Source organism: Melospiza melodia, chromosome 10 (assembly GCF_035770615.1).
Source record: "Melospiza melodia melodia isolate bMelMel2 chromosome 10, bMelMel2.pri, whole genome shotgun sequence".
Classification (NCBI taxonomy): Eukaryota; Metazoa; Chordata; class Aves; order Passeriformes; family Passerellidae; genus Melospiza; species Melospiza melodia.
In genome coordinates this window covers 9,628,941-9,699,469 of record NC_086203.1, presented here as the reverse complement: position 1 = coordinate 9,699,469, position 70,529 = coordinate 9,628,941, and the positions used below count along the sequence as shown (strand labels likewise).

Genomic DNA, 70,529 nt, shown 5'->3' with positions numbered 1-70,529 from the left:
TACCCACCACTGGGAGATAACTATACAATCTACTGTCTTTCCTAAAGCAGCAGATAATCAACAATGGAAGCTTCTCACTTCTAAGCTCAATGTCAGACTTGGCTGAACTTCTGTACTTGCAGTGCTTATGACAGGACAAAATACTTGTGTAATAGCAGTGGGAATTGTGTTTAGATTTTTCTAGTTCTTGGAAAAGCTAGGTTTTGTTCTGCATTAATTTTTCTGCCCTAATGAGAAAAAAGTTAAGACTAGATTATTCCTGTATGTGTATGGTGGGGTAATCAAATACAAATTCCTGCTGTTCCAGTTGTTGGGGTGTTGTATCAAACATCCTTCAGAATGAAACTGAGGTTGGCTGCTGAGCTCTTGCTGAAGTCTGTGCTTCTCTGTCAGAGTGAGGTAGTAGATTGTATAGTTGTAGGGTAGTTATTTTACCCTGTTCAGGAGATAACTATACAATCTATTGCCTTCCCTGAGGAGTAAAACAAACTGCACTCCCTTGCAGCCAGTCCTGGGCTAAAAGCACTCCTGCAGTGAAAGCAGATGAATGAATTCAGGGTTGGAAGCAGCAGTGCCAGAATCTGCAGGACTGACAGTCAGTGTGAATGGTGCAACCCCCACAGGATATCCTTGACTTAGCATAACTTTGCTCCAAGGTGAGTGGCACAGTGCTGGCTGGGGATGGAAAATGCCCGTGCTTTGGGTAGAGGGTCGAACACTGCACAGAGGGAAGTTACTGCAAGCCACTTGGGAGAACACAAAATACAGGGAGCTCAAGCTTGTGCATTGTGACTTAAACTCTTCTGGCACCCCAGTTTCCATAATGCATTGAAATTCTGTGACTCCCAACTGCTTGGTAGAAGTTGGAGGGAAGACTTAAAATTACCCTTCATTAATAAGTCTGCATGTTTTTCTGCAGCTTTCCCAAATCTAATGCAAAATTTAAGTGTTGGCCAATTTTCACCAAAACTGACCTCTCACCTTTCTGGGGTGGTGGGAAGCTGTGGAGTCTGAGCATCCAAGAACCAGAGCTTTTCTCTGAGGTGGTAGTGTTTCTGTAAAAAGACTTAAAGTTGATTGCATTCTCATTCCTCCTGCTGTGCTTGGTGTACCCAGTCTGTAACTGGTTCTGTGCTAGCATGCCCTGCAAGCAGCTTGCTGTAGTTAACAAAAAACCCCACAGAAATAAATAAATGCTTTTTGGGGTGGGAAGTTCAGCTTAGGCAGAGTGAAAACAGCCATTGGTGAGTGTTGCAGGCAGTGAGCACTGTGTGTCAGTGTCCCCTCGGAGTGTGTGCCCAGCCAGGGCAGAAGAGCAGAGCAGCTGGGGAGCTAAAGCCCTGCAGAGAGTGAAGAACTGCACAGAGGAAGCGTGGGGCTCCTAGGAAGAGGTAGTAGGTTGCATAGTTTTAGGGCAGGGATTTTGCTCACAAGGAGGTAACTATACAACCTGCTGCCTTTCTTAGGGCTTTGTTATAACACCAGGACCTTTTGGGCTCCAGCCTGCAAACCTCTGCAGCTTTGGGACACGGAGAGAAAGCACAAGGTATTTGTAAGCGTGCTGAGGCTTAATGAGAGCAGTGTCTTGGCAGATTTGGTCCCCAGTGGAAGTGCAGGAATGCTGGCTGGAATGCAGCATGGTGACATTGGGGCTGCAGGTGCCACTCTGGGGACACTGGGCTGGGGTGAGTAAGAGGCTGTGTGGGAAGGCAGCTCCTTCCAGAGTAAGCTGGAGGCCCTGAGGTTAGGGTGGAGGTGCTGTGAGCTTCTGAACATCAAGGAACTGGTACTGTGTGCTCACAGGGAGCTGAAATACACCTTCCTTTGGCGTGGTGCATTTCAAGTGGAAAAACTCCAGTTTTCCTTCCCCAAAAGTATCAGATTGCAGCTGCCCTGAAAGCTGGTGCTTTCTCACCAGGCATGGGCACTCGGGGTGAAACAAGCTCTCCTTGGTGCATTATTGACAGTGCTGCAGGAGGGAAGTTTCCAGTTAAAAATGGTGGTGTGGTTTCTCATGGAATTGTTAAAAATCAGTCCATGCTTTTTGATGTAATTGCAGTGCACCACAGCAATAGTTCTGGTAGGGCTCTGGCTGGGCACTGTTCTGTGGCATACTGTGATGTCAGTTCTGAGCACCTTGCAGCATTAATGTGCTGGGCTCACACCAGCCACTATTTAAATTACAAATCAGGTGCAGTCCTAGCTTATAAACATGTTGAGTATTGCTTATGTTGAACATTTTGTGTGAATTTAACTGTACTTTCTTGATTTAGTTAATAAAGTACAGCATTTTGTGTGCAACTGATGGTGAATTGCCCTTACTTGCTCCTAAATGAAGATGTGAATTTTAGAAGAAAAAACCGTGCTCACATTGAAATGAACTCAAGGCCATGTTTGGTCTTCACTCTAATTCCCACACTAATTATATGTTAATTATCCTAGTATTAACTTTTGTTAAAAATCTTTGGTACAAGACTTCACTGCTTGGGTGGGGAACATCTATTTACTGCTGAAAGTGCAGGAGCTCTGCTGATTCCAGACCTGGTTTCTGACCATATGTTTAAATTGCTGCATAAAAATCTTGACTAGTCCTAACATAATTGCAGCTGGTAAGGTATCTACAGGTAAGGCTCAGGCAGAGAAACACCAGTAAGTTTGATTTTGGCAGTACCAAATGCCTTAAAAGCTTTAATATACCTACCATTTTATAGATACAAGTGGTATGCTTACAAAAGCTTTAAGTCATCTGCTCCCCACTGCAGCTGCTGGTTCAGCAGTCTTGTCTCATCAGGTAATGTCTCACCTTGATGTGTCTGTCGGTTCCACCCAGCGGGCTCAGGGCTGGTTTGCCTTTCCCATGTGTGTATTCCAGGGGTGCAAGGATGAGGTGATAGCATGCCAGAGCCCTTGTAGTACAGGCAGTGGTGAAAGAATGCTCAGCAAGCAGTGCAGGAACGGCTGCAGCAGCAGTGGGGACTTGCTTACCACCCATAGTGCAGTGATAGTGTGTGGTGGTCTTGGAAACATTCCAGTATTGCTCCAAAAATAGAATGCACAGCCCAGGTCCACATCCCAGGAGGGGGATTTGTGTGCTGTGCTCTTCCATGCAGAAAGGTGTGCTCTGAATTCTTACTGTACTGTGAAACCTGAGACCTGCTGGGCTTTTTCTGGGAGAGAAACCCCTGCTGATGAACATCCCTGTGCCTGCAGAGGGGTTCTGGGTGCTTGAGCCATGGTCATGGTAGGGAAACTTGATGCATTAAAATTCAATCCTTTTGTTCAGAACTTGGGGTGTGGCAGCTCGGAGTTTCCCATATAGGAGGGATGTGGAGCTGCTGGAGAGGGTGCAGAGGAGTCTCTGGAGCTGCTCCCAGAGCTGGATCCCTCTGCTCTGGAGCCAGGCTGGCAGAGCTGGGGGTGCTCACCTGGAGAGGAGCAGCTCCAGGGAGAGCTCAGAGCCCCTGGCAGGGCCTGAAGGGGCTCCAGGAGAGCTGGAGAGGGACTGGGGACAAGGGATGGGGGGACAGGACACAGGGAATGGCTCCCACTGCCGGAGGGCAGGGCTGGATGGGATAGTAGATACTGGCAGTGCTGGCTTAATGGTTGGATTCTATCAAAGGGCCTTTTCCTACCTGAAAGATTCTGTGACATCTTTATGCCTTGCTCTGTCCCTGGGTAAGCAGCAAGTGGGACTTTCACAGGTGCAGACAGGTCTTTGCTTTACAAGACAAATGATAAAATAGCTGATATATATGCAAGGGGAAAACAAAAACTGTTGAAAGAGAGGAAGACAAGTCTCAGATACACTGGTCCAGAGACAAGTTCAGCTAAGATTATTGCTTTCACCTGAGCCTCCCAAAAGAACAGGCATCCCTCAATTCTAGAGCCATCACAGCATGGCCTTCAGCCCCCAAGCTGAAGCTGTGAATTTAATGTCATAGTTCTGTAAAGATGAGTCCTGGCAGGAGCTACTGGAGGCATCAGATGTCAGTGTGTGTGTTGTTGCAACATGAGAAATCAGATTTGTTCTTATTTTTTCTATTGGTTGTAGTGGAATTGGATTTTTAGGCTGGTTTGTTTCAGACACTTGAAACCACTCCAGTGAAGAGGCATTGGAAAATCAGACACTGTTCTCTTCCAGCCTGTTGCATTAAAGCAATCTTCAAAGTAAAGCTATTACAAGCCACATAATGCTACTAAGGACTGTATTTTTGGCAACTGAAAAGGTCCTGTCTGAAATACGAGAATGTTTCTGAAAAAACACTTCTTTGACATTAAAACTCTATATACAGATGATGTTGAGCTGGTTAGTCAAACCCAGCACAACATAAAAGCAGGGAAAGGATCAAGTCATGGAAGTCCCAGTTCTGTGAGAGTTTACTACTCCCTGTGTGCCTCACCTTGTGTGTTACACAGCCTTTAGTACACTCCCAACAACTCTGTGTGAATGAAGGGAAAGGAGCAGCCAGTGGTCAATCCCAGTGTCCCCAAATGCTGTCACACATTAACCCTTAATCTCAGCTGGAATTGCCTCTGCAGTAGCTCCCTGGAATGAGGAGGGATGGGGAAGAAAAGGAGAGGTGTAATTTGAATTTCCCAACTCCCAGTGTGCTGCTGAAGCCCTTGGTGCTGGTACAAAACACTGAAGGGCTTATGCTGAAAGAGCAGCCAGAGCCTTCCCTCAGTGTCTGTGTGCAGAGAGCAAGGCTGAGGCTGTTCTCAGAGCCTGATGGAATTAATTCCTGGTGGGTTCTTCATCAGCTCCCCGGCGCTGCTCCAGCTGCCTCTGTGCTGCAAGGAAAGGATGCACAGACACCACTGCAGCTCCTCCTCAGCTTGGAGCAAACCTCATCAGAGCAGGGGAGAAACCTCCAGGTCAGTGACAGTGGAACAGGAGGCCTGAGAGTGACTGAGGAGTGTGAAATAAGCAGAGCACATGAGTGTCTGAGGGCTGCAAAGGCAGGAGATAGGGTTCTGTTCAAGGGCAGGTACCAGTCCCAGCTGACTGTCACACAGAGGTGCAGTGAAACATGTGCAGAGCTGGAGTGGGGGCAGTGCCAGGGAGCAGCTCTGCTCAGCTGGCCTCTGACAGGAACAGACAAGTTTAAACCCAGGTTCAGCTGAGCAAGGGAAATCCTTCATCTCAGGGCAGGATTTCATTTTGAACTCAGAATAATTCACAGAAACTTGAATATCCCCAGCTGGAAAGGACCCCTGTGGGTTATTGAGTCCTGCTCCTGGGCCTGCACAGGAGACCCCAAGAACCCCACCCTGTGCCTGAGGGTGTTGTCCAAACACTTGACTGAAATAAAGCATACAATTAACTCATTGCATTAATTAACATATTAAGAGAAGACTTAGCTAAGATACTAATTAGTAAGTATTCTTAATTATATTAACATACTATAAATTAAAATATTTTAAAATTATTAGAATAACTTTTAGCTTTTCATAGGTTATTAGGTATTGTTTTGGGTTTTTTTTTAATCTACTCAGAGCTAGGAAAGGCTTGTTGTTATCTGAGTGGGCAGCAGCAGGTGTGGATGTGGGAAATGCACTGGGCACTTGTCCAGGGGCCCTGGGCCAGCCTGGACCACTCAGGGCAGAGGCTGCTGGCCCTTGCTGGGGCACTGGTGGCAAACAGAATGTTTTGAGGAGCTTGGGCATGTGTGCTTAGCCCAGCCATGAAGAGAAAGATGCTGTTAGCACAGTGAGGGATACAGGAGTTAATTAATACCATATCACAGAATCCCAGAAATGTTTGGGTTGGAAAGGACCTTAAGGCTCATCTTGTTCCACCCCTGCCATGGGCAGGGACACCTGCCATAAACCAGGCTGTTTGTTTATTCATTGTGTAGTGAATTAGACCACGTGAAAATTTCCAAAGCGTTTAAAGTATATTTCTGAGGTGCATGATAGAGTTTTTACTCTTAATAAAATACCTGTTTTCTGTTTCACATTTCAACCCTGGCAAAACCTGTGTTCCCACTGGATTGCCATGACTCAGTGACATTTCATTGTGTTGCAGAAAATCTGAAATGGGGCCAAGAAATTCCAATATTACCTTCTTAAAGAAAAAATGCCCACTAAACTGCTTGTCCTTCAAATCCCATTCAGTGACCACAGTGTTGTATTTCAAGCAGGGCCAGTACAGGAGTTTTCCTTTAAGCTGCTCTTAAAATGTAGGAGCTAAAAATCACAGAATATCCTGAGTTGGAAGGGAACCAGGAGGATCACTGAGCTCAGCTGCTGGCCCAGCACAGGACAGCCCAGGAACTCTCCCCAGCTCCCCTCTGTGCTCCTGTGAAGCTCAGAGCCTGTGTCTGGGGAGGATGCAGCCCAGCTGTGCACAGAGCTCCCCTGCCCATTCCTGTCACTGTTGGCTCCCACAGGGATATCCCAGGGATCTTCAGGCTCCACTGAGCTGCAGCTCTGACAGCAGCCAAATCTGAGCTGCTCTGGAACTCTGGTTATTGATTTAGGGTCACTGGTGGGGACTGCAAGCGCTCAGGGATTATTCTCCAGAAATCCAAGTCAGAAGTGCTGAACAGTGAATTCAATACTGAGCAGAGTGTTTCACTCAGTGGAGAGCAGCACTGAGCTGATCACTGTGCCATCCCTCTCCAATCCAAACACAGCTCTCTCCATCAAAATTGGCAATGGAAAATAGCCCAATGCTGCTCTTAGATTTAGAACAAATTCTGTGACTGGATGACAACAAAACATCTCCTGTGTACCTCTGCTCTGGAGCCAGGCTGGCAGAGCTGGGGTGCTCACCTGGAGAGGAGCAGCTCCAGGGAGAGCTCAGAGCCCCTGGCAGGGCCTGAAGGGGCTCCAGGAGAGCTGGAGAGGGACTGGGGACAAGGGATGGGGGAACAGGACACAGGGAATGGCTCCCACTGCCCAAGGGCAGGGATGGATGGGATATTGGGCAGGAATTCCTCTCTGTGAGGGTGGTGAGGCCCTGGCACGGGTTTGCACGCTCATTTTCGAGCACCAAACATGTTCATTGTCAGATAAGGCTCGAGAAGTGTTTTCCCTGCAATAAAATAAAACAAAACAACGTGAAAGGGAGCTGGAAGGTGCCCACAGGCTCTCTTGGCAGGGTTTGAAGCTGTGGAGCTCTCCCAGGAGAGCAAAGGGCACAGGGCAGCTCTGAGCTGTGCTCGTGGCTGCCCGAGGGAGGGCTCCTGTGGCACTGCTGCCTCACAGGTGACAAGGGAGGGCTCCTGTGGCACTGCTGCCTCACAGGTGACAAGGGAGGGCTCCTGTGGCACTGCTGCCTCACAGGTGACAAGGGAGGGCTCCTGTGGCACTGCTGCCCCACAGGTGACAAGGGAGGGTTCCTGTGGCACTGCTGCCCCACAGGTGACAAGGGAGGGCTCCTGTGGCACTGCTGCCCCACAGGTGCCAAGGGAGGGTTCCTGTGGCACTGCTGCCCTACAGGTGACAAGGGAGGGCTCCTGTGGCACTGCTGCCCTTCGGGTGACAAGGGAGGGCTCCTGTGGCACTGCTGCCCTTCGGGTGACAAGGGAGGGCTCCTGTGGCACTGCTGCCCTACAGGTGACAAGGGAGGGCTCCTGTGGCACTGCTGCCCTACAGGTGACAAGGGAGGGCTCCTGTGGCACTGCTGCCCCACAGGTGACAAGGGAGGGCTCCTGTGGCACTGCTGCCCTACAGGTGACAAGGGAGGGTTCCTGTGGCACTGCTGCCCCACAGGTGACAAGGGAGGGTTCCTGTGGCACTGCTGCCCCACAGGTGACAAGGGAGGGTTCCTGTGGCACTGCTGCCTTACTGATCAACAGCTCCTTGTTACTGCAGCTCCCACTGACACACTGGCACTGTTAAGGTAACAGGTTGCTGTGCAGATAATGCCCCAAACTGTTTTCTCGAGCTGGCTCATGCTCAGGGAAGATGGCAAAGGCACTTTAAAGGTGAAGTAATTTCTTGCCTACTGTGGATGACCTAATGAGACACAGTCATGAGATAAGGGTTTGCGTCACCATCTTTTATGTAAATTCTTTTTTAGGGCTGGTAAGGGAGTGTTACAGTTGGCCACTTCATAAAGGAAAACAAACAGATGGAGCTCTATTTTTAGTCTTCTGAGATTATAACTCACAAATGCCATTTTTCCAGAGGTGATTCGTTGAATTTCCACATTTCTGGTTATGGTTAGCAAAGATTTTAACATGGATTTGCACATTAAATTCATGTGACAGTTCCATAGAAAACTTTGGAAGTGTTGTTTTGATACCTAACAGGAAGTACACAGGTGGCTTCCTCTAACATGCATCTTGGGAGCTTCATCAAAACTCAATAATTCCAACCTTGCATTTTGGAAACTGTTACCTACAAACAAGGCAAGTAACCAAACCAAGCTCTGTATTCTCTCCTGCCTGAAGCATGGTGAATATAACCCTCTCTCATATTTTTAGATTATTTACTGGCCACATTTAGTGTATGTGTTATTGCTTAGGTAGTTTGAGTATTTTTCTTGTACAATAATAAAATCCCAAACAAATCTTTATAAGGTGTACTTGCACAACATTGGTGTTTTAGCACTGTTTATCCAATAAAAGAGATTTTTATACTTTAGGCACTGGAACCAGCCTTCCCTGCCCAGGTAGCTGCTCTCAGAAGTGTTGCTTCAGAACTCTTGTGCCAGGAAAACAAAATTTTAAAAAATAGCATTTTAGACATGGTGAATTCAAAGCATATAACAGTCAAGGGAGCAGCAGCAGATTGAATCTGCTGTGCCACTACAGCCCCAGTTCTCTGAGCTGTTGATGTTACACATCCAAAGCAACTGTAAATATAAGTGTAGGCTGCTGGGAGAGTTTTCAAAACAAATCCGTGTGGTCACAGTTCGTGTTAACTTCTTCAAAGTAAAGCCACTAGAATATTCCATTTTGTGTTTTTTCTCATGAAACAGGTCATAACTATGTACCATGCAGGGAGGGGTTGTGAGACTACCATCATGTATTAAATCAGTTTGGTGTTAAAAACAGTCACAGCAGGCAGGAGCATCCCCAGGAGCTGCTCCTGGCCATGGAGAGCCCATGAGCTGCCTCTGGGCAGGCTGGGGCTGCAGGGGAGCTGCTCACACTCTGCTCCCAGCCCGCTCTGGCTGCTGCCTGTGCAGTGTGTCAGCTCTGCGTGTGCTCCATGCCCAAAGTGACCTCCTGTGTCTGGGATGGGCGTCATGCTGCACCTGTGTGTGACAGGGTCACAGCAGGGCTGAGCCTGTGCTGCCCTGGGGACTCCAAACACTGTCAGTCCACCAGGTGAAGGTGCTCAATCCAATCCAACCCAGCCTGGGCTTTTCCTGGCTCCCTGTGTCAGTGCTCCCTCTTTCCTTCTGTGTCACCCCATCAGGGAGAGCCAAACAAGCTGAGAGCTGTGAGCCCTCCAGTGCAAACACCAAAGCAGGGGAAAAGCTCCCAAACAAACCCAAACCAAGCTTCTGACCCAGCTTGTGGTGCCATCTCTGGGCTCCATGCTGTGTCTGTATGCTGAGGTGGAGCCCAGGGCACGTGCCTGCTCCGAGCGGGGTGGGGAGCACAGGATGTACGGACAGAGCCGGACAGACAGAGCCGGACAGACAGCCGGACAGGCAGGCTGGCAGGAGAGCAGAGCCTGGCTCTCCCAGGAGCTAATCCTGCCTGCTGGGCACATTCCCTTCCCCGTGGCCTCTGGGCCATGCAGGGATCATGCTGAAGCCTGCCCAGGTTATGTTTTTCATGCTCAGTAAAATTTGGGTGCCAAAAACTTTCAGGATTCTCCCTCCCCTGTCCTCCATGAGTTATGCTTCCTTGAAAAACCACAGCCCTCTCTAAGTACCTTAGAAATGCACCATAAGCACTAAGCCAACACGGGACGATAATAAATGAGGCCAAATTACATGCCAGGATGTGCTGGTGATAATGTTTTCCACTGAAGACAGGAGCGGGGAAATTTTCCAGCACAACAACAGAGGCTCTGTCCCCACCCCACAGGAGTGACCTTTACCTGAGCACCCCAAACCTGCCCGTGTGGCCGTGTCCCCACAGGTGACACCGGGGCAGTGCCAAGCGTGGCCAGCCCTGGCTGCCCTTTAAATCCATCTTGGCTTGTTTGCATGCCCAAGAGGAAATCACATGTGTGGCACGAGCCTGACCCAGAAATATTGCAGGGAGTAGGATATTTTGTGCGAATAAGGAAGGGCAGGGTCTGCAAGATGAATCACCAAAACAATAATTATCCTGAGGAAAAGCCTTGGAGGGTGGATTAGCCATGATAACTGCCCTTCCAAGGTAACAACAATGCGAGCCGTCAGCTCTTCTCAGTGCGAGGGACACGGAACGCTGCGGCTCAAAGCTTAAAAATAAAAATGATGGGAGTTCATGAGAAGAGATTGCCCAAGGAGGCATCCTTCACTTCCCAACTGCTCTGACTTCAGCCTCTGATTGTTATACAATCTGCCACAAGAATTGCTCCAAAAATTATTTTTAGCACACCAGCAGCTTTCAGTGAAAATAAATAAAGGGCCAGACAGTTGCTATAAAGACAGGAAATAAACTTTAGAAACTCTTTAACATTTGGCTAAGCATGGCAACTGAATTACACAGTTCCTGAGCATGCATGATTGTCTCAGATAAGATGAGCTCTGATAGTTTTTTCTTTCTCACCAGCCCAGTTACAACATCGTGGTCAGTGCTTTGTGCCTGACACACCTGGAGCCAGCACCAGGGCCGGGAATCCCGGGGTGCTGCGGTCTCAGCCCACACCTCTGGTGTGTGTTTGCCACGGCTGTGCCATGTGCAGGCACAGAGCTCCCGTGGGTGGCACCGTGCCCGCTCCCAGCCCTGCAGGGTTTGGCCACCGCACATTCCCAGAGCAGGGTCCTCTCCTGGCCAGCCCACCCTGCATGGCTTGGGCACAGGGGCAGGAGAGCTCTGCTTGCCCGGCTCTTGCACTGCTCCCAGGAGCTCCAGGCGCCCCAAGGATGGGCAGAGCCATGAGGGGATGGGGCCTGGGCCTGCAGAGCTGGGCAGGGGCAGCAGCACCTCAGGCCCTGCAGGGCCCACGGTGGGCAGTGCCCCTGCCAAGCTGCCCACTGAGTGCTGCCCATCACACCTCTGCCCTGGAGCACAGCCAGGCAAGGCCCGGCTCTGGCCTGCAGGTGAAACAATCTCCTGGTTCTCGTGACTGAGCCAGCCTTGTGCCCAGCCTGGCTGAACGCTCCCAGCTCCCACGCTGGCAGTGGGACAGATGGGGGGAGGTGACAACATTGTGCTGCCTGTCAGTTTTACACCCAGTTATCTCCCTCAAGTGTGCTCTGAGCAACAGAGGTGCCACAGCCTTGGCTGTGCTCCTCCCCACCTGCCCACAAGGCTGGAGAAAGTGCTGGCACTCCTCTGGGAACGCTGCCTGGCTCGGGCAATTCCCGGGGGAAATCCCTCCTGAGGCCCTCAGGCTGTGCCCTGAGCCGGGCAGGAGAGTTGTGTGCAGTGCCAGCAGCCGGGGCGAGCGAGGCAGAGCTGGCACAGGGAGGGCAGCGGGGCAGGGGCAGAGCACAGAGAGGCTGCCCGGGGAACAGCGGCACCGCCTGCCCTGGGCACGATGTGCTGCCAGCCGCCTTCCAAGGAAAGGCTCCTCCTGCTCCTCTCCCACACGGCTGAACCCCTGCCAGCAGCCGGGAAAGTGAAACCACAGCACGGCCACAGAGCAGCTGGAGAAGGCACTTCCCAGGTGCTGCTCCTTCCCGGGGCTGCTCCTTCTTTCCCGAGTGCTGCTCCTTCCCAGGTGCTGCTCCTTCCCAGGTGCTGCTCCTTCCCAGAGGCTGCTCCTTCCCTGGTGCTCCTTCCCAAGGGCTGCTCTTTCCCTGGTGCTCCTTCCCAAGTGCTCCTTCCCAGGTGCTGCTCCTTCCCGGGTGCTGCACCTTCCCAGAGTTTGCTCCTTCCCAGGGGCTGCTCCTCTGCTCCTTCCCAGGTGCTCACAGTGACCACAGTGTCCTTATGCCCTTTGCGACCTGTGCAGGAACTTTAATAACAACAAGAAAATGAATAAAATCATTTCCCTGCTCTGGTGGGACGTGGATTCCTTTCCATCTCGCAGCTCCTGAGTTATTAGAAGGAGTTAGTAGAACCATCTACTTCAGTTCACCATTACTGAGCCTGTTACAGCTTTGTGTGGCTCTGCCAGTTCCACTGCATCCTGAGCTGTGCTGCCAGCACTCTGGTTTCTCCCCTCCAGCTTCTCCTGAATGTCTCTGCCCTGGGGTGTCTGCTGGCTGGAGATGGCTCCCTCAGCCCTCGAAGGGTGGCCTGGGTCAGGATGAGGTCAAAGCACTGAAATATCCTCCTACTGCTTGATTTGCTTGCTTAGCTGTACACAGAGTTCCCGTCTGATCACACTAACATCCATCCCTTCTGGTTTTACTTTAAGGTTTAACAAAATAATTTTCATTTTTTATGCCCCCAAAACGTGAAAAACCCCACCTTCAGCCACAGCCCTTCAGCTCAGACTCAGTCCTGCCTCCCTCAGTGACAGAATGGGAGTGAAACACCTTATCAATTTGGACAGATCAGTTTCCTTTATGGTGGAGTTGTTTTCAGCCTGCTCTGATGCGTATTACAGAAGGCAAAGATATAAATGATCAACTGGAAGCTTGAATTAATTTTTCCTTGTGTCTAAATTAGGAGAGTGAGTAATTGCAGCAGTAATCGCGCGCAGAGCCTGTTTATCAATGCCAGTGAATAATTGGCTATCAAACAATAGTGCACTTTGCCTTTGAAAATTCACAACCCCACAGCAGGAAGCACACGGCCGGGCTGTGCTCGCCTGCTGATTGATGAGAGGAGTGGCAGCATTACAAACGCGCTTTGGGGAAAAGCTTCTGACGTGTCTCCCCCAAAGCATCCCTCTGCCTCAGGATTATCCTTGCTGCAAGGTTAACTCACGGCAGCCTCACATTACAGCATCTGAAGTCACAGGGCCAAAATAGCAGCAGCCTAATTCTGCAATCAATCACTGCTGTACCTGGGAGCCCCAGGCTGGAGCTGCTCCTGGTGTGTGGTTCGGTACCCGCGGCTCTGACCTCACCCTGTGCCTCCAGCTCGGGCACTCTTATCTTCCTTGGCCCTCCCATTTTCCATGCCAAGCCCATCCTCTCCCCGCCGTGCTCCTCATCCCTTCCTCTGCCGCCTCTGTGTCGTGTCCCTGCCCTGCTGTCCCACCCTCTGCCAGCCCTGCAGTGCCACCACCCCTCCTGTTCCCTCTCCTCTGGCCCTTCATGGGCTCCGTGGGCTCCTCGGGCTCTCAGGACCTCACCTGTGCTCTCCTCCTCTTCAGCACCTTCCTTTCCCTGAGCCCTCTGGCTCAGGAGCAGGCATGGTTTGGGGATTCCTGCCAGCCCCTTCCTTTCTCTGAGCCTTCTGGCATGATTCCTCCTGTTCCTGCTGATCCTGAGCCCTACTCTTGCCCAGCCTCTCCCCATCCCTCTCCACGCTCCATCCAAGGCTCTTCCTTCTCCTCCCAGATTCCCACACACGCTCTTGATGCTCTCAGGTTCTGGAGTGACAGCTCAACCAGTTCCTCACATTGGCATCTCCTCGCTCCCTCAGCCGAGCTCAGCTCCTGTTTGACTCTCTCAGGCCCCTGAAATGGTTAATCTGCAATATTCTGCTCTCAGCACTGCTCATCCTCACCTCTGCTGAGCAAATTGTGATGTGCAGTGTGTTCTGCTCACTGCTCATCCAGATAATTCAATTAGTTTTCCTCTCCTCCTCTATTTGCAGACCTCTCCTCCCTGTCCTTTTCTCAAATTGAAAATTGCTCATTTGCTTTCAAGCTTCATTTCAGTCCAGTCTATCCTGTTCTCCCAGACTCTGGCCTTCTGACTGAATTTCACTGCTTTTTATCTCCCTGGAGCTTTTAAAACAGCAGAAAATTCATCCTCTCTACCTCTGTACCATTACCTTTCCAACTATGCAGCTGTGAGATCCAGCTGAATCTGAAGAAATCTATCTGCAACTCCATCTGATGCAATTCCTCACTTGTGGCTCTCTCCTGGCTGCCCTGTTCTCCCAGGAAATATGAGCTGACTGTTTTTCTCATGTCTCCAGGAGGACACTGCTCTGTTCTCCCTTCCAACAGCATCTCCCTGACACCTCACTGTCTTTTATCCTTCCTTCATCCCTTTTCATTCTAATTGTGTTTTCGTTTAACCTTGAATTCGGCAGTTTCCCCTTCATTTGCATACTTTAGCATCTCCTTTCTTTAAGATGAATCAAATGTATTGAAAAGCCCTTGATTCCTCTCTTGTGCTGCCACACCCTGCTTCATCCCAGAGCCCAGTGCTGCTCCAGCCTCTGAGGTGCTCACCCACAGCCCCTGTTGGGGAATTTGGGACTGCATGGCTGAACAGCCAGCCTGTGGCACCACACATGTGCAAGTGTGGGAGCACCAGTTGTGGGTCTCTCTGGGTCTGCATTGAAGCCACTGGAGACAGTAGTTTGTGTTCAGACTCAAGTGTTTATTATTTCTTATCAGTAAAACAGTCTCATTACTGTGAGTTCGGCAGCTTTTCATTAGAAGGCACAAAATGGCCAACAAGCTCTTGTTCCAAGGTCTTTTAAGACTAAACTATCCAATTAAGAGCTGACACCTAGATTATTTTCCCTTTTAACCCAATAACTGATCCCAAAGAGCTGCAATGTGGACTTTTCTGCCCAATTACAAAATGCCACCCAAACCCATGAAGAAGGAGGAAGAAGAAGCATGGAGAAGAAACCCAGGACAGCACCCTGTGCCCTCCATCTTGATTCCATCCACAACACACTAAAAATCCCAAACCCTCAATTTCTCACCAAGTGATACACCTACACTGCTCTCTATAATCTATTTCACACTTTTGTGGATTCCAGTTTATCTTGCAGTCCAGGAAACTTTCTCCTTGAATAAGGGTCAAAGTCAGAGCTTCCCTGGGGGTCACAGCACCCCAGAACAGACACTGAAATATTCCTATTGTCCTGGGTTTGCACATGGGAGTGTCTGCACAGCAACCCCTCCAAAACCAGGAATCAGCCCAGGCAAGTGCTTCCCATGAAGGCATTTATAACAAATTGGTTAATGCTGTTTACATCCTTTAAAATGAAATGTTGAATGCAAGATTGTTTTGCCATTCATCTGGACATAAATTTTATCTCTGCACAGGTAGATAGGGAAATGTTCTCAGCTTTGCAAGGAGATAAAGATTATCAATAAGAGCCCTGATATCTCAATACAAACCATTTTCATAAGGTTCACAGAATTGCCCCAAAGCTCTCCCATTAGCGAACTGTTTGGACAAACTTGGCTGGAAAACAAAACCCAGTTCAGTACTTTTCCCTTTTTATTTTTTTTTTTAACCAGCAGTGCTATTTTAAGATGAATTTTATGGTTCCAGTTTAGGCACTGGCCAAAACGGAAGGGAAAAAAATGACAATATTTCATAGAGCTTACGTGCTCTGCTCGTGACTCTCTCACACCATGATATCACCATGGCCTCGTGCATTTCTATTGACATTTGACATCAGCCTTGTAAAAGTGCATCCCAAATCTTTGAATAGATGTAAAAGGGAAGTTTTGTTTTGGAAAGAGACAGGGTTTGAGTTCTGTCATTTTAATTATAGTTATATAGAGATATTAATCTAGTCACAGTTTCAAAATGTCTCCTTCTGATTGTCAGATTTGTAAATATGCTTCAGCCCAAGGTCAGACTTCGTCACCACACAAAGTGGACCCGTGTCTTTGTGTGCCCTCCTCCCCATCATTCCACTTTCTCCACCCTTTCTCTCCTTCCTGCCATGAACATGAGTTTGCTTCCCCTCCTCTCCACATGATTTCCTCATGCTATTTGTTACCCCTTCCACACAGGGCTCTGGGACTCCTCCCTGCCATGGCCAGGGAATGGACACCACCCTTGTTGTGCAGGCCGGTCCCCACCCAGCCACACGTGCTGGGCACATCACCCGGGCAGCCTGGGCAGCCAGGGGAGCTCAGGGCAGTGCCCAGTGCCCAGTGTTCCTGCAGTGCCCAGTGCCCAGCATTGCTGCAGTGCCCAGTGCCCAGCTCTGCAGTGCCCAGTGTTCCGGCAGTGCCCAGTGCCCAGCTCTGCAGTGCCCAGTGTTCCTGCAGTGCCCAGTGCCCAGCTCTGCAGTGCCCAGCGTTCCTGCAGTTCCCAGTGTTCTTGCAGTGCCCAGTGCTCCTGCAGTGCCCACTGCCCAGTGCCCAGTGTTCCGGCAGGGCCCAGTGCCCAGCTCTGCAGTGCCCATTGCCCAGTGCTCCTGCAGTGCCCAGTGCTCCTGCAGTGCCCAGCTCTGCAGTGCCCAGTGCCCAGTGTTCCTGCAGTGCCCAGTGCCCAGCTCTGCAGTGCCCAGTGTCCTTGCAGAGCCCAGTGCCCAGTGCCTAGTGTTCCTGCAGTGCCCAGCATTCCTGCAGTGCCCAGCGTTCCTGCAGTGCCCAGTGTTCCTGCAGTGCCCAGCGCTCCTGCATTCCTGCAGTGCCCAGTGTTCCTGCAGTGCCCAGCATTCCTGCAGTGCCCAGCTCTGCAGTGCCCAGTGCCCAGGGCAGCTCTGCCTCCTCCTCCCCCTGTCCCCGTGCTGGAGCAGCTGCCAGGCTTGGCTTTTCTCAGCTTTTCCTGTGGCCAGTCCCTGGTTCCCTGCAGGTTTTGCCCCAAGAAGGCTCCTGCAGGAGTTCAGGGCTGGGCACAGCAACAGGGATGCCCATGCACAGCCAGCTCTGCAGTGCCCAGTGCCCAATGCTCCTGCAGTGTCCAGTGCTCCTGCAGGAGTTCAGGGCTGGGCACAGCTGGCACAGCAGCAGGGATGCCATCCACAGCCAGCTCTGCAGCCCAGCTCCTTTCCCTCCACCTGTGCTCCTTCTACCAGCATCCACAGCTCTCTGGTTCTCACACTGCCTGCAAGGCTGTGCCATGTTTTCTGGATCAGACTCACGGTGTTCAGGACCTTTCTTTGGCAATGGACAGTCTGCTTTGACAGTTCATCTCTTCACCCTTGTGTCCATCAATAAACATGTAAAGGAAATGTCATGTCTTAAAAAAAAAGAAAAAAAAAAGGCAAAAGTAGTGTTTGTCTAAGTGCATGTTGTGATAATGAAGGAATATTGTTTTTGTGCAAATTCCAGATATTCCCCAGAGTGTTTGCAACAAGTAGCACATTATGGGGTGGAATCAGGAAAGTGTCCCAAAGCAGCTGTGCAGGAAATGAATTATTAAAAAAGGTCTGGATGAGCCTCATCCCTGTGAACAAATAGCTGTGTTTATGCCTGTCAGGGAATAAAGGGTGAACAAAAAGAAAGAAATGAGCCCCAGTGGATCTGGCAGTCACTGAGTGACGTGCAGTGGGCACCTGGTGACACTTGCACGTTGCTTGAGGGAGCAGACAGCGAAGACCAAATGAGTGGCAAAGAGTTTATTTCTCCAGTTCTGCTACTGATGTTGAGCATTCCTGTAGGAGAGAGAATTTTCTTCCCAAGAATTAATGATTAGCTCCTTGCCTGGTGTGTGCAGCAAGGCAGGGTCCAAACTCCAGCGGTACCAGGGGAGGGGGACACAGCCTGCAGGACAGCAGGGCTGATCCCAACCCCAACCCCAATCCCAACCCCAACCCCAGTTTGGGATCCTGCCCAGCCCCAGCCCAGGGTGAGCCTGGAGGTGCCCCGGGAGCCAGGGAAAGCAGGGGTGCAGCCACAGCTGCTCAGAGGCAGCACAGGGACAGACAGAGGGACTGGCAGAGCAGCACAGCAACAACCTCCACGTTCTCCTGTGGGTCTGGCCACTGCTTTTAGAATGGATGCTCATGGCTTCATGCAGACATCCTCAGCTCTCAGACAGAACCATGGGATCCTTTCTCAGAAACCAGGCTGGATGGAGCTCAGCAGCTCAGGCGTGGAGCAGCTTCACAGGCCATTACTTTGGTTTGGATGCAAAGTATTCCTTTGTTGGTACTTGGACTAAAAAGTCTGAGCAAACTCGAACCCAGGGAAACTCTGGACTCACAGACCATGTTTTAAGGAGCTTCTGAGGCCATGTCCAGCTCCAAAAGCCACAAGATGTGTTGGAGGCTGTGGCAGAGGAGAGCCTGCCTGCTGCTGGACAGCCCTGCACCACAAACCAGCTGCAGCTCCCACACCCCTGAAGAGCCCGTAAAGCCCTAACTGCTCCAGTCAGAGCAGCTCTTTCTTCATCCCAAATCTTCTACTGGCTTCTGATCATCCATCCCCCTGCCATCCCACCCCACAGCCCCCTGAGCCCATCAGTTGCTAATTGGAGCTGCAAGTAATGAGTGCCAGGCACCTGTGCTGCCCGAGCTCCTGCTGCTCCCGGGGTGTAGGGACTGTGGGGGTGTCCCTGTGCCCGGCTCGGGGGCTCCCCTGTCTGGCATGGGGGCACAGCTGCCCTCTCAGGGGCTGCCACCCTGTCCTGGGCCCAGCAGTGTTTGTGTCACCAGAGCAAGGCGTGGGAGGGGATGGATCGCAGCGGGCACCGGGCACTGCCACAGGGTGCCAGGGCTGGGCAGGAGCTGGGCTCACCCTGCAGCTGAGCACTCAACCCGGCTGCTGATGGCAGCAGGATCAGCAGTGGGCCCAGCAGAGCCCAGGAAATTACCTGCCTTCGTGAATGTTATTTATTTATTTATTTATTGTATTTTTTGTTCCATGCGCTTTTAGGAGGCAGGAGATTCTTAATACAGGGAGAGTTGGTATATTAACCTCACATTTCTGCTACTGAAAGGACTCTCTGGTCTGGCTTCTGCAGGAGATGTTTTGACAACAAAACAGTGCAGCTATGATTAGCCTGATAAAAGGGAGCCAGAGTTGGAGTATTGATGGTATGTGCATCTAGGATCTAGTTACAAAATGGGCTTTTAACCACATTTTCCCTTGCGAATTCCTGTTATCAAAGGCCATCTTAAAAGAAAAAAAAAAAAAAAAGAGAAAAAGAAAAAGACAGGCAACCTTTCTTTTTCATTTCAGATGGGGATGTTTCTTGTATTTCTTTATGCTTATGAAAAACGAGCCATTAATAACCCTGCCCAGAAGCACACACAGAGCAGCGTGTGCTGTGCAGGTCTCCTCACCCAGAGCAGCCCCGGGAGCTCCTGGACCCAGCTGTGGCTTCATGAGGGAGCTCAGCACTCCCAAAGGATTGCATCCACACCAATGGACTTTCCAAGCTTTTCTTTCTTTTTTTTTTTTTTTTTTTTTTGGATCTAATTTATTTTGAGAATACATTTTCAGAGCTGATTAGCAGCTGTACTAAATCACTGCACTGTCTAACCCCAAAAAGCTGCCCTGACAAACAATTAACAATAGAAACACCATTGTGGCAACAAGTGATGGATGGCTCCAGGGTGCAGCTTGGGCCCAGGCTTTGTTCAGAAGAACGTTGCTGCTGCTAAATAAAGACACGGGCAGTAAAAGGTGAGAGCAGAGAGATTGTATCTGGAATAAAACTATTTGCCCTGCTTGGGTGTGTTTCTCAGAGCACTGAGCATCTCGGGAGAGCCCCATGGCTCTGGGCATGGTCACAAACTGCCAGGGCACCAGGGAGTCATGGACTGGTTTTGGTGGGAAGGGACCTTAATGATCACCGTGTTCCACCCCTGGCATGGCAGGGACAGCTCCCACTGTCCCAGGTGCTGCCAGCCCTGTCCCACCAGCCTTGGGCACCGCCAGGAGGGATCCAGGGGCTGCTCGGGGCACCTGTACCACGGCCTGCCCACCCTCACAGGGAGGAATTTCCTCTCAAAATCCCATCTAAAGCTGGGCTGCCCTTCTTCAGCTTAAACCCCTGCCCTGTCACCCCCAGCCCTCGAGGAAAGGCCCCTCCAGCCTCCCCCTCTGGTCACTGGAGGAGCAGCAGAGCCAAACCTCCTCCTGCCACCAGCCCTGGGATTTCTCTTAAATCCTTTCAAGAGCATGGGTTTGAGTTAATTTCTCTTGCCACAGGCAATTTCCTGATTCCTACTGCTCTGTCATTAATCTCTAATTGTGATTCTAAGTTTTGTGTTAATTTACCAACTTGCCTGTAACTTATTACTCTAAAGAGAAGTAGAATTAGTTATCACAATGCCTCATATTGATTTTTATTATGCAGATATTAGAATCTATTTATTAGAAGTAATAAATATGAAGACACAGTGTAAAAAAGGGAGCTGGATATGCAGACCCTGTAATGGTAGGTAAGGATTAGTTACTACAGACCACTCAAAAGACATTGTGGTTGAAAGGATGATTTAAAGTCCACAGCATTTTAAAAATTATGAAAAAGCTTGAGAAACTTTGCCAAACAAGCCAAACTACCTCCTGTAATCTGCACAGGAATGTTATTTTATGTATGCTTCAAATGCATCTAGGTCACAACATTTTTAGGAATGAACAGAGTCAAAGAAAGTCATTGATTATTTTCTCAGGAAAGTTTGCCATTCTCCACTTTTCCTGAGCCCCAAGAAAACAGTTTGCTCATCCTTGACCTGTCTCATAGCAGTGTGCTGTGTTAAACACTGAGGTTGAATTATACTGATCATCACCAGCTTCCACATCAGAAATGAAGAAAAAAAAATCAGAAAAATGAAGCATAAAAAGCTGTGGATGTGTTTGCTGGAGGAGCCTGTGGTGTGTGGGCAGGGCAGCTCTGAGATTCTCAAAGCTCTGGCTGTTGGTCACTGTCCCTGTGGGCAGGGCAGCTGTCCCAGATTCCCGAAGCTCTGGCTGTGGCTCCCCTGTCCCTGTCGCCCCCTGTTCGTGGCACCGGAGCGAGCGCAGCTCTGGCAGTGCCCACAGCTGGGTGGGTGATGTTCCCTGCTGCTGACGAGGGGAGCGGGCACGGCCTTTCTGCTGCCTTCCAATGGCACTTCGCTCTGCTGGGGGGTTTCCCCACCCAAAGAGGACCTGCTCCAAGCCTTGAATTTGCTCTCATCAACACCTGCTGCCCCCTACTCACCCCTGTAGACTCTGGCCCATCCCCTGTCCCTGGTGCTGGGTGCGCTCCAGGGCTGGGAGCCTTTATTACATTGGAGGCTGCAAAAGCCTCGGAGCAGCTGCTCCCACCGGCCCAAATGCCCTGGAGGTGCTGAGGGCTGCCCGCTGCTGCCCGCTTTGCCCTCTCCCCCTTTTCCCCTCTCTCCTTTCCCCTTTTTCCCTTTTTCCCCTCTCCCCTCTCCTCTGCCCGCGCCTGCAGTTCCGGCCGTGCCCGCCAGGTGCCGCTCTGACAATGGGGTTGCGGCGGGCGCTGCCCGCGGGGCTCGGGGCTCCCTCGCACCCGAACCGAACCGAACCGAACCGAACCGAACCCCGAACTCCCGGAATCCTGCGCCCCACACCCTGCTCCCCCCTAACCCTGCACTCCCCGAACCCCGCACCCCTGCACTGCCACCCCGCACCCCCGCATGTCGCTCCGTGCCCTGTCCCGGGCCGCCCGCAGGCTCCGGTGGGAAGCGCGGCCCGGCTGCACGGAGAGGCTGCGGGTGCCAAGGTGCTGGGAATCATCCGCCGCACCGGGGAGCGCGGAGCGATGGAGAGCTGGACCGGGACACTCCTTCCGTGCCCCGGACAGCCGGTTGGGCAGGCACGGACCGGCCCGAGCCCCGGCACCGGCTGCGCCCCGCTCGGGGTGGCTCGGGAGAGCGGGGGGTCCGTGCGGCCGCTGCCCGGAGAGGGGCTCCAGCCCGGCTCCAGCTCGGCTCCTCCGAGGGACGCCGAGGAATCCTGTCATCGTGTTTCTGTCATCAGAAAAACATTATCAGCAGAACAATTCCCGCACCACACCCCTGTTATCATTTAGGTAACCTCCCTGTTAGAAATATTTTAAGTGGATAATAAAATAGTCACCATATCCGTGTAAATTCCCGCAACGAGGAGCCGGGATCCTCTTCCCGGCCGGGCCGGCGCCCCCGCCCGCGGCAGGCGGGCGGCTCCGCGGAGCTCCCGGGCGGCCGCAGCCCCCGGGCCGCCCCCAGCGCGGGCTCGGAGCGCGGCCACGGGGACCGAGCCGTGCCCTGTCACTGAAGGATCGGCACAAAGCCGGCGGGGAGGTCACTGCGGGCACACGGGGCTCCCTCCCGGCCCCCCCCGGTGCGGGCGGGGCGGCGCTCCGGGGATGCTGCGGCCGCCCGGGGCTCACCTCGACGCGGGGACCGGGAGGCTGCGGGACAGCCCGCGACACGCGGGAGGCAGACCGGGGGGAGGAGCGTCGGGACAAACGCATAAAACCGGCCCCAGGTGCTCGGCGGCCCCGGCGAGCGGGCGGCGAGCGCGGAGTCAAAGCTGCGGCCCCGCAGCCGGCGCGGAGCAGCGCGGGGTGCGGGCCCCCGATGCCGCCCGGCGGGCCGGGGCCAGCCCCGGGGGCGTCCCCCGGTGACACCCCCCGGAGCCCCCGCCGCGTTCCCCCGGGCCGTGCCCGCGGCAGGAGGATCGCGCTGAGCCTGCCCGCAGGCAGGTGATCCGTCTGCCGCTCCTGTTCCCCTCCTGCCCACCTCCCCGCCTCGCTTCCCCCCCGGCTGGACAACTCCCTCCTTGGAGAACACGCCCAAGTAGCTGAAAAAGAGAGAAAGAGAGGAAAAAAAAAAAGGGGGGGGGGGGGTGTTGTGTGAAGAAGAGAGAGAGCCAATTCACACCGAAGGTGGGCACGCGGCTCGCAGCAGCCCGCAGCCCGCCCGGCCCCGCGCTCCCGGACAGCGCCCGCAGCGGGGCCATGCCCAGAGCCGCCGGCCGGGGCTCGGCGCGGAGCCGCGGGCGCTGCGGGGCGCGGCGGGGGCTGCCCCGCTCGGCCGGGCGGCCGTGAGCGCCAGCGACGGAGCGGCCCCGGCCCCGGGCGCGCCGGGCATCGTTTCGCGTGTTGGTCTGAGCCACGGCAAGCAAGGAATATGAACAGGAAAACAAGGCGCTGGATCTTCCACATCTTCCTGAGTCTGGGGATTGTGTATATCAAGATTGGGTAAGTAACTTTTTTTTTCTTTCCCTTATAACAATCGCGCTCTCTTTCGCGCTCAGCCCAACCTGCCCAGACCTGTTACTATTTAACTCGAGAAGTCTCAAAAAAAAAAAAAAAAAAAAAAGTGATGATGGTGGAGATCACGATTATTTCTCTAAGGACAGGTAAAGCGCGCCTCGGAGCGACCCTCCCGGGGGGCGATGTGCGGGGCTGCGAGGGGCTGGGTCCGTGCCGGGAAGGGACGCCGGGGCGATTCCCGGGCAGCCGGCCCTGCCCCAGCCCGGTGCGGGGCGCTCCCTGGCCGGTACCTGCCCGCGCCTCCGGCAGGGACATCCCTCGGCCGCTCCGCCCGGGGGGACATCGCCGCCGGCCCGGGAGGGGCGCAGGGAGGGCGGCGGCGCTCCGGACTCGCAGCATCCCCGGCCAGGTGCGCTGCGTGCGGGAGGAGGCGGCCCCGGGGCAGGCAGCGTGGCTTGTCCCCCTCCCTTCCTTCCCTCTCTGTCTCCTTCTCTCCCTCTCTCCTCCAACTGCTCGGCAGCTTTGGGAAAACCCTCCCAGCCCGCCGCCAGTGCGCGGCCCGGGCACACAATGCCGCTGCCCGCGCTTTAATTCTGGCAGGAGGAAGTTTGCTCCTGGTTTGGCAAGAGCAGTGCGCTCTGCCCATCTGTGCCCCGGCTCGGAGAGAGGGACGGGGAGAGGGCAGCGCGGGCAAAGGCGGGCGCTCCCCGGGGCACGGGGAGGCAGCGGTGCCGCTCTGCCCCCGGACCCGCCTGCCCTCAGCCTCCGCCGCCGTCTTGTCGTTGCAGGGGCTTCTCCTCTGTGGTGGCCCTGGGAGCCAGCATCATCTGCAACAAGATCCCGGGGCTCGCCCCCCGGCAGCGGGCGATCTGCCAGAGCAGGCCCGACGCGATCATTGTCATCGGGGAAGGGTCCCAGATGGGCATCAACGAGTGCCAGTTCCAGTTCCGCAACGGGCGCTGGAACTGCTCGGCCCTGGGCGAGCGGACGGTCTTCGGCAAGGAGCTCAAAGTGGGTACGTGCTCTGGGCTCTGCCCCGCCCGCCCGAGGGCACGGGATGGCGGCACGGGCACCGGGGGTGGCACTGCGGGCACCGCGGGCACTGTGTGCACCTGGGCGCTCTGCTGGCACTGCTGACCTGCTCCCTCCCGGCAAGGCACCTGCCTGTGCTTCACTCCCATGTGTGCCAGCTCCCACCTGGGCGCTATTTCACAGCCCTGCTCTCAGAAATCCTCCCCAAAAAGCTTCCCATGTGTGCACAGGACCCGACTCATGTTCTTAGGGATGGGAGAAAAGAGGACTGGCTCTTGCTGAAGGCAGCAGTGAGAGCCAGGGTGCTGAGCAGAGCTGGAACTACACCTGTGGGGTTACTGGGCTGATGTGGGATCCAGGCACAGCCATCAGTCTCGCTGTGAGAGATTCCCAGCACACAGAATCCTTGCACAGCAGCTGTGCCCCTGTGCCACGAGGAAGAGTGGGTGTGTTCTGCTTTGAGATGTCAGGGCATTCACAAAAGCTGCTCCAATCAACTGACAGAAGATCCCATTTTCCATGCTTTCAGTTATTGCAGCAGCACAAAATATATGCAAATTCTGAGCTAAAGCAGCATTAATAATAACTAATGTAAATACCTGAAGAAATAGGGCTGAGATTAAAACTCTCATGCCCCCATTCTGCAAAACACTGTAGTGAAACTTACCCTATGTTTCTTTGATTCCACTTAAAATGCAAAGACCAAGGAATGTGCTTTCCAAATACAGGCTTGTCTTTTTTAGAGACAGCACTGAAAGCTCACAGCACTGCATTCCACGCCCAGAAGGATCCGTGGTTTCCAGTCTCTTCCCCATGTAAAATGAAGTTGCAAAAAACCCAGAAACACCATCAAGCAATACTTAGCATGGTAGGAAATGTGGGTGTTTCATGAGGAGAGCAGGCAGCCCAGAGAAAGGGGCCAGGGCAGCCCTGGATGGGCTGGCCCCAGGCTCTGCTCAGGCCCAGGGCAGGATCTGTGCCAGGGCCTCACTGCTGGCACTGCCATGGAACACAGAGGCTCTGGAGCCCCTGAGAGCGCTGGGTGTGTGTTTCACCACAGCAGGGCACAATGGCAGCAGGTGCTCTCCAGAACTTGGGTAAGGAAAGAGCAGGAAGAGAAGAATTCGTCTCAGTTTGGAAACCCTGCCTTTGAAAACCTTTGATAATCAGAGTGGCTCAGGTAGACAAGGGAAAAAGCTCTCTGCACAACGCTGGGGAAATCTGAAAATGGAGCGTTTATCAAGGTTCGCTCATGTTTCTGTTCCTTGAGCTGAGTCCTTCCTGTCAGCGATGCAGGCGAGTGTTTGCCACTTCTGTCAGTGAGGAGTCCATTTGGATGGCTGGCAGGTTTGGGCTCTTTTAGTCCAAGAGTAACATTTCCTTAAGCAGAAAATGTGAGAAGGAGTTTTCTTCTCCCAGAAATTAGAAAATTGCGGAGTTGTTGTGGTCTGTTGTGTAAACATGCTCTCAGTTCCTTCCCTCCCTCTGAAAATTGAATTATTTAGCTAGCGGGTTATATTTAGGCCCTTTTAAAGAAAGTCAATATCAAAGGAAGTAGACTTTGATCTGTCTTTGAGGTGATAACTCTTAATATGTTCTATCTATCCATTATGAGGCTAGGATGGATAGGGCAAATTCTTCCTTGGTTTCAGAACACAGTCAAGAGTTGAATGGCATCCAAATTACAAAACTCCATAAAAATCATTTAAAGAATAACAAACCCCTCAAATTTAAACAGGTGACACATGATATTTTTAAAGTAGACTTTGGAAAAAATCACAGGGGGTTGAAATCCAAAGGTGATTTTTTCTTTTGCACAGACTTTCCTGTGGTCTCAAGGATAAAACTACTTAGGCTCTCAAACACCACAAAATATTTATAAGTGTTCCTGTTCAGGTGGTCTCCTTGTTCTTCTGCTCCTTCCCTTCAGCAGGTATAGAAACCCTGAACATCTGACAGCTCATCTTTCTATGGCTATGGGGAAAAGGCATCTCTTGCTCTTTCCCAAGGATCTCTGCCAGGGTGTGTTCCAGGTTAAATAATATTTTCCTTGGTTAAAAAGGTTGCAACCCATGTGCCATAAAGCCATAAGTCAAATTTGGTGCCCACAAACAGGAGATCAGGTCTGAGTACCTTACCCTGAATTCTATGAATGTTGTGCAAATATACTGCAATTATTTAAATTCTCTTATTGCCACTCAGGGCAATTCCCCTCCTGGCCCTGCTGTTGTGTAGCTAAGGGTCATGGCACACTCTTCTGTGTTTCTCTTTTCCAATCTTTAAAATGGCAACAGGAATATTAACCTTATTGAAACACTTGGAATTCTCTAGAAGGAAAGATCAAACAATATTTCCCTGTTCTAACCTGCAGCATGTGAGTATTTTTAAAAATTCACATTCAATCCATCATCCAGTGAAGTGATAGTTTATTTGTGGAGTTTATCTGTAGAGGTACAGTGAGCAACCCTTTGAATTCATCCTAGAGCATTTTTATGTTCATGGGCTTGAGTTTCCCACTGGTGGCAGTGAGCTCCCACCAGTGCCCAGTGCTGACTCTCCATTTCCTGGGTATTTTATCTGCTTTGCCCCTCCAAAGAGAGGTGTTCTGTGTCCCCTCCTGACACCCTGTGGATGTGACCCCGTGCCAGCTGGGGACAGCAGTGCCAGGACACACAGAGAAGTCACAAAGTGCCACCAGACTGCTCTGCTCCGGTCCCAGAGGGAGCAATGGAGCCCAGACCAACACAGGGACGATTTTTCTAGACCATTCCACAGACACCTTATTAATAATGTAGAGTGGCAGAGAGAATTTCTAAAATAACCATGGAGATGACGCAACGCTGCAATTATGGACACACTTAAAACCAAATACATTTGCCACAGTGGTCAGCAGTTCTGTTCCTGAGGACGGCCACAATCAAAACCAACGTTTTTAAAGCAGGAGAGGCCCAAACCCTCCTGCCTGTCTGTCTTCAGGTGAAACGTGGTTCAAGCCCGAGGATCTGAGATGCCTTTGATGGAGTCTGAAAATCAGATTTGGGCTCTGCTGGATCACGGGAAGAGTGAGAGCTGTGGCCAAGGCTTTCTTTCCATCAGGTACCTCAGGGGCCTGTTCTGAGGGTGCAACCTCGTGAGCAGGTGGCCAGCAGTGACTCTGCTGGTGTCCCAAAGGACTGCCTTGGACACAACCACATTTCATGGGATCTGGAGGACACCACCACACTGGCATCACAGGGGGAAAAACCCCATCTCCTTTTGCCACAAGTGAGCAGCACTGGCACTGTTAAACAAGAAAGTGAAGTGGCACAAAGCAGAGGGACATGGCCAAGGGGAGACCCCTCAGGACAGAACTGAGAGAAGAGAGGCACAAGAGCCCTGCAAAGGCTGCAAGGACCCAGCAGGGGGAGGATGGAGGGAGCTCTGAGGTGTGAGTGGTGGTCTGCAAGGAGCATTTCAGCAAAACCTTTCAGCCAGCTCTTCATCCTGGCCTTACTAAAATGCATCAATTCCTCACTCTCTTCTACCCCGGGGAATGCTTCAGTGCAATCCCATTGATACTTCACCCACCTGACATTACTCTTGGGAATAAGGAAAGCTGAAATCAGAAGAAGAGTCCCCATAGGCAGGCTGATCCCAAAGCTGATGAGCACAGCAGGGCAGCTCTGCACGGTGTGCTGATGCCTTTGGCTCAGGGATCACCCCGGGCTGCCCTGAGGCACACACTAAACCAGGAGAGCCTGCTGCCTTTCCTCTGTCCACTGCACTGCACTGAATCAGCACTCATTCATTTCCCAGGTACTAAAATCAACTTTTCTTCTACGGCTTCAAACACCATAAGGGAAGAGGGACATTCCCACTCCTGCCTATTGAAGCAAATGGCAACTGTCCTACAAGGCAAAGCCTTCCCTAACCTGTTCAGAGCTGCCAGCTCTCCTGCTGGTATGGAAAAGAGAAGAAGATCTAGGACATTTTCCTCTCCAGCTGGGTAGATTTAACACAAAATTTAACAGGAAAGTTATGAGTAAATCTTCATATTGTCACTGTGTTATAGACAAACACTTGTGAAAACATCCCAGTACAGGTGTGCTGAAGAACAGATTTAATCTTCAGTCATTTCAGGGAGCATTTTGATTTTAAACACTGCTGCAGTTTCCCGTGCCAGGTTTTAAAGTCTGATTGTTTGAATTCCAGAATAACAGACCAAGTGAACAACCACTGGTGGAATCCCAGAATCCCAGAACCTCCTGGGCTGGAAGGGACCCTGAGGGACCATGGAGTCCCTGCACAGACACCCCAACAATCCCTTTGAGAGTAGTGTCCAAATGCTCCTGGAGCTCTGTCAGGAAAATCCTTCTTGTTTTTGTTTTGCATGGAAGATCACCTGCCCAACTCTGTGGGAAACAAAGTTCTGAGTGCTGCTGCACTATGTTGTTTGGTCAATATTTAGAGGAAAGTTTGAGAAGTACTCTGTTTTCTCAACCACTGCTGTTAGGAAGCCCCCAAGATGCACAGAAAAAAAGTTGTAATTAACTGGAGTCTTTCTATCTAGTCAGGTGAGGTCAGAGTTTGAATTTCTGTGCTAGGTTTCCAGCCCCTACAACCAGTTTTTACTGTCAGTGTCTTGCAGGAGAACAGTTATTTGCAGGCAAAACAGAGGCCAGGCTGAAATATGGCCTGATCATCCAAAGCTGCTTTGTGCCAAAAAGTCAATCTTTCTCAGCAAGGACTGTCACTGCAAGATAAAACATTGCCCCAAGGTCACTGCAGTTGGAATTCCCATCACAAGGTTTTCATACCTGCCTTCAGATGTGTCTTGTGAGTACTTGTTCCAGAGGAACAGAGAGATTGCATCTGGCTGGGGAAGTGGGAGATCTGTGGCAGGGCAGGGTTCCCCAGGAGCGCTGGGGTCTGGGGGCTCACAGCCCCCTCAGAAGGGGAGACTTATCTGAACTCCAAAATAGTGGCTCTGAGTTTTGCAGTGCACGTGTCTTGAGTAGTAACTTTATGAATTTCAAGGGGGTATTTTCAGAAATAATCACTCTAGCTGGAGTGTTTCCTCTTCAAGAGTTTAATGTGTTGATGAAAGGAACTTTAGCTCATGAAAATGGGCAGGGCATAAACCCCCCGAGTCTTGAATGCCTCTTAAAGCCCCTTTGTACTTTATTTACCTGTACTAATCTTTGTAAAGCCACAGTGCTGTTTTATAGGGAAGCATCCTTTTCATTCCAACTGAATACAATATTTTAAGGCACCAACCCGCCAAACTTTGTAGAGAAGGGGAAGAAAAAATTAGGAAGAGAATTTTTTTTTTTTTTTAAGCTACCATTCTTATTAATCACTTGTGCTAGATTAAAGAAAAATGAAAATAAGAAATCCTGGCAGGCCATTTGTATCTACCAAAGAAGGAGGAGGCAAAGCCCGAAGCAGGCAGGGGATGGGTTCTGCTCTGCGTTTTTCCAGGCTGTGAATTATGGCCCCTATAGAGACATGAGGAGTAATGTTTGCTGTGGCACATAATTGGCAAGGTACGCTGTGTTTTCCATCTTTATATTTTCCCAATCATATTTCAGCTCATGTCACTGCAGATAACTCCCTCTCTGACCCTTTGGCTTTAAATAGCAGAAAATACAACCCATGTTTTCCAGTGAGATAAACAGAAATTTGTCTCTCTTTTATTTCACAGCTCAGTCAATTTATGAGGGGGACTGATAGGGCAGGACAGTCTGTTTGGAAGCACCCTTAGATCCCAAACTGCTGAGCACCTACTGACTTCCTGCAAGTAAATCCACTCTGCATTTTGCAGGCTCAGGCTTTGTTTCCCAAACAACATCAAGGTATTGCACTCCTTTTAAAAAATAAGTTCCCATTTCTAATCTGCGTCAATGAAGTTTTTACAAAGTCTTCAAATGTAAAGATTAAACTGAAACCCAAGTGTTGTTAGCTAAATTAAAAGCAGAATGCATAGCATTCAGTCAGTGCAGCTGGCAGACAGGCTGCTCAGCCCAAACCCAGCCTAGCAAACACTCACATCCAAACTCAGAGGCACACAGTGAGTGTTTGCAGAATGAAGGCTCCGAGGTGTGCATGGGGTGTGTGTAACTGTGCTCAGTGTGAGGAGAGAAGCTGCCCTGCCAATCCCTGTGTCTGCACCCACCTGGGACCCTCTCAGTGCTTCCCCAGGCTGGTGCCTGACTGTGCAGAGCTCAGACACAGGCACAGAGAGCCTGGGAAGGTGCCCTGCCCAGAGCAGGGGCTGCAGACAGGACCCCAGTGCTTTGGGAGAGGATCTGCATCAGCAGGTGGAGCTGCAGAAATTTTGGGAGCCATCAGTGCCAAGCTCTCTGCCGTCAGAGCAAATGGAGCTGCAGTGTGCTGCACACCTCACTGCAGTCCAGAAAAACACAGGAAAAGCAGGAGGATGTTTCTGTCCAACACCTGGAGAGAAGCCCCTGAGGTCCCACAGCCCTGAGGCACTGGCTGGGGCTGGGGAGAGCCCCAGGTGAGGCTGAGGGAGCAGAGCCATGGTCATCCTGTGAATGGCCAGAGCGAGCTCTGACTGCTGCCAGATCCTTCTCTGGAGTCTCCAGTGCTTGGAGTTGAGCTCTGGAGTGTTTACCATGGTTTGTCTGAGATAAGGAGAAGAATGTGTGATTTGGGAGCTGAAAGGAGGGCTTGCAATTCTTGTACACGTCCAGGGCAGGTTGGACGGGGCTGGGAGCACCCTGGAGTGCTGGAAATGCCCTGCCCGTGGCAGGGGTGGAATGAGAGGAGCTTTAGGGTCTCTTCTGACCCAAATCCTTTGGGATTCCATGGTTCTGTGACAGGTGACTCTCCACCTTTGCCCAACATCTGTAGGAGCAGCTGCCTGGCCATACCTTGGTAAAGCCACGTTTCCCCCTCAGATCCTCCAGGAATTTCAATCCAAAGAACAGGAGTAGAAATTCTGCTTTAAAGTGGCAGGAGCACCCCCATGCTCAGGTTACCCTGTTGGGGCACAAACCCCTGGGACCTCAAGCACTGTCACAGAAGACACTCAGGCTGCTCTGAGCTTCCCTCCCATGCTGGCATTTCTGTGAGCCAGGCCAGGGTAATGAGACTTGAAAAGTCAATCATTTATGGAAAAACAGGAACAGTTGGATGCAGACGTGACAAACCCACATCACTTTATCACCACTGCACGAGTGCCAAGGCACTTCCTACTTGGGCCAATCCTTCTAGGCACTTGCTTTGTTTACATTGTAATCTCCAAAATTTGAGTTTTTAAAAGCTGCTAAGATTTTCTCCCAAATAAGACAAACGTATAAAATAATTCATGTAATGTAATCTATGATCAAGCTTGACAATGGTTCCTGACTCTGCTTGTACTAATTTTGTATTTTCTACATTGTATTTTTCTCCCCTCTAAAAAGCAAAAGAGGTGCTCAGCCTCTACAATGTTGAGTATGTCAGGTTCAAGTGATCTTCCAGTGGTTTTTGTTCTAGAACTTGAAAATACTGAACTGAACAAAAGTAATCTGATCAAAATCAAAGGGAGAAAATAACCACATGTAAATTCAACTCAGAAATATTTCTTTGACTGTCCCATTTGCTGCTTTGTGGAGCAGAAATCTGGTGTGATGCAGTGCTGCCCTCTGAGAGATAAAGTGGAACTTCTTATTGTACACTGTCCACCAGTGCCTTTTTCATGGTGTTGTGCTTAAAATAGTGAGGGTGTTGATGAGTGTAAACTGGAGGAGGAGCACAACTCCAAATACACCTAAAGCCTGGCATTTCTCTTCCACATTCAGATTTTTATAAAAAGCCAAGAGTTCTAGAAAGCTTCATCTCCAATTTCCATGGTCAAAACAAATAATTTTATGGTTTTTTTTAAAGTAAGGAGAAACAAGGAATCCTTTGAGAAAGTCAGATAATTGACTGTTCCTTAATATTTATTAAATTCCTTAATAAATGCAGCACGTTGCAGCATTAGTGAATACTGCCTTTGCAAATAGAGGGCACGAAGTTGACTATTAACAGATTGTGATAATGTCATCTTGTTTTCCATTTTACTTCCTCGATATAAGGAAGTGAACATTTATCATTGAAAGAGACAAGCAGAGAAATCCAGATCATATTACACAAAAGGGATGCAGCCAAGGCTGAAGTATTGTAAGGTTTCTTTCCCAAATTTTTTTTTTTTTTTTTTTTGTGAAATGCAAGGAGCAGCAGAAATGGGCTTGTTTCATGGGCAACAGACTCTTGCCAGCAGCTGAGGTCTGCCAGGACTCAGCTGAGGAGCACTTGGAGAAGGGAAGCAGATCTTCCCATCTGCACTCCCCTAATTAAGGGCCTGATTCTGATCCTATTGAACAAGGGTGCATTTTGTCATTGGAGAAATAAGAGTAGGACAAGTTCTTGGTTTGGGAGATCCAAAAAAATTTTAAGGGCTGTTTGACATACATGGGCAACCTCTGCAAGCCTCCTCAGGCTGTGAAGGGCCCTCTCAGCTGAACTGGCCCCCAAAGCCTCACAGATCCTGTAGGGTCCATGTGTAGGAAATACACCAGCATGCAACCAAACTTCAAAAAGAGAAATTAAATCTTAAAGTGAGAACCCCCCCTCAGGAAGCAGAAGCCTGTAATTATGGCCTTGTTGCACAAGGTAATGTTGACCCAACCTCTGTCTCACAGCCTCTGGTGAGGCTGTTACTTCACCTTGCTCTGGTCACAGTGCCTACAACCGGTCAGGATTTTTTCTTCATTTTATGAGAAATTTTGAAATTAAACCAAGACTAATTTCATTGAGTCAGCATAGAAGTCAGCGTTGAAAACGTTTGACACCTACCATGTGAAAAAATCATCCCAGTTGAGTTAGAATGCTTTCAGAACGCAAGTCAAACAGAAGTGGTCATTCTGTAAAATTACAATTTAGTGTAGAATTAAATTTTTAAATAAAATCCTATTTCTGAGCTGAATTTTTTAAAGGTTGAATATGGGTGCTTTCAAAATTTAACCCCCCAAGCCCACCTATTTTGTTTTCCTTTCTTTCTTTATTTTTGAGCTCAAACATTTTCCACCCCATCCTTTTGGTTTAAGTTTAGTTTGCCTACTTCTAATAGCATCAGGAAATACAGAGATGGCTTGATGCCTTGGAGTGGCCCCTAGAACAGAGGCTAGGCAAGGTAAAGAGAATAAAGTGGGTATTTATTGAAAGTCTTTAACAGGGACTCCTTGGGCTGCCAGAGGCCTCCCAGAGACTGCACCGAGAATGGACAGTGGTCATGAGTTTTTCAGACAATTATAAGTTTGGTCCTTTTATATATCAGGGGTTAATTCTTCAATTACAGCTGCAGATATTGAAGTCATTTACCCCCAGTTTCCTCCTCCCCATTCATTTCTGTTTATACTTTTCGGGCTCTGAGGCTGTAGGATGTCCTTGAGTTTCAGGCTTAAAGGGATTTTTTGTCTGACCAAAACATGGAGACAGCAGCTAACACTCTGTATGGCATTTAGAGTTATACATTGATCAGTACAGGATTTGAAACATAAAAAAGCTAAACTCCAAAGGCACCAGCCTGAACAACACTTGATCTCCCCATGCCTCATGGAGAGCCGTGGCCTTAGGGATGAGCACGCAGCAGGTCAGTCCCAGGGGCCAGAGCCCTGTTCATGGAGCTGTGTGCCCACAGCACTGCCAATAATGGAGCAGGTTTCCAGTGCTGTGTGCCCACAGCTGTTCATGGAGGTTTCCAGCATTTCCAGGGTGCTGTGTGCCCGCAGCACTGCTGTTCATGGAGCAGGTTTCCAGTGCTGTGTGCTCATAGCCATTCATGGAGCAGGCGGCGCAGTGGGGCCCTGCCAACAGGCCCTGCCATTCATAGAGCAGGTTTCCAGCATTTCCAGGGTGCTGTGTGCCCACAGGCCTTGCCATTCATAGAGCAGGTTTCCAGCATTTCCAGGGTGATGTGTGCCCACAGCACTGTTGTTCATGGAGCAGGCAGTGCCTTGTGCCCACAGCACTGCCCTTCATGGAGCAGGTTTCCAGTGCTGTGTGCCCACAGTCATTCATGGAGCAGGTTTCCAGTGCTGTGTGCCCACAGGCCCTGATGTTCATGGAGCAGTTTCCAGCATGTCCAGGGTGCTGTGTGCCCGCAGGCCTTGCCGTTCCCCCACCGTTCCCCGCCCTTCCCTGCTGTTCCCTGCCGTCCCCTGCCGTTCCCTGCCGCTCCCCCGCCGTGCCCCTGCCCGCCGCTCACGGCCGTTCTGCCTTGCAGGGAGCAGGGAGGCCGCCTTCACCTACGCCATCATCGCGGCCGGCGTGGCGCACGCCATCACGGCGGCCTGCACACAGGGCAACCTCAGCGACTGCGGCTGCGACAAGGAGAAGCAGGGCCAGTACCACAAGGAGGAGGGCTGGAAATGGGGCGGCTGCTCCGCCGACATCCGCTACGGCATCGGCTTCGCCAAGGTCTTCGTGGACGCCCGGGAGATCAAGCAGAACGCCAGGACGCTCATGAACCTGCACAACAACGAGGCCGGGCGCAAGGTGAGTGCCCGCTGTCCCCGTGCCCGCCCCGGGGCCGGGCTGGGTGCCCTGCGTGGTGCTGCCATCGTTCACAGCACACGAGCAGGCACCTCGGCAGGTTGTTGGACCGTCTGCTTGTCAAGCATTTGTCTAAACGTTACTCTTTGCAGATGTAAGAAAGGGGGAAAAAAAAAATCAAACAAGTGTTTTATCTGGGGAGTCAAACGGTACTTCTGGTAACAAGCTGCCTGCTGCTGTGTGGGTGAGCAGGAGCCTTGTCAGGTTCAGACATGAATGTCTCACTCAGCTGAAAAGGGATCATTTTCAACCCTGCTGTTCAAACGTTGCTCTTTGTGTGAGAGCCGCCCCTGCGAGGAGGGAAAGGCGGAGCTCTTGTCACTCGGTGTGCCACTGTCACTCGGGTTTGGGCTCAGCATGGCAGCATTGCCACCCACCCCATCCTTTGGGACCGAGAGCTGCTGCTGCCGAGGCGGCGCTGGGGAAGGCAGGGCCCCAGCAGCTCCCGCAGCCAGCACTCCTGGGGATCCCCGGCACTGGACCACGGGATTTGCTGCCTTGGCCGGGTGTCCAATCTCCAGTGGCAGCTGGGCCGGGCACAGGAGCCTGCTCTGAGCCCTGCTCCCTGTGGGCCGGGCATTCCCAGGCTGTCCCAGCGGGGCTGTGGCTCCATTCCAGCAGCTGGGATAGCCAGGGCAGCCTGTGTGCTCCCCACAGCCCAGCAGGGCTCTCCCTGCACGAGTTCTGCTGATCCCATCTCTCAGGGAAGTCAGTCCTTGCTTCCTCAGCTCTCCTTTACCTCCTCCTATGCAATTCCTGATTCCAGCATCATGTGAGTGTGACTTAGAGGCAAATAGGAGAAGGAAGTTGGGAGCAGCAGTTAATTTGTGGATGCTATTTTTGTTGTGGTAATTACCTGTAGGCTCTGAGACATCTCCAGTTATGCTGGAGCCAGGCAGATTGTATTGAAGAAAAGCCATTTCCACGCCAAACAAAAGCCTAACCCTTCTTTAATTTAATGCTACTGTAGGAGTTTTATAGGTGAGATTCTGGGTTTTACTCTGTGTAGTATCCCAAATGCCTGTGTCTGGCTCTGTGGTGCCAAAACTTGTGCTTCAACCCCCGCAAAATGAACCCTGAATTCTGAGAATAGCTCAAGAATGGAGCGTTCATATTTGCAAAATGAATGGTTCTGAGATCTTTATTACTTAGCTTCTGGTAGCATGAAGGCACATCCGGAAAAGCTTGGTGAAGCACCAACACCCACAGCCTGCTCTGCTGTACAGGCACAGACCCAGTGAAACAAAAAATAGCAGAGGAGTTTTGTGGCACAGCTACTTCCTTGAAAGGTCTGCTTGTATTTGATGGGTGCTGGCAGTAAAAGATTCCCAGGAAATGAAACAGCAGCCTACACCAGACTGCAAACATGGCTGGAACTGCCTGCTGGCCAGAAATTTTTCCCCAAAGCAAAGCTTAAAAATGCAGAGAAACAGAAAAGATGCATTTTTTACCTTGGTTATCCCCCAGTATGGAGTGTGGGCAGAGCAGGGCCATCGGTGCTGGAGGTGGCTGTGGGAAGGAGGGCTCCAGGAGCCTCCCCAGCCTCCCTGCCAGGCTCCTCGTGTTTCTCACCTTTCTGTGCACAATTTGCTGTCCTGGAAGCTTGTGCCTGGAAGGTTCAGCTCTCCTCATTGTAATCTGGGAGAGCAGTGGTTTGTGCTATCTCTGGCCATCTGCCATTTCTCCAGCAGGCTCAGGAACTGCTCTGATCTGGAGATAGCTCTGCACTTCTTCCTGCATCCTCACAGAGCAAAATTACCCATCCTTGTTCGAACACATCTCTGCTTGAAATCTGCAGGGGAGAGAAGGAGTAACAGGACTGAGGGGAGGCTTCTTGCTCCACTGTCCCATAGAGAATGAACAAATGATGTTTTTGCTAGAGAGATTTCTTTCAGGCTTTGCTCCTGTGCGAAAGATCACAGTATTTAAAGACAATTGGCAGGGGAGGCCATTACAGGTATTTGGCATGCCAGGACTCTCACAACCTGACTCTTCCACAACAAAGACAGCCTTGTTGTGAGGTGGAACTCCATTTTGGAGCAGTATGGATCTTATCAGCCTCCAAACAATCTATTCATGGTGGCTTTCCTCTGGGCTACAAATTCTTGTCTTGTTTCACTTGCCCATGGCTAGGTTTTGATCATATTTATGCACTTGGGAGACAGAGTGGCACCTACCAGGCTTCCAAAAATAAATCAATTCTTATTGATTTCTTACCAGCACCTGTAGGCATTGCTATTCTGTTCAAAAGCCTCTCTGCTTCTTTGGCCTGCAATGTGAAACTGTGCTGTGCCCACTCACCTGGTGCTCACCTGTGACAGGCTCCTTCTTCAAAGTGACACCTACTGCAGGTGGTTCAGGATGCACTCTAGAAAGGCACAGATCCATCAATATTGAGTTGTCTTCTTGAGAATAAAATCACTGATAAAATCATCCATTCCATCTCAGTGGGTGAGAATGTTCTGCTGGCCTTACTGGGAGCACAGGCCACAGAAGGGACTGCAGGGTATGAACCCACAGAGAACCACCAGGAAAAGCCTGATCCAGGATTCCTGGAGACCTCAGGTCAAGGCTTTCCAGCCTCTCACAGTCCTGTTTAACCCAGGCAATGTCTCAGTGCTCCCTGGGTGCCAGCAGCAGCCTCCGAACATCCTGAGCACACAGCTCTGTACAGTTATCAAGGGTACAGCTGTCCAGGGAATGGGCACAGCCCCAGGGCTGCCAGAGCTCCAGGAGCCTTGGGACAAGGCTCTCAGGGATGCCCAGAGCGGGATTGTTGGATGTCTGTGCAGGGCCAGGCTTGGCTGGGTGATCCCTGAGGGTCCCTTCCAGCTCAGGATACTCTGTAATTCCTCAATCTGTCAGCTCTTGCTGGAAATGAGACAGGCGAGGGTGTCAGATGTGGAGGATTTCAGAGGTCAGAGGTGGAGAACATCCCTGTTCCTCTGCTGAGCAGCTCGGGTCGTGCCGTGCTGGAAACCCCCGGGGCACGCCCAGGATGCAGCAGGAGCAGCCCTGCAGGAGAGGGGCACGGGAGCCATTCCCTGCTGCTCCCACCACAAATGCAGCAGGAGCAGCCCTGCAGGAGAGGGGCACGGGAGCCATTCCCTGCTGCTCCCACCACAAATGCAGCCAGGGGCAGCCCTGCAGGAGAGGGGCACAGGAGCCATTCCCTGCTGCTCCCACCACAAATGCAGCAGGAGCAGCCCTGCAGGAGAGGGGCACGGGAGCCATTCCCCGCTGCTCCCACCACAAATGCAGCAGGAGCAGCCCTGCAGGAGAGGGGCACAGGAGCCATTCCCTGCTGCTCCCACCACAAATGCAGCAGGAGCAGCCCTGCAGGAGAGGGGCACAGGAGCCATTCCCTGCTGCTCCCACCACAAATGCAGCCAGGCCAGCTTTCCCCACGCTGAGGGACAGGCTCTGACTCTGTCTGTGTGTCTGTCTGTCTGTGTGTCTGGGGGACACCCCAGCAGGACTCACTGGTGCAGCACAAGTTCCTCGGGCTGCTGGAAGGGCAGGGGCAGAGTTCTGAGCTGGGGTCACCAACACCCTCCCCCAGACTGGCCCTGAGCAGCCCCAGAGCCTCACCTCATTTGTCAAACCTGCTGGAGAGCAGCGATTCCTGACCTTCAGAAGCAGAGTTTAGGGTGTCTTTCCTCTTTGAATTAGTGTTTCCTGAAGTGCTGATTCACTGCAGGAAGGAGCAAGCAGTACAGTGAGAACAGGAGGAGAATTCATAACAGCTGGGTCAGAAAAGGGAGATAAAGCTTCAATTAATTTAAAGGCATAATCCTTATTTGCCCTGCAAACTTCCACGTGAGGGGGTATAATTGCAAGACTGAATTGTCTGTTAGCAAATTTGTCTTCTCAAATATGAAGTTGATTAAATTACTGTAAGTAACACAATAATGTATGTCTGAAAGATATTTATACTCCAGGAAACAGAAATGTTATTCTCCAAGTTATCCTGCTAAAAAATAACGAAGTAGATACTGAAGGGCTCAACACATTGTGGCTGTGAGCATTTCATTCTGACAGCATGGCAAGGTACATGACCAGACTGCTCTCTCCTCTCTTTTTCCCTGTGACATTGAAATTCCACAAATGGCATCTTGCATCAGCGTTACATCATATTAAGTATAATGCAATATTATGAGTCATTGTTATAAATCATGGGCACAGGCTGCATTTAGAAGGCTTTTGCCTTCAAGAGCACATCAAGGTGGATTTTTATTCAGCATTTCTCTTTGGAGGCATGTGTAGGTGCACTAACTTTGCAATGTCTCTCCATGCTCCGCATCAGGAGTGTTTCAGATTTCCCCTTCAGCTCCGAGGCTCCTGGGGATGTGGAGGACGTGCCTGACAGAGCTGCTGTGACAGCAGGCAAAGCTGGGAGCACCCAGGAGGTGTTCCTGGCATGGATCATGCAGGGATCACAACACACTGGCGTGTGTAATGTTTTATCCTGTAGAAAACTGCAGCCAGGCTGAAGTGACACAGTGGCATTAGGAAAGCAGGAGCTCAGGGCTTCTCCCAAGTGTCCTGGGAAGCCACACTTGTGGGACTCTTTACTTGCTGCTTCTCTGACCTCGGGAGTTCAGCTGCCACGAGGCTTCCTGAGCATGTTCCTCTTCTTGTGGGGTGTGCAATCACCACTGCAATTAACTCTCTCTGGAGGGGACAGCTATTTCTACCCCTCTCAAAATGCCTTTTTCTTTAACTACCCTTTCACCTGACTACCAGCAGCAGCACAGAGCACAACCTCCTGCAGATGAATGACTTAAAAACTGTGAGCATCATGTTAGGAAAGAGACAGGGCTGATAAAAGAGGCTGCCAAACAACAGAAAAATATTTCTATTTTTCTGAATATAGGCCTGAAATTCTGGAGATTTAATAGTTCTGCCTGAGCTAAATCTTTAAACACATGAAAAGATGCAGTGAAAGGGCTTGAAGCCCCACTGGAGTGGCCCTGCCTGGGGAAGAGCAGTGTTGCAGAGGGACCCCAGCATTCCAGCAGCTCCTGGCAGGAGCTCTGCTCCCAAGAGATGCCCAGGGATGCTGGTGTGCTTGGCAGGCACAGCTGGGGGACACAGAGGAGGCAGGAGATTCCTTCCACAGGGATGTGGCTGCTGTAAGGCAGCCCTGCAGTGCCTGCACACAGCCCAGCTGGCTGGGAGAGCCACACCTGCCCTGCTGCCCCTGCACCTGCAGGAACTGCTCCCATGGACCCACCAGAATAAAGCTCCTGTGCCTGGAGCTGCTCACAGCTGCTGAAGACTCCAGAGAATCTCAGAGAGCCCAGCAGGACTGGGAGAGGCTGCCCTGACACTCCTGGCACCAGCAATCAAAGGATATTGGAGTACCAGCAGCACAGCCACATTCCCTGGAGTTCAGGATTTAGCAGTGCCTTTGCCATTGCACTTCACACTTTCCAATGTGTTGTTGTTTGTGGTGGGATTTTTTTGGTTTGGTTTGGTTTTTAATTTGGTTTGGTTTGGTTTTTCTGGCCTGGGCACAGAAATGTTCCTCATTTTCCTTTTCAGAAACTCCCATTCTTGATGTTAGGGGCGCTCCTCCAACACCCAGCTGAGTGGTGCCCCTTGTTGGTAGTGGCAGTGACAGTTCTGCCAGACCCCACTGTCGCTGTCAGGGCTGTGCCAGGGCAGGTTGGCAGACCCTGACCTGCATCCTGGCCAGGGCACCCCTGTGCTGGAGAGAGCCATGCCCAAAGCATCCTGCAAGGAATGCTCAGCCAGGACAGCACACGGCACTGCCACTCACAGAGCAGGAGTATTAACAGAGAAATGTTGGCTCCATGAGGCCAGGAAACCTGGTGCTGGGTGCAGCAGGTGTGCCTGTGGAGGGGGTCCTAGGAGCTCTCCTGGTGCAATATCTGGCTTAGATTAAAACCAGGCAGACAGAGAATGTTGAGGAGAAGGTTTACACACAGGGCTTGTGCCTCACTGTGGCCAGACAATGTGTAAAATATCTTCTGGCAAACCTCTGATGAGGCTGTGGGGGCAAAGAGGAGTGTGCACCCAAGGACCCAGGCCCAGTTCCATCCATCCAAGGTACACCCAGTGCTCAGGCCCTGCCTTCCCTCCAAGGGCCTGGCACCCAGCTGTACTTCAGTGCAATTAGCAAAGGAGCCTTAAATGCCACAAAGTCTGTCCTGGCAGCTTCGTTGGCTGGGGCAGCAGGATTCCCAGAAAGGCCAGGCTCTGAGTTTGGAATGAATCCAGTTCACTGAATGGGAAAGCTCCCATTGAGGCTGGTGGGAGCACAGGGTGCAGCTGAGTGCTTCCAAAATCCCATCCAGCTCCATCCCAAGGCTCTGCTGGGCAGCCTCCTAGGTGTGAAAAGAAATACACATCCCTTGCAGCCTTAGAGCATTTTGTTTGTGTTTGAAAGGATCAAAGCACTATTTATGGCTTTCCTACTTTTTAGATAATAGTCTTAAAGCAAGTCCGAGCTTGACAGACAAGCTCTGCATCTTCTCAACAGCCCAGAGTAAGATAAAGGAAGCATTAATGTTGGTCTAAATTATGAGAGGGAATTGGACTGCACAAGAACTGTAATCCACAAAAATGAATTTTCATTCCACTTGTCCTCCACTTTCAGCTAATCAGAAATGGTGATACATGGTCCTACTTGTATTTTGGCTTTCAGCTCCCTCCTATATCTCATGTGGTTGAGAACTGAATTCCTGATTTACACTGGAGATTAGGGAATGATAAATGCTATCGCTCGCCCAGAGTCGCAGTTTTAGAGGATTCTGGCATTATGAGCAAAACATGCATTTCATGTGTGTGACTGCTGGAGCTGCCAGTCTGTCACGCTGCTGACAGAGAGCTGGGACTGAGGGCCAGCCTCTCTCCATAAATAACAGATCTCAAATTCCAAATTTAATAGGGGGCACCTTTTAACAATGGCAATAATCAGATGCTTGCTTTGGTGATTAATTTGCTCAGCAAAGCCACTGGCTGGGTCACAGGTTTCTGGACAATTTCTGATTTAATCTGGCCTTTCTCTCGGGACAGTTAGCAACACTTCCCATAGGACCACACCTGTCATTCAGTGCTCAGAGGGGAATATCAGCTAGACAAAAATAGGTGCTGTGTAGATTATTCACTTCTCCCAGGGTTTTCAGCACCTTTGGAGCCTTGACAGAGTCCTTGGTGTCTCTCCTGTTGCGGAACAACACATTAATGATCTGAAGCATATGCAGCTTTCACACAACACAATCTTGCCACAGCAGATTCCTGCTGTGTTTGGGGGTTGTAAAACTTATCCTGGTCATGGAAAAAAAAAAAAAAAACAGACCTGAGAGGCTGGAACAGGATGGGCTCCAAGGTCTCTTCCAGCCATTCTGTTGCTCTATGAAAAGTTTCAAGAAAAAACCCAGCACCTGTTAACCTTAACTGTGGCCTATGAGCTTGGCTGTCGTGTCTTGTAATGTTTTTATTAACCTGAGCTCCTTGATGTTGTGTTGAGATCAGAATCCAAGATTTTTGAGCTTCATACCTGAATTTTGGCCCAAGTTTTTGAAAAAAATTCAGAAGCAGCAATTGAGAACTGTTCTGTTTCTTCCAGCTGGCATTTGTCACACTGGAAATTCAGGTTTCCAAACCCAAGACTGATTTCCTTGCCTGATATTGGGATCTTCCATATCCACACTTTAGCAAAACTCAAAGAAGATTGGTGTTGGCCAAGTCAGCAGGAAACCAATGGTTAGGCCAGTTCACTGAGACCACTTTTAATGCAGAATCAGGCTGTGTTTATACATGAAGTGTTCACCAAATTCTGGTGGAGATCTCCCAGTGTGCAGCCTCATTCACTAAATCTCTGACAAATCCAAGCCAGGACTCGGATGTGGGGCAGGATCTGTGCTCCCTGCTGTGTGAAACTGGAATCCTCTGCAGTTACAGCCCAGACCTCCTGAGCCTGAGCTGAAAGTGTCTCCAGGAATGTTTCCAAGAGCCTCAGTGATGAGTCAGGAACATGAACTCAGTTACCTGAGCTGAGCCTGTAACTCAGCAGAGGTTTTGGTAAAACTGAAAGTTAAACCAAGGTTTGGTTCAAACCTTGTCATTAACACGTGATGGCAAAAAACTCTAAGCTCATGAAGCCCTCAATGCTCACCAAGAGAAATAATTGCCAGCATGTGCTGTACAAATGGAACAGACTTTTGCTTTAATGGAAGGAGTTTCCAGGTATTTTGAAGTAAACAATTAAAAAATCAATGAATGAAGAACAACCTTTTAGTCCAAGGACACAGACAAGGCCTGTTGGTACTGGCAGGATGCAGAACTGAGCTATGGAAGGACAGAAAGGTTTCAGGGAACTGCAGGGAGGATGCTTGGCTCTCATGCCCAGTTAGTGCCAGAAGGCACCAGGATTAGTTTGAGTTAGTGCTGGTTACTGAAACCAGCCCAAGCCTTCTGGTGCTTGGAAGGGAGCTGCACCTGCAGGGTGTCCCTGGGCCCAGCAGCAGGAATGCCACGGCATGGGCTGGACCCCAGATGTGAGGCTGCTCCATCCTGGAGCTCCAGCCAGGCTCTCCTGCGAGCAGGAGCCTTGCTGGGAACCAGCCTTGCCTGCAGCATTCCAGATCCTGTCCCAGAAATGAGCCCACCCACAGCGAGGGGACAGAGCTGCTCCCCCAGGAGATGTTCCTGAGCCCCAGAACACGCTGTTGTGTTTGGCTGGATTAACCCTGCAGGCATAGAACAATTCACCATCCAGAGGGCACAGTAGCCTGGAAATAAGGAAGTGCAACAAGGAGTCAAGAGAATGTGTCCAAAAAACATGGATTAAGACTTCACAGAAGTTTCTTTCAATATATCTACACTTTGTCATATTTAGCTGAATTTGCTTTGAAATTTCCAGTGGGAAATGAGAAGGCAGAAGGAAGCCAGACACCAAGTGAGTGCTTAGGCTTTGCTTTTTTGCTTTCCCAGGGAATCAGCCTGAGAAGTTTGCCTTGCTATACTTAGTGCAAATTTAGACTGAAAGGTGTAGTCAAAGTCCTGAAATATTTTCTAGAAAACTGTAGATTTGAATAACTATGCTAAGGAATACCTTAGCATTGAGATATTTGTTTCATTTGATCCAACAGACTTCTACTTTACATTAAGGTACCTTAATGAGAGATTTATACAATTGAGATCAGATTAATACACTGAAGGTGCACTATGGACATGCATGGTTTCTTCAGCTGGTGCTTCATGTACTGGTGGGACTGGTGTTCAGCTCTGTTCCAGGCATCTTGTGGCCTTCTGAACTGGAGACGTGGAGCAACTGGTTAACCCTTTGTTAAAAACATCCATCTCAAGGTGAAGACTCACTTGTGCGTGGCTTGTAAAGAGGAACCATCAGTGGCATTGCAGGCTGCTGCTGCTGCTGCTGAGCTCGTGTGTCAGTGCTGAGCAGGTAGATCAGTTCAGGAGAAGCAGCAGCACTGGGTGAGCTGGCTCAGGGAACCCATCCAACCACTCATCACGCCCCAAGTGAATTCCGTTAGCATCTGATTCCTTTGTAAGACAAAAGCTTCAACTATGGCTCAAAATGGTGCAATCACAGAATCACAGGATAGTTGGGGTTGGAAAGGACCTTAAACCCACCCAGTGCCAGCCTGGCCTTGGACACTGCCAGGGCTGCAGGGGCAGCCACAGCTCCCCTGGGCACCCTGTGCTTAGGCTGCACCCAGCATTACACAGAAATTTAGGAAATTCCACTTTCTTCTGCATAGGAGCAAATTTTCATTGAGAACAGGCCAGAAGATCCCTGTTAAAATACTTGGCTGGGTCTGGGCGTGCTGCTCTTGGCAGCTGTGGGGCTGCAGAGAGAGGCTCTGCTGGTAGGATCTTATCTCTGAGAAGTGGGAGCTATCTGAAAACGTGGAAGTGGGGACCTATTGCCCCAACTGCAGCAGGAGGGGGAAAGCACTTATGGATTAAACTTAATTAGAAAGTCATCTTTGTAATATTACAATTAACACCAAAATCATGTTACTTGATGATAACATGAGTATTTTGAATTGCAAACACAAAATGTGTGGAAGTCTGTGCACAATATACACTCTATCATTGTGATCCAGCTCCTGCTTTCCAAGAACTAACATCGTTGCATGGAGATTATCTGGAGGAGTAATGAGACATTTCTTTTAAACTAACAGGAACGGCTCTCACTTCCCTGAGCAGCTGTGGCCTGATGTGCCAATCTGTGAGATCCCCCCAGGGCACAACCACCCCTGGCACTGGGCTCGGAGCCTGTGGCACAGCCCAGGCCATCCCTGTTATCTCCAGGTGTTATCCCTGGACAACAGGGGGGCTGGGGGAAGGAGGGAATGGCAGTGGGGGTGAGGTAGCTCAGGTGCTCTTCCCAGATCAGCAAATGGCAGGCAGGCAGAGCAGGCCATGGGTGCCTCTCCAGTGCCATTTACTGAGCTGGCAACAGTGTTAGGGCTGAAGTTTAAATATGTCTCTCTGTATCAAATACAATATAGCTCATGTTTTGTTCTAGACCAAAGGAGTTAATGGAGAAGTTGAGGTAAGAAACGTTGTGTTTTTATAAAGGCAGTACTGCACAATTGATGAAGAATTACTTTGACATTACCTAAAAAGGCCAGTAGAAAGGAAAAACATCCCTTTCAAGTAAAACTACTGTCTTGGAGAACTAAAATTTATAGACATTTTTCAGCATGATGAATAATGTCCTCTGTAGCATCATCTGCTGGGTACCCTAGGGTTAACTCTCACAGTTTGGTATGCAACCAAATAATGAACCTGTAATTAACTGTGTGTGGCTATTGGTTGGGAATGTTTGGAAGCAATATGAAGTGATAATATTGTGCAGCTCATGCTCCTGCCAGTACTTGGCTTTGTTAGTTTAGCACTAGAGGTGTTTCCTGATTACTTGTCTGGAACCAGCCAGGCTGCTCTCTTGGTTTCCATCACTCTTTGGGAACTTTCCTCTCGACAGCTTCAGCATTTGTCAAAATGCTCTACCTGGTGGCTCCCAGCTCTTTATACAGAATCCTTTACTGGCAGCACCATCCCTGGAGAGCTTCCCCTCCACTGGGGAGGGTCCCACAGAGGGTGAAATTCAGATATGAGTCAGGCCTGGGTCATTCCTCTCCCTGTGAATCCGCTGTGATGAGGACAAATTCCAGTTGTGTCATTTCTTGTTTTCCCTGCATGGTTTTTATGTGCAGAATGACTCAGGCTCCATGACAAAACCCAAAGCAAGGGGCAGCAGTGACGTCCTTGTCTGAATAACCCCAAGAGTTTAACTCATTGTGTACCCAAACTGAGGAACAGAATTAAATTCAGTTCCTCTTACCTGGGGGGTGTTTCCCATTTCTTCAGAAATATCATGGGAATCCCAGAGAATGGGTGAGGATCACTGTCCCAAGATCAGAACTTGGAGCAGACACTCTGGGTGTGGGATGCTGGAAGGATTGCATTGGCATTGAAGGGCTCAGGGTCAGCAGACACAGCTGAGCTTGGGTTTCACTGCCTCCTCTGTCCTGATCCATTGACTGCAGGGATGGGCTTGTGGGCTGAAGCAGGGATTAAGGAAAATGGTGATTTTAACAGTGGACATCCGTGACATTTTAAATACATAGCAAAATATGGTCACTATTTTATGAGAATCCTGATTGGAAGTATCAGTGTTTTAGGGTGATTTTTATTTGGTGACCAGAATGTAAGGGGGGAAGACATGACCTAAGAAGAAATGTTATGTGGGTAGCATGTCAAAATGCAGAAAAATTGTTGCCTCATTTTCTTTCTAAACTTAGTGTCTTAGTGTCAGTGAGCACCATGCTGTTTCTTCATTTCCAAAACTCCTCAATCATCATCTTTTATTCACTTCTGGCATGAACCTTCTCTCCAGTATCTTTTTGGAAAGGAAGATATGTACTGTGGAAAACTTATGTAGTGATAGGAAGGAAAGCTAGATAACAGAACCAACAACTCTATCTGTAATTCTGTGCCACCACCCCCATCCCCAGCCTATTTCAGCTTCATCCTACAAAGTGCTCAGGTGGGCCAGACAACGAGACTGTTCAGTATTTCACAAGCTGAAATCCATCATGTCCACAGTGTCAGTTTTGCTTGGACAGCATCAAGTAATGATCCTAGATAAATTTTCCCTTAATCTCACAATCCCATTTCAGTAAGGGGCTAGGAAATACAATTTTCATTTAATTATAGAATATAAAATCACATGTTGAATCTCTTTAAGACAATTCAGCTATATTCTAATAATAACAAGTGAAAGCATAGTAAAAGAAATCAGATTTTTTTGGACTATTTTTTCCAAGTTCCTTTTTATGACAGATCTTCAAACTTCCTACATGATGACACTTACTTGGCACTGCATTGATCCAGTCTAATCTAGGTGATAATGTGTCTCACAAGAGTTACTTTTCAAAAACAAGTAGTTTATCAAACCCATTGAGAGTTATGTTTTCAAATTATTTCCTTTTTTTTTTTCTGTTAAAATATTTGCCTTTCTTTTAAACAGAAAACCCCTCAGAACCAAAAGGCAAATGGTGCTTCAGGCAGCTGTACCCAGGATCCAGAACAGCAGTGCCCCCTCAATAAACTGAGGGGTCTCACCTTTCAGATAGTGAGCCTTTGTCATCAGCAGCTGAGAAACACAAAGTGCCACACCAGGATCCCCCATTTCCCAGCTACATCCAACTGGGAAAATGCTGCTCTCTGACTCTGTCCTAATGTAAAACCTACCTAAGCCTAAATTTGGGGATTTGCAGCTGAAATTTGTAATTTTCTAACAGCATTTCCTGTGAAAGGGTGGGTGAGGAGGTTTTGCACTGCATGCACCACTGAAAACAGAGAAAATAGGGATTTTGCAAAGCATGGGAAACCCAATCTGAGGCTCCAGCTTGGGCATTAATGTCTTTGGTTTGCATTCTGGTGGCCAAAGAGGGAGGGGAGAGGAGAGGAGAGGAGAGGAGAGGAGAGGAGAGGAGAGGAGAGGAGAGGAGAGGAGAGGAGAGGAGAGGAGAGGAGAGGAGAGGAGAGGAGAGGAGAGGAGAGGAGAGGAGAGGAGAGGAGAGGAGAGGAGAGGAGAGGAGAGGAGAGGAGAGGAGAGGAGAGGAGAGGAGAGGAGAGGAGAGGAGAGGAGAGGAGAGGAGAGGAGAGGAGAGGAGAGGAGAGGAGAGGAGAGGAGAGGAGAGGAGAGGAGAGGAGAGGAGAGGAGAGGAGAGGAGAGGAGAGGAGAGGAGAGGAGAGGAGAGGAGAGGAGAGGAGAGGAGAGGAGAGGAGAGGAGAGGAGAGGAGAGGAGAGGAGAGGAGAGGAGAGGAGAGGAGAGGAGAGGAGAGGAGAGGAGAGGAGAGGAGAGGAGAGGAGAGGAGAGGAGAGGAGAGGAGAGGAGAGGAGAGGAGAGGAGAGGAGAGGAGAGGAGAGGAGAGGAGAGGAGAGGAGAGGAGAGGAGAGGAGAGGAGAGGAGAGGAGAGGAGAGGAGAGGAGAGGAGAGGAGAGGGAGCACCTGGGGACACCCGAGGCAGGAGGGCCTGGCCCCAGGGGCACAGTTACTTTTGTGAAACCAAAGGGCTTGGGTGGAAGTGCATCCCCAGAGCAGATAAGGTGCTCTCCTAGAAGGACCCCTCAGTGCCAGAAAGCTGAGGAGGATTTGAATTCTCAGGAGGAATTTCTCCATGGAAGGCATTGTTAAACTCCAGCAGGGCTGCCCAGGGAGGGTTGGATTCCCATCCCTGGATGTGGCACCCAGGCTCTGGCTGGGGACACGATGAGGATCAGACACAGCTGGGGCTGGATGGTGTGGGAGGGCTTCCCCCCTGAATGTTTCTGTGGCCCTGAGGCATTGTGACACCTTGTTTTATTGCACAGAGCAATCTTACAGCTTGAGAAAAGGCAACAAGGGCCAGGCCTTATGTTTGAGAAGAGCATTAATTAGGTGGTGTGAGAATCCATCTCATTAAATCTCACCTCCTGAAACCAGTTATGTCCTTTGTGTCCCAAATTCAGCTATTCAAAAATAACAGCTATAAAAGCATTCTGTGAAATTTACTTTCTGCACCCAGAAGTGGTGATAAATTGATTTAGTCTACAGCAAGTCACGGAGGTTATCAGAAGTATAAGAAAAATATGCAGGAGAAAATATTTTTTGCTGCATTCCTCTCAGCTTTTACTGGTCCTGCTCTCGTTCATTTGCTATTCTGCTCCGTGTTAGGCAGAGCCTGGAGGGCTCCAGCTCTGTGATTTAAACAACACAACCTGCCCAGGGAGAGAGGATCACATCTCATTCTGTTTGCACGTGCTGGCAGCATTGTGTGAGCACTGGGACCATGCAGAAAGTCTCGCTAATAATACTTGTTCTTTGCTTCTTTGACACACTCGGGAGACAGAAGCTGCATTTCAAAGATAATTCCAACTTATGATCATTTTTTTATAAAGATGAAGTAAAGGACAACTAATATTTCAGGCAGAAAGTACAAAATAAATATGAAATCCTGTAAAGGGCGCACAAGAAATGAAAGGAATCTCCTGCTTTGGGTGGCATAGAGAAAGGTCAGAAATAGGACAAAAAAAGATTGAACTTGTGAGAGTATAAAATTTCTGAGGCCTTCATTTTTCAGGGTGTCATGACTTCAAACCTGGAAAAAGTTTTTCTGCTCTTTAAAAGAGTATATCCCTTAGTGAAGGTGCTGAAATCCCAGGCAGCTGTGGTGTTTGCAGCATTTATTTATGCTCCTGGCTCCCTGCATAACCAGCCCTGTGACCAGCAGGTTGCCCAATTTTCCTGAGACACCAGTTCCAAGGAAAGTGCAAAGGTGGTTTGATTGATGCGCTGTGGCGATTCCCTGCTCATTTTTTTATTTAAAACACAAAAATTCTTGTCATGAGAAAAAGGGTTCAGCCTGCCTGGGGTAGCAGGATTTCTGGGAGAGTCACAGCTCGTGGTGTTCCGGAGCAAAGTTGTTTGATACTGACTTCAGATATTCTTTTGCACGGATTTACTTATCAAAAACATGAGAAAAAACATCTTTTGGCTGTGCTTAATAAGATCTTCATGAGGTGAGGTATCAAAGGCTGTCTGGAATGAGTCACTCTGTGGGACACAATCCTTCCCAAGCTCATCCCAGTCAGTTTGCAGAGGAGTCAGTGCAAAATGTGTTCCCACAGAAGAGATCTGAGAGCACCTCTGTGCTTGTAACTAGTGCCCATCCACTGATGGGAATAGTTTCCATCTTTCCTGTTTAACTATGCCTTTGCTAATTTTAAACTTGCATTTGGGTGGTTTTTATGCAGTTTCTCAATTTCTTAAAGATTCCATAGGATTTGCCTCTGACAGCAGGGTTTCTTTTTTTTTGTGGTCTCTCTTGTTCTTTCTTTTTCCCAGTCAAAAAGCACTAGGTGTTACTTGTACTGCCCTCAGATTTCAGAGCTTTGGGGCTAGAACAGTCCTGCAAGTTACCTAAACAGCATCATCCTTTGGAGATGAATCTCACACTTGGATGAAACAAGTGGCAGAGACATTTCCCAATAGCTTTAAGAGACATGGTCCTTCTGCTGTCTGTCCAGTCAGTGCTGCACATCCACCCAGTGCCCTTGCCGATTCCTGGGCTCACCCTACACACGATTTGGTTCTCACCTTATTTTGGTGAAAGACTAAATAAGGCATGGCTTTATTTTATTAGCTTAAGACTTCCTTTTTATTCCAATCAATCTTTCCAAATAATGTATCTCAACATTATTCCCAAAGTTTGAGGAGCTTTGTCTTATTTAAGGAGCCACAATTGCCTCTGTAACAATATCAATCACCAATCCTCACCTTCCACCAGCTGAAAGGGGCAGTTCCCCATGGCCCTCTCCAAGCCCTCCCATGTTCTTCTCTGGAGTGAAAATCTCACTCATTTTCCAATACTTACACTTTCCTTGACCTTTAGTGAAGGTGTGTGTGCAGACATTTCCAGGAGACAGTAATTGCCTGACACAGACACTCTGATGTCAGGCAAAATTAGGCAGGACCATGGCCTTGGTGGGCAGGAGTCAGTGTCTCGCTAATTGCTAATTAATTACCTGGGCTGCAGATGCAGCCTGGGGCTGGGCTTATTCTGGTGCCTGGCCCTGCACTGATCCCATGGGAATCCTGCTGCAGGTGGGATGATCTCCAGGTGTGAGATGCAGGTCCTTGAGCACGGCTTTGGCATCAAGGGCTGCAGAGCTGGGGCTGATCTGGGGCTGGGCAGTCCTGACCCAAGGGTGTGGGATCCTTGGGAAGCTCAGCTGCTTTGGTGCTGGGAGCCCAGCACTGGGGACAGACTGACCCCACCAAGGGACTGGGGACAGACTCTGGGCTGGGAGAAGCCCTGTGTGGGTGTGAGTGCTGTGTCTGAGCATGCCAGGCACAGAGCCAGCTCTCCATGGGCCCCCCAGCAGGGTGGGACAGCCCTGGCTGAGCCTGCAGCAGCTGGAACAGCTGGAACAGCCCCACCAGGCTGCAGGGCCATGGAGCTGGAACAGCCCCTGCAGCTCCTGGGCTGCTGCTGCCACCCTGCCATGGCCATCCCACACATTCCCTGCAAAGCTAAAGGGGGAGAGCAAGCAATAGCAGTGCCCAGAGGTGCTGCATCTGGAGATAACATCAGCAGGGAGAGCCAGCCCAGCTCTCCCCACAAACTATTTCCCAGAGGCAAATGGCAAAGGGAGACAGAGGGAGAAACAAGTACTGACAGTTTGCTGTAGGAGCTCAAAGAAAAAGTGGACAAAGCTAAAAGAACTGCAGCTCCTTGTCTGCATTTGATCCAGTTCAGAGCACCCACTGGTGCATGCAGATTTACTTCCCATGGCTGGTGGAGCTGGAGATGGTCATTTGGAAAGAAACATGGGATCTGAAATTTTGTGCCCTCCATGCTCTTACATTTTAGGAAAAGTCAGTCTGTAACACACCTAAAGTTTAAATCTGATGTAAAAAGTATGAACTGCTGCATAATTCCTTCAAAGAAACAAATCCTGAAATAAAGGGTGAAGAATGCTTTAACACAGACAGAGTTTTTAAGGGAAGGGTCCTGCTTTTGGCTCACAGAAACCAAGGAAAAGACTGGTCTGTGTCCCTACCCAAAGAATCCCATATTACAGGCACTGTTTCATCAGAGGGTACTGGAATAATGTAATAGTAATAAAATACCACCATCCACATATTTTAATGTAAAACAAATAGTCCGAGCACCTCTATCAGAGTACAACCATCACATCACCCCTGCAGGTTTGCTTTTGCTGAGGCCAGGCAGTTCCAGTCGCGTGCAGCCTCATTTCTGCAGGCTGTGGAGCCAGTTCAGCCCTGCTGGATTTGCAGGACACGGCCCTGAAAGCCCAGAGAGGAGGATGGGTTTGTGTGCAAGGACAGAAGCAACAAGAGGGCTGTGAGCCCCAGGTGGAGAGGGTGGGTTAGAGGAGGCAGGTCTGGAGGGGACACAGGTGAGGCAGATGTGCCAGGGAGATTCCAGCAGAGAGTTTGGAACCTCTGGCACCTCTGGCAAGAGCAGAGAGAAAGGGAGAGGGAGCCAGTAAACCTTAGGAAAATACAGAAACAATAAATGGGAGAGAGAACAATAAAGCAGAACTTTCTCACCTGTTTTCTCCTTCCCATCCCCTTCCAGGTGTTTTCGGACCTCTAGGAAGGGCCCCTAGCACTGGGGCTCAGCTGGTGTTGCTCAAACTTCTGTTCAAAAGCCCTTTTAGCCCTGAGTGCCTGTGGCCAGGCTGGGCTGAGAGCTGCAGAGCAGGGCCTGGCCGGGGCTGGGGCTGGGGCTGGGGTCCAGCCCAGGGCACGAGGCCACCCTGAGGAGCCCCATCCCTTCCTGAGGAGCCCCATCCCTTCCCAAGGATCCCCATCCCTTCCCAAGGATCCCCATCCCTTCCTGAGGAGCCCCATCCCTTCCCAAGCTCCCATCCCTTCCCAAGGATCCCCATCCCTTCCCAAGGATCCCCATCCCTTCCCAAGGAGCCCCATCCCTTCCTGAGGAGCCCCCATCCCTTCCCAAGGAGCCCCATCCCTTCCTGAGGAGCCCCCATCCCTTCCCAAGGATCCCCCATCCCTTCCCAAGGATCCCCATCCATTCCTGAGCCCCCATCCCTTCCCAAGGATCCCCATCCCTTCCCAAGGAGCCCCATCCCTTCCCAAGGAGCCCCATCCCTTCCCAAGGATCCCCATCCCTTCCCAAGGAGCCCCATCCCTTCCCAAGGAGCCCCATCCCTTCCCAAGGATCCCCCATCCCTTCCCAAGGAGCCCCATCCCTTCCCAAGGATCCCCATCCATTCCTGAGCCCCCATCCCTTCCCAAGGATCCCCATCCCTTCCCAAGGATCCCCATCACTTCCCAAGGAGCCCCCATCCCTTCCCAAGCCCCCATCCCTTCCCAAGGAGCCCCATCCCTCCCAAGGATTCCCATCCCTTCCTGAGCCCCCATCCCTTCCTGAGCCCCCATCCCTTCCCAAGGATCCCCATCCCTTCCCAAGGATCCCCATCCCTTCCCAAGGATCCCCATCCCTTCCCAAGCTCCCATCCCTTCCCAAGGATCCCCATCCCTTCCCAAGGATCCCCATCCCTTCCCAAGCTCCCATCCCTTCCCAAGCTCCCATCCCTTCCCAAGGATCCCCATCCCTTCCCAAGGATCCCCATCCCTCAGACCCTGCTGGGATGGAAATGAAACAAACCAAAAGGCAATTTTAGGCTACTTTTCACTCGGGGCACAGCCCTGCCCGGGGAGGTGGCACACCATGTGTTGTGTGTTCCTGTTCCAAGCCAATTTGGCGCATCCCCGTGGCAGATTGGAAATACTCTGTTGCAAGTTTGAACATCTTACCAGGATGTCAGGCCTTCTACAAGAGCAGTGATTGAATCAGCGTTGAGAAATGTATCCCTGGCTAGTTTCTATTTCAAAAAAGAGAGCTTTTAAAAAGGTACAAATGAGGCTAAAGGAATTTATGTTATTTTTCCGGTTTCTGTGCTATAACTCCTTTTCCATCTCCTCATCTATCTTCCAAGTGTCCTGCCTTATGAATGAGTGAGCAATAAAAGAAGTATGCAGTGGCTGAGAGAGAAACTCAAGATAACAAGATAAAGGCAAAGCTTGAGCAGAAGTTAAGATGTAGATCAGAATATGGAATTTTCTCTCATCTGAGTTTTAGGGCAGTCATTAGATCGTTTGCATGAAAAGCTGATTTAAAATCAGCAGCACAAAATGTGACCTAGCATGTGCTGAGTTCACTTGTGTCAAAGGCTTGGACCTGTGCTTTTGGGGGTTGTGACCCTGTCTTCAGACCACATGTGCTGACAATCTGCTCCTAGACTAAAATAAAAATCAAGCTATTTCATGGAACCAAAAAATTACAGAACCACGGAATGATTTGCATAGGAAGAGATATTAAATTTCATCTAATTCTGACCCTCCTTCCACAGGCAGGGACCTTCCTCTGGGTCAGTGCTGTGTCCTTGCCACCCCCAGCTCACAGTGAGGATTTAGGCTTGAGGAGCCAGACCTGGCTCCTTCAGTGCAGGCTGCTGTTTTCTGCTGAAAATGGCCAGTGACAGTGTCTGCTGTTTCCAAACACCCCGAGCTGAAGGGAGAGGCTGTAACAAAGGGTTAATTCCAATTTCCATATCACTGACTGGCTGCCCAGGTTTGGAGCTGCATGGATCAGCTGGGTTTTCTCAGGGGAAAAATGATGTGACCACTCCCTGAGCCCTGATAATCCCTCTGCTGGGCTTTCCAGTGCTGGGCTCTGCCAGGCTAGGCAGAGTTTCATCATCAAAATTATTGTGGCCTCTTTCAAGTACAAGACAGTGGGAAATTAACTGCTGGAATTAGGTGTGTTGGCTTGCGATATCCCAACGTCACTGCTGCTTGGGGTCAGCTGCAGGGCCCAGGACTCAGAGCAGGGACTGAGCTGCACTCCAGTTTTATTTGGCAAAGACTGGGCTGGTAAACAGCAGGAGAAGAGACAGGGACAGAGTTTCAGGGGATGTGAAGGTGGAAGGGAAGATGAGGATTGATAACTTCCAAAGGAAAGTGTCGGGCACTGGGCAATCCTGTTGGAGAAAAGCTGTGCCTGAGGAGGGTCCCATTCCAGCTTTGGTCCCTCGGCTGTGGAGTTAGGCAGAGTTGTCCTCCCTGCTGAACTCACAGGGCAGGCAGGGAATCAGCTCTGCAGGCAGAACTGGCTCACACTGATGAGCATTTGCTGCCTGGGACAGCAGCGTGCCCCATGCGTGGTGGCAGCAAACCCATCCCTGAGCGTCACCCAGCCAGTGTCCCTCTGACAGCCCTGCTATTAATGCATCCTTCTTTGTTCTTCTGACCACAGATCCTGGAGGAAAACATGAAGTTGGAGTGCAAGTGCCACGGGGTCTCGGGCTCCTGCACCACTAAAACCTGCTGGACGACGCTGCCCAAGTTCCGGGAGCTGGGCTACATCCTCAAGGACAAGTACAACGAGGCCGTGCAGGTGGAGCCCGTCAGGGCCAGCCGCAACAAGCGCCCCACCTTCCTCAAGATCAAGAAGCCGCTTTCGTACCGCAAGCCCATGGACACGGACCTGGTGTACATCGAGAAATCGCCCAACTACTGCGAGGAGGACCCGGTGACGGGCAGCGTGGGCACGCAGGGCCGCATGTGCAACAAGACGGCGCAGCAGTCCAACGGCTGCGACCTCATGTGCTGCGGCCGCGGCTACAACACCCACCAGTACTCCCGCGTGTGGCAGTGCAACTGCAAGTTCCACTGGTGCTGCTACGTGAAATGCAACACGTGCAGCGAGAGGACAGAGGTGTACACCTGTAAGTGAGCCTGCCCGGCCGCTCCCGGCCTGGATACATTTGCACATGCACTGATGGAACTGCGGGAAGAGCTGCTCTCCCCCAAGGGATGCTCACCCACGGAGCCCTCTCTTCTCTCCTCACCTTTCGTTGCTTATGTGGATACACATTTCAGACTCTTATAAAGTCAGCCAAGAAACAGAAACAAGCAAACCCCTCCCCGGGCCACCAGAGACATGAAAGAGAGAGGAAAGGATCACCTCAGTGAGGAGGGAGCGCTGGCTGCCTTGCAGAGACACCGGCCAGGGAGGCATCTCTGGGGCTGGCAGCAGCTCTTGTTTGGGAAAGGGGTGCTCAAACACCTCTGTGCACGAGGAGCGGGGAGGGGTAGGGGGGAAATCCCTACAGAAGGGCTTTGCACAGGATGGGATGGACAGAGCCTCCCCGTGAATTGCCCTGGCGGTGTGTGGACACACAGATTTATCCACACTCGTGAAAAGCTTCTGCTGGTCTTGCCCATCTTTCCACGTCACAGCACTTGCTGCAGCAAGAGGAACTGTGGAAGGGTTCTGTAGACACTGCTTTATCTGCCTTTCTCGTGTGTGTGTGAGCTGCAGATTTTAGCACAGGGATTTGGGACACTTGGGCATAATAATAACAATATTTAACAATTTATTCAGATAAAACTAATATTAATTTATTTAATTAAAAGAAGAACTTTACCAACCTTTCTGGAACTATTCTGCAATTAAAGTAGATAGCTGGCTTTCTTTGTGGAATAATTTTGTAGGATCAGCAAGGATACACTGGAGCTGTACATATTATTCTTGACTAGGGTATTTCTATTAGTTGGACTTGCAGGATATGTTCTACAGTACTGGATGTTTAAGGACAAAAGCTGGCGTCTTTATATATATGTACATACACAAACACACTGTATTTGGGGGTTTTTGTTTGTTTGTTTCCTCCTGTTTGCTGCTAGTTGTCTGGAACAAAAGTGGAGTGGTAGGGGTTACAGATCTTTACCAGTTTTGCCTTTTGTTTTTTGTTTTTTTTTTTTTTTTCTTCAATTAAAGAAAGAAGCATTAATAAAATCCTGTTTGGAATATGTCTAAAAATAAGAAAATCCAGACAAAATTCCATCTTTTGGAAAAATCAACCATAGGATAAGAGAGTATATTTTGTAAGAGACTATTTTTATATAAATATTTTATTTATACTACGTCTGCTTGTTCAACCTGTACTTTTTCTCAAAACAGGCATACAATTTGTAATTCTTAGGCTATTTAACAGAGAAAGGGTAATTAGTTTGTGAACACAACAGCAGCAAGCTGGATGCATTCAGCTGCAATTGGTGGATGTGTCAGAAAGCAGGATGAACTTTCTCTCCTGGCTCTTTTCCTGCAGCTCAGTTTGCAGAATATGCAAAACAAGAACAGGGTATGTAGCATCAATTTTGTCACATGGCTTGAATTCATGATTGGTATTAACTGGATGCTCATTTATCCCATTCAAGAAAAAAAAAAAAAATCCGAATTAGCTTCCCACATGCGTCAGTCATTAAACTGTGGCGTTATGACTCGCAAATGTGCTGTGTGTGCTGTCAGTTAAACCTCTGCTTTGTGCTGCTGTCAAAGCTGATTCTCATCAGGGCAGGACTGTAGACTGGGACTGTAATAACTTGCATGACACACATCGTCTGATTCTCATAGATAGGATACAAAGCTTACTTTTTGTCCAGCTCCTTTTGGCATTTACATTATTCTTTCCCCCCCCCCTCTCCAAAGGCCAGAGCCCAAAAATACAGAAAAACATTTGGACGAGTTTAAAGAGGCAAATTTAAAGACTACTCACTTGTTTTTCAGAGCCCAACTAAGCTGTTTTGCATTCCCTTTGCGTTATTTCCTTTTTATCACTGCTGATTTCTTCAGACCCTGGACTAGTAAATATTTCTCTGCATTTAGAATTGTTCTGTTCCTATTCCTTAACTCATTTGTGGCTGATAAAAAACCATGTCTAACTCTAACGTTGTTTTTCACTGGGTAAGAAAGGTGGCCCAGCATTACAGATGATATTGCACATTAGCTGTGACAGATCAGGTTCTCTGCTCCTTTCTGACTGCAGGATCTCCCCAGTTAATGAAGCTTCATGATGGGAATGTGTCACTGACTCCCTGCACAGCAGCAAGTGCCACCAGGGCCAGGTGAGACACCTCTGTCCTGTGTGTTGGTCCTCCTCAGGCCAAACTCCCACCCAGCACTGTGAAAACCGAGAATTTCTGAGAAGGGAAACAGAAGCATCACAAAAGATGCTGCAAAGTTTGACAACCTACCTGTTAGGACTTGGGTTTTAACTCATTCCTTGTATATATATTATTTAAGAACACAAACCCGTGCAGTTCCTAATCCTAGCAATGTATATCAGGGGTTAATGCACAGTTTCTTTGCAGGCCTGCCACTTAACACAAAATAGAATTTTTATTCAATTCAGGCACCAGAATGGGGTATCAAAATAAAGTTATTAATGTAATTTACTTTCAATCTTATGACTTGTCAATTTTCATTGAGTTACTGCTCTTAGTCCTCCTCAATTCCACACAACAGGTCTAACATTTAATATTGGAATCTTCCCCCCACTTTGTAGTGGGCTTTGATATAGTGAATACCATATCATAGTTAAAATTGTGTTTTCCTCACTAATTAGAGTTACTTTACAAGTTATTACTTTTGCAGCATGTTTTTACCATAGAAAAGTAATGTGCAAAACTCCTGCTTCCTGTAAATTTCCATATGCAGTGACGTGCCACATACAGCTAGCACAATAATTATTGAAGGACAAATATCTTTAAACAGTTTTACTCACAATAATAAAAAACTGGATGCACAAGGAATTCAATTTGGTACACATTTTCCCTCTATTTTACAATATTGCTGATGAGAAAATGGAGAGAAGAAAAGGAAAAAAAGCTGTCAATTTGTTTAATAACTGGAATAACAGTTTGGGAACCACGATTTAAAGAGCAAGGAAAACCAAATGCTGCATTCAACTAGAAAGTATTTAGAAATTTGGCTGTGTCACCTTAGACAGGAGAAATCGGGCCCATCAGGATGTGCCATGAATGTGGAGTTAATTGGTCATTGGCTAAAAGGCCCGGAGAATAAACAGGAGAAGGGGGAAGATTTACGGGTGTGTGGACATTCCTCCCCCACACCGGCTCGGGCTTTGTGCTCGGGGATAGAGGAGCTCTGTTTTTACGTGGGGAGGGAGCTGCAAAGGCGCTGAAACGCACACAAGCGCGGGACAATGCAGCCCTCAAAGGGAAATCCATCCTTTCATGTGCGCTGCCAGGGCAGCGCTGGGCACAGGGACAGCCTGGATGGGCACGGGAAACACAGGGGCAGGGGCAGGGACAGCAGGGGAAGCAGAAGGGGGAAAGCTTGGCTGGCAAGCTGGGAACCTGTTTATTGTGTCATCTCCCTTCCCCATCCCGTAGTGGAACCTCAGCTTGTGGAAATGGAGATGCTCTGCCTCAGGATTCCCAAGTAAGTTCTAAGGGTTTTACGTCTCAGCCTTTCTAGAAGGACGGCTAACCTGAATTGACTCAGCTTGGTACTAGAAACACTTACATAAAACATGAATCAGCCCATGATTAAGTTTTCTTTGCCACGTATGCACAAAGCTAATGGAGATATGTCTTTCAACAGTGATAATTAAACTGAAAACATCCTTAAAATATACTCTTAAGTGGTTCATTTGATAAAGTTATTGTAAGGGGACACAGTAACTTAGAAAAGGCAAATAATGGCTACTAATCCACATAGCACAAGGCTCTCAATGAACCCTCCTGTGGATTACAAAACTTTTTAACTGACCACACTTCAAAATCAATTTGTTAAACAGAGAAACATCACAGACTTGCAGTCCGGATGCACAAATTCAAATTAGGATGCTGTATAACTATTTCTGACAATATTTTCACATTTGTCATTATAATAGACAAGGAAGTATGCACTGTGAATGTCCCAAATGTGCACATTAACCAATACTGTCCCTTGTCCCCAACCTGTAACCAAAGGAGTCCAGGGAGCAAGAAAGTCCCCAAGTCTGAGCTGCAGGGTGGGGGTGGATGGAAAACTGGATGTGAGCCATCCCAGCCTGGCAGCCAGGGGAACATCCCTGTTCTGGGGGCACCAGGCCCAGCACGGCCAGCTGGGCCAGGGAGGGGATTGTCCCTCTCTGCTCTGCGCTGGGGCGGCCTCACCTCAAATATTGTCTGAGGTTTTGGTCACTGCAATATAAAAAAGAGTGTCCAAAGGAGGGACACAGCATGGGGAAGGTGTGGAGGGGCCCTACAAAGAGTGTCTGAGGGCACTTGGTTTGCTCAGCTGGAGAAGTGAAGATGGAGGTCACAGCTCCAGGGGCTGCAGCTCCAATCTCTGCTCTGGGACAGGGACAGCACCCAGGGAACAGCTGGAGCTGGCCCAGGGCAGGGTCAGGGGGGACATCAGGGAAAGGTTCTTCCCCCAGAGGCCGCTGGGGCCCTGAACAGACTCCCTGGGTTTGGCCATGTCCCCAAGGCTGCCAGAGCTCCAGGAGCATTGGGACAACACTGGGATTGTTGGGGTGTCTGTGCAGGGCCAGGGGCTGCACTCGATGGCCCTTGCAGGTCCCTTCCCATTTAGGACGTTCCAGGATTCTAACTAGGAGACAGAAGCAGACATTTGTAAGATAAATAAACGAATGGCCTGTAACAGACAGGGTGCACTCCAGAAATGCTTTGCAGTGCAGAGGAAAAGCCTCAGAAGGAAAAGGCCTGGACAAATCAATGCATGGAAGGCACAGCAGAGAACAGGACGGGCTCAGCAGCACGGGCAGAGTGCAGCAAAGCTGAGCCTGCCTGCTGCTGCACAGCCCATAGAGCAACTTCATTCACATCAAGCCAAATCCGAAGTATCTGTTCCCTGGAACCAGCAAGAAACCTGTTTTGTGAGTTGTGTCTCACACAAAAGTTTTTACCTAGCAACTTTTCTTGTACACATGGAAATATGCACTATGGACATCACATACAGTGTATTTTTTAGCAAAAAATCCCACAGAGGATGTTAAATACCCATCACTTTGAGAAAGAAGTCAATGGAGAAAGACACAGAACCAGTAAAGGCAGTCATGTTAGAGCATAATGTCATCACACAGGACTGGAAGATAGGTCATTTATTTAAAAAAAAAAAAAAAAAAAAAAGAAAAGTATTTTCCACATATTAAAAAAACCTCAGGATAATTCCTCTTGGCCTTCTCTAATGCTGTGATGTCAAGTTGTACAAAAGTTCTGAGCTGAGCCTGGTCCCAGGCAGCCACTATTGTCCCCACAAACAGACAGGAAATCAGGAGACAGAGCCCCAGAGGGTTGGCCAGTGGGCACAAAGGCAGCCTGTGAGAGAAACAGCACTATGGCCCAGATTTCTCAGCTTCTGCCATCCCTTTTGTAAAGGAACTCGAGCAATGACTGATTTGTCTCCTTGTACAAAATACATATCCAGATTTGAGGGTTTGGGGAATGCATTCACTCATGCAGTGATTTCCCTGTGTGTTCTGGGGAGCTGAGGAGAGAAAAGTCCTTCCCAGGCTCATTAAATGCTGAGCACACAGTAATTAATATAACCTCCACATTAAGTATGAGTCATGCACCAGGGAAATGGAAGGAACCTGCTCTCATGTTTTGTCTCCTCGAGTCAAGTGATCAGCAAAGCTGGGAGATAGCAAAGGGGATGGCAGAGCAGGCTTTGGGAGGGAGGGGATGTGGACAGCAGCTCCACAGAGGGAACAAACAGCCTCTGGCAAGCTGAAACTCAGCTCCAAGTCTCCACAAAGCAGGGGCACATTGCTCTGATTCCCCAGCACTGGAGGCATAGAAAAAGTTAGGGAATATTCTACTGGAAAGCGTTTAATAGGACAGCGTTAAAGCACATGGTGTTTGCTGCCACCAAAAGAGGGGATGCGAGATGACTCACTGGGGTCAATGATTGTACCAACTAAGTACAAATGATGAGAATTAGAACAGAAGCTAAAACAAAAAATAAATTTATTAAAGCCTTTCTGAGAAGTTAGAAAGGCAATTTATCTGCTGCTGTCTCTCCTTTTGTGCTCAGCTCGGGCACCTGTCAGAATATTTTGATGCCTGCCCATTTTTAGTAGTGAGCCACATGAGCTGCATTCAGATTAAACAGTAAAGAAAAAAAGCATCCCAGAATATATATTGTGTTTATTTAGGCCAGAGCAGCTTGGACGACAGTGCAAAATCAATCAGAGCCCAAAAGGAAGCTGGCAAACCGTCAGTGCCTCGGCACATCCAGGCTGCACTGGCTCACAAAGACAAGGGACAGGGCTGGGAAACTCCTGGTGTTTGTAACATACCCTTGGTTGATATAATAACGAGATGAGATGAGATGAGGGGATACACAGCCCTGAATTCATGGCTACACATCAAAGTTGTCATTTTGATGACTTGTTTGGGCAGGAGTGGCAGTGGCCGGGTGATAGATTATTCTCCCTTTATCCTGTCACAATGACATCTGCTTTATTCACAGATCAGCCACCAGTTGCTACAACAACGCCAGTGTGCTTTAGAAAATGTTGTTGAGCTGCTGAGAGAATCTTGGCTACCCATTAGCAAAATGTTAACTATGCAAAACCAAAGAGCGTTTGGTTTTGTTGTAGGAAAGAAGTCAATGCTCTGCAATAACTAAGAATGTCAAAAAGAATTTACATTCAAAAAGTAGAGAAGGGGTTTAACCCATGATATCACCATGATTCAAAAATCCCCCTGGAATTCATTAGTGAGACATTAGGTCTGAAGAATAGAGAAAATAAATAATGAGTTTTAAAAAGAAAGAACAAATACACTTTCCTCCGAGCAGCATTTTAACACGTCTGCTGCCCTTCACTTTTTCCTGTTCATTGTCTTGGAGTTTTACACAGTAAACCTTCACTAATAGGGGTTTATTTATTTTTATTTATTTCTTTCCTGCCTGCTTAGCACTTGGAGGAGCCCCTGGGTGCTGGGGACCCATGGCAGGGCACGGAGCTGGCTCCAGCACAGCCCCTCAGCCCCAGTGCAGGACAGGCTGGAGAGCCTCAGGCCCCTATTCCTTAGCCAGGCAATTCCAGGGAGCATTTGCAGCAGGAATGGCTCTGTCCTGCCCGCAGACAAGGCAGCCCCGTGTTTGGGGGCTGTGCTGGGGGCAGGTGAGCATCCCTGGAAACAGGAGCAGCCCTGGAGGGAACAGTGCAGAGCTGTGCCCTGAGGCTGCCGGAGGGGCTGCTTGCAGGGAGAGGAGCCTGAGCTGCACCATTTGGAGTGAAATTCCTCCAGTTTCTAGGAAAGCTCAGCCTGCCACGGCCCAGTGATTGATGGGGGCTGCCTGCCACGCAGGGTGCTGCAAATCTGTGTCAGGAGCATCCTCCTGTGAGAGAGGAGCCCTGCTCCAGCCCTCGCTGCCTTTGGAGCACAATGCCTCTATCCATCTTGGCCATAATTTTTCATCCACTTCAAAGTTAAGTGAATGTAATTCTTAATTTGTTTTCCAAATGACTCAAACAATTTTCTTCCCTTTGTCTCCCCAACAAGATCAGATCGATTTTACAATGTGTTGTACTTCAAATTTAACTTCATTAAATGTTTATAACATTAAGAGGCTAATGACATAAGCCTTGTCTGTGGTATTTATAGGCTTTACCAAGAGACTGAAGACCTGAGAGGGCTGAAGTTCAGGTTAATTCTTTGAGAATGAAATTCAACACCTGGTTGGAGCTGCAATACACAAACTACTAGTACTATGTCAAGACTACCACGGTAATTTAATTTATCAACCATATTTACTGTTGGAGTTGGAAATCTCAGCCCAGCCCACAATAGATCATAGGTGTATTGTTTTCCTGTCACAGTAAATAGGTCCCAAATGCTGATCTAATGATCTTGTTACATCACCAAGCTCAAGATTTGTTAAGCTACTTATTACTGGAAGAATATATGTGAAAAGTTGCTAGGAGCCATTTTTTGCTACACTCTGAACACACGCTGGGGTCCCCTCCCCACAGTGATGTCCTGGGTTCTATCTGCCCCAGTTTCATGTTATAACTGCAAATCCATGGGGTTTAATGAAGGATTCAGCCCCGTTTTGCTGCTCACCACTGCCCTGTCCAGCTGCCATCAGTCTGGTCCCCCCCTTGGGTCTGAGCCTGCTTCTCCCAGAGATTCTTCCTGGAGCTGGTGACCTTCAGTCCATGGGAATTCCAGGGACATCACACAAACCAGGGTCAAACTAGTAGCATAAGTTGAATCACATGATGGAGTAGCATTAGTTAAATCACATTCCAATAATTTTCAATTATTTTCAATTATATTCAATTTCCAATAATTTTCAAGGCAGTGCAGGTGAGGAGTAGTTTTGGGGTCTTTTGTGGGCATTTTTAGTGGGGTTTTATTTGCTTTGTTGTAGCTGCTGCTACAAGCACTCAAGGCAGCAAGGAACAGGGGAACAGGGCTGTAACAGGGGACTAATGGGCTGCCTGAAGCTTTTGAACATGTTGGATCATACAGCTTCACCCAGGAGCACTATTTCTGTGCAGATATTTCTGTGTGACCCTGAACTGGGATTTCAGCTGCTCTCAGTCTACCTGGAGTGAGCTTTTGGGACTGGGTGCTGTCTTTGAGGCTCGGTGCAGTTCAGGACCAGGCTCAGAGCTCAGCACAGCCACCCAGGGTTCATTTCCCCAGGGCCAGAGCTCACTGCCAGCTTTAAGGGACGAGCACAGCACCAGAGGTAATTTTTAAAAGGCTCCTTGTGTCTCAGGTACAGCCAGCAGGGAACAGCAGCCCTGCCAGCATCGTTGTCATGGCTACAAATGGCAATCTCTGTCTTCCACATGCATGGAATGGAATTGGGAAGAGTCCAAAGAGCATCCTTAAAAATCACTGCCGTGAGAAGGCAGGGGGTCCTGAGCCCCAGCAGGCCACCAGCAGCCACCCTGTCACTGTCCCCAGGGCTCTGTGCAGCACTGGCAGAGGGCAGCTCCCTTCCAGCCATCCAGTTAAACCCACCAGGGACCCCCACTGCCCTAATGGCAGCCAATTTTGGCTAATTATACACTAGGAACTTTATTTCCTGAAAATGGATATTGCCCGAGCAAGAGGTATGGATAACATCTTCATCTGCCAGAAACAGGATTAGTTTTGACAGAGTTATGTTTACAAACATAAAATTTATCACCTTTTTTTTTGTTTTAAATAGCACCTGTGTACACCTGGAACAAGACAGTGGCTGGTGATTTATGTTGGATGGGAACAAGGGCTGGCTCTGCTGGAGCTCTGCCACAGCTGAGTGTCTGTCACTCTGCCCTGCTGGGTCAAGACAACACATCAGTCAAGTAAATCACTTAAGTAAATTATTGAGGACTTAAATTGACTTTTTCTACATAATATGTAATTACTTCCTTGAACCAACATTCCCTTACATCACCGATCTAAAAAGCTTTCTATTTGTTTTTTAACTGAATATTGATCGAATTGAAATGGCAGCCAGCGCGCACTGTGTATGTGAAGTTGAGGTTCTGGGGAGCGAGCTCCCAGCAGCTGTGAGCCCTGCAGGCCCTCAGGCACACCCCAGGGCCCTCCCAGGGCAGCAGCAGCTCCTGCAGGGCCAGGCAGGGCTGCTGGGGATGTGGAGCAGAGCAGCAGCACAGGCAGTGATGAGACACAGCTCTGCAGCACCCGGCTGCCACCCTGACTGCAACAATGAGGGTTTCTGCTGCAGCCAGCAAAGCTGTTCGAGCCAGAAGTGAGAATTACAAGTGTAAAATCTCCATGGGGACTGCAGGGATTTAGAGCCCCACAAGGCTGCATCTGCTGCTGGCTGTGCCTGTGCTCCTGTCACAGCTCTAGAGGAAAAGCCAAATGTGCAAAGATTCCTCATGTCATCACAGAAAGACGAGAAATTTTGGCAGATCACATTCTGCCTCTGAGCTCTGTCCCTCCCTCACACCCAGGGTGCTGCAGGGAGTCAGAGCTCAGCATCCTGAGCCACAGGAACCTGCCCAGCTCTGTGTGACAGCAGCTCACTCAGAGCACAGGGGCCTGCACCACTGCAATCCTCTGAGTGCAAATTTCCTTCCTGTCAGAGAGTTTGTGTGTCCTGTCCTCAATCATCCTCCCCAAACCACCCTTCCAAACCCTATTGAACCCCTCCAGTCTGGGCAGTAATTTTCCTGCTTTAGGAAACAAATACCGATCATCGTCAGAAATGTCTGCGTGCAAGCTTGGTGGAGGGCAGGAGAGGCAGGAAGGAGACACTGGGCTGAAAGAAGGAAGTTCTCAAGTTGGAGGAGTCTTACCCCCACAGGGATCACATACCCCCTCCTCCTCTGGGCATAAACTAAAAGCCCTTTAATTTGAGTTTGAAACTGGTCAAGTGACCCTGGGCTGCAAAGCATGCCTGGCTTTGAGAAAAGGCTGAGGAGAGGCTGCTGACCCCAGCAGTGATGAGCAGAGATCAGATCTGTCAATGTGCAACATTTAATATTCCTTAGTCAGAATCGCTTCCGGTTAAAATTGGCAGAAGAGGTGAATATCATTCTCTCAGTATTTTATTAGTGACATGGGAACTAAATGGGAAAGGGCAGCTAAAAGTAGTTTTGCTAAGGCTGGAAAATACATTAAAGTCAGCATTGTCACGGATTACACCCAAGGTCACAGGATTCAGTCACAGGAATTGGTTGGTATTTACAACTCAACAAATTGCTTTAAGCAGGAGTGACATCATGGCCCACACTATTTACCACAGGAGCTGCACACAGGGAGCTGCAGAGCAGCACAGCAGCTCTGGCTGGGTTAATGCACCTGCTGTGGGCTTGGCTACAATCAGGAGAGTTCTGCCCTCCCAGCCTCCTGCTCTGCACAAAGCTGCACCCTGTGAAGCCAGCAAAGTGAGAGGCTGCTGTTGGGTGAGCACCTGAGCACTGCTGACCAACCACAGCATCACCACAGCACTCCTTTTGATTCACATGGGAGATGGGAGAAAGCCACTTGCTGCTCCATGCAGCTAATTGCATTTGAATTAAGAATAACTTCAGCAAGCAAGGTCCTCCTTGCGTCTGTTGCAAGAGCAGGATGCTCCCAGCAGCCCAGCAGGAGAGGAGCAGCCCTGGGCCCTGAGAACTCCTCCTCAGCCCTCACAGGCCCTTGGATGTTTCTTGCTTGGCTCTGAGCTGGAGAGTGGAACAGGAGCTGTGGGGATGTGCATTAAGAGTTGGCTCAGTGATCCGTGCAGGTCCTCCCAACTCAGGACAGCCCTGACTCTGGGATTCCACTGCTGCCCAGACAGACACCAGGGAATCCCAGACCAGGAGCCATTTCACAGGCCTGTGAAGTATAGGAGCTGCAGGAGAAAATCCTCCAGAGTTGCCCTGCAGAGGTTATGCAGTGCTGATTTCTCTCCACATGATTAAATGTGGAAGTAGGAGTGCTACCAAACCCCATGGACAGCAGGGACATGGATCTGGCTTTGGCTCAGAGTACATGGCCAAGGGCCCTGCTCCTCCCATGGGCTGTGTGACCCCCCCACCCTGTGGTGTCACAGCCCCAGGCCCCAGAGCAGCTCCTCATGCCCTCCCTGCCTCACTCAGCAGGGCACATTGGCACTGTAAAGCCCATTTTCTTCCATCCCCAAAGGAGGCAAATCCCCTTTCATGTAATTGCATGTGCTTCAAGGTGCTTGTGGACTTTGACCAACTGGTTTGTACAATCAGACTTCCCCCCTCCCTGCTGGAACCTGTCATTCCCTAATGCATTGCTTTACACAGCAAATTGAACGTGGATTTGTGGGTATTTTTGCCAACCTTTATGAATCCTCTTGAGTGATCTGTGGATGGGATCAGCAAACAAATTTTGTTCTAGCTCTCCAAACCCTGACACATGAATTGATTTCAGCAGGACACGTTAAGTGAATGATGGATCTCTGCCAAAAGGGCATGTAGGATTTTGCAGGGGGAGGAGGAGGGAAGAAGACTTTGCTTTCTCCCTTTTTTCTTCTTCTTAACCAGTCTTGTTAAGAAAGGGCAAAAGCACTTAAATTCATTGCTCTCAAATAAATTGGTTCTCTTTTCCACCCTCTCAGGAGTGCTTTTCCTCCAGGCTTAGCCAGTTGTGTGTTCCTGGAAGCAGGAACAGGTGAGATCCTGCTCAGTCCTGTCCAGGAGATCCTGCTCAGTCCTGCCTGCCCTGGGGCTCAGCTGCCCCTTGGCACCAGCATCCCTCCTGTCCCTGCCCGAGGCTCCACTGGCACCACCATCGCTCCTGTCCCTGCCCCTCCTGGCCCTGCCGAGGCTCCTCTGACACTTTCTCAAGCCCATTGAGGCTGGCAACAAGAGCAGGGCTGTTTTGGCTGTTTCAGCAGCGCCAGTGGGCTCAGGAGCAGAGGCAGCCTGTTCCCTGGGCCGCTCTCACAGGCTGCTCTGTATGTCTGGCCAGGGCTCTGATGCTAATGTGTTGGCACTGCAGAGTCCCACTGCAAACGAGAGATCCCATGACCTTCTTCAGTTACAGATAACACAAACTGCAGTTCTGTTTAAGTGGCAGATTGGTTAACCTCAGGACTCCGTTTCTGTCATTAATAAAGGGTCACGTTACAAAGGCACCTTGGAGCTGTCCCAGGGAAATGTGGCCAACCTGCCCTTTCTTGTGAGCCCTTTTCTGCCCTGAGCTCCTGCTTTGGGCAGGCTGTGCATTGCAAATGCTCTGAAACTCCAGCAGCAATGAAGGCACTGCTTTAGGACAGGTGTTGAGGCAAAACACACTTTCTAAATCAGGTGTGCTGTGTAGTAACTGTTAGTGCTGCTGTGATTTCCAAATCCTCCAAAAGGGTTTGTGCACAGAATCCTGTGAAATCTCACCTGGGCTTTCAGTCGTCTCTGGAGGAAGGCTGGTTTCAACCAAAAAAAGTCAAAATAGAGTTACAGAGATTTTTCTGTTTCAAAAAAAGGCATTTAATACCTGAACAAAATACTCATTACCTCCTATATAATACTTCAGAAAGCTGTACCATATTTACAGCTACTTTTACCTGTAACTCCTAAAAACCTACACAGGATTTCAGAAGACAGTGTAATTTTTGTCTTATTACAAGAGGTGATGGCCATTGTAAATTTAGCCTTGTCTGTTGTACACCCTTTATCTTAGGCATTAAGGATGTCATCATATCCATCACAGAAACCTTATTCCACATCAGAGATGAATCCATGGCTCCAGATCTTGGGAAGTTGCTGCTTTTCTGTCCCCAGCAGGACCTGTAGTGTGTTTCCATCACAGCATGCCAACCCTCAGGCTCCATCAATGTCTCAGGGTACCACCAACCTGTGTGAGCAAAAAGTGGTGGTGACAGGAGCCCAGAACTGGAAAAACTGGAGAGTTTCACACTCGGACAAGTTTCTTTAAGCAAGGCTGTTCTCGTGCAGCTGCTCAGGGTACAGTTCTAGGGCCTTGTTTGCGGACAGCCAGAGGAGTGCAATGCTCAGCTGCACAGGCCCAGGTGATTCAGCCCAGGGAGGCAAATCTGCTCCTTGCTGCTCATTTATCACTGCTGGGTCAGTTCTGTGCCAGAAGCGTCTCAGACCTTCTAAGAGCTGATGTAGTTACACAAACACAAAGTCATTATTGCCTTGGCTCCAGATCTGCTCATTCATCTCGCTCCTCAAGAGCTGGTTCAAGAATGCTAATTAATAGTAGTTTATCATTAACGAGCTGGCTTTATTTACCAAGATTTGCCTTTGGTTTGCCAGGGACAAGACTGCTGGGGTTCTGTTCTGTTGTCTGACTTGCATCTTGTTGAACATTATAAACTGGATTTATATGGTATGAAATGATGGATGAGGGCTGAGTCATTTCATGGATTAGCATTTCACACTGCCTGCAAATAGACAATTTGTTAAGTTCTACAACCTGTGTAATTATTGCTCCACATCTCAGGTAAGGAAATGACACAGCTCCACTCTGCCATAGTGAGTCTGAGCATCCAAATGTCTTTTAAAGCATTCAGTGAGATTTATGATCACCTTCTCCTTATTGCTAAAATGAGACTCTAGCATATGATGGAGGCGCACCTAGAACAGCACTGCACCCACACTGCAGCACATGCACTCACACACAAGTGATCCTTACAGAAACCATTTTTCTCCTTTTTGTAGTTCCTGGAAATATTTATCATCAACTCAATATAGCAAAGGAGAGCATCCTGCCTTTAAACCTGCTGGGTCAGAGGATGCTGCCAGTAAAGGGGGGCAGTGCTTGGGGCCAGTGAGACCCAGAGGGGTGAGTTCTGTCTCTGTTCCTGTGCCATGGGACAGGGCAATGCAGATTGAGGGGTGCATGTGTGAGGGAGCACGCACTGGGAATGAGCCCTCCCACCCCCTCTGCCTTTCCTCCCAGCTGCTAAAGGTGATGAGCAGGGTACCAGTGAGATAGAGAGGTAAAAAACCTGAAATTGTTAGACAATCAGAGGCTCTTCCCAAAAGCTCAGTGCCAAGTGCTCCATTTCCAGCCTGCAGCACATGGGGATGGGGATGGCTCCCAGGAATGGCACAGGGACAGGGATGGCTCCCAGGAATGGCACAGGGACAGGGATGGCTCCCAGAAGGGGCACAGGGACAGGGATGGCCCCAAGGAGGGGCACAGGGACAGGGATGGGTACCAGGAATGGCACAGGGACAGGGATGGCTCCCAGGAATGGCACAGGGACAGGGATGGCCCCAAGGAGGGGCACAGGGACAGGGATGGCTCCCAGCAGGGGCACAGGGACAGGGATGGCCCCAAGGAGGGGCACAGGGACAGGGATGGCCCCAAGGAGGGGCACAGGGACAGGGATGGCTCCCAGCAGTGGCACAGGGACAGGGATGGCCCCAAGGAGGGGCACAGGGACAGGGATGGCTCCCAGCAGTGGCACAGGGACAGGGATGGCCCCAAGGAAGGGCACAGGGACAGGGATGGCTCCCAGGAGGGCACAGGGACAGGGATGGCTCCCAGCAGGGGCACAGGGACAGGGATGGCCCCAAGGAGTCCCACCC

General features: G+C 49.8%; 1 protein-coding gene and 1 long non-coding RNA gene across 2 annotated transcripts; one reads left to right on the top strand and one right to left on the bottom strand.

The window, feature by feature from the left end:
• Positions 1–20,122: 20,122 nt before the first annotated feature.
• Positions 20,123–22,141, bottom strand: LOC134422384 (uncharacterized). The gene is made up of 2 exons (XR_010028805.1): positions 21,874–22,141; positions 20,123–21,764 (listed from the first exon to the last, which is right to left on the bottom strand). It is a non-coding gene; the product is annotated as an uncharacterized LOC134422384 (long non-coding RNA).
• A 678-nt stretch (positions 22,142–22,819) lies between these two features.
• Positions 22,820–57,966, top strand: WNT7A (Wnt family member 7A). The gene is made up of 4 exons (XM_063164375.1): positions 22,820–22,978; positions 23,782–24,008; positions 34,278–34,549; positions 54,971–57,966. The coding sequence occupies exons 1-4, from the start codon at positions 22,908–22,910 to the stop codon at positions 55,448–55,450; spliced, it is 1,050 nt and encodes a 349-aa protein (XP_063020445.1). The 5' UTR covers positions 22,820–22,907; the 3' UTR covers positions 55,451–57,966.
• Positions 57,967–70,529: the final 12,563 nt, after the last annotated feature.

What these genes read in the sequence shown, in the direction of transcription:
- WNT7A (XM_063164375.1), top strand. Translation starts at nt 22,908, where the DNA reads ATGAACAGGAAAACAAGGCGCTGGATCTTCCACATCTTCCTGAGTCTG. An exon ending in ATTGTGTATATCAAGATTGG is followed by an intron (nt 22,979 to 23,781) that starts GTAAGTAACTTT and finishes TTGTCGTTGCAG; the next exon opens with GGGCTTCTCCTCTGTGGTGG. An exon ending in CGGCAAGGAGCTCAAAGTGG is followed by an intron (nt 24,009 to 34,277) that starts GTACGTGCTCTG and finishes TCTGCCTTGCAG; the next exon opens with GGAGCAGGGAGGCCGCCTTC.